The sequence below is a fragment of the Balaenoptera acutorostrata genome, chromosome 2, assembly GCF_949987535.1.
Source record: "Balaenoptera acutorostrata chromosome 2, mBalAcu1.1, whole genome shotgun sequence".
In the NCBI taxonomy this organism is placed as follows: domain Eukaryota; kingdom Metazoa; phylum Chordata; class Mammalia; order Artiodactyla; family Balaenopteridae; genus Balaenoptera; species Balaenoptera acutorostrata.
In genome coordinates, this window is record NC_080065.1 from 181109936 (window position 1) to 181180611 (window position 70676).

General features: G+C 47.9%; 2 protein-coding genes and 1 pseudogene across 2 annotated transcripts; 2 read left to right on the top strand and 1 right to left on the bottom strand.

Annotated features, from left to right (window-relative positions):
- Positions 1 to 1884: 1884 nt before the first annotated feature.
- Positions 1885 to 39351, top strand: C3 (complement C3). The gene is made up of 41 exons (XM_057541165.1): positions 1885 to 2026; positions 2531 to 2723; positions 3545 to 3707; positions 3805 to 3875; positions 5695 to 5789; positions 5893 to 5975; positions 6087 to 6177; positions 6308 to 6410; positions 6544 to 6670; positions 6972 to 7087; positions 7188 to 7334; positions 8020 to 8229; positions 8357 to 8563; positions 9882 to 10040; positions 10402 to 10531; positions 10809 to 10880; positions 11068 to 11265; positions 16073 to 16184; positions 16454 to 16539; positions 21927 to 22069; positions 22162 to 22374; positions 23561 to 23627; positions 23724 to 23810; positions 24534 to 24737; positions 25291 to 25366; positions 25638 to 25797; positions 26818 to 26916; positions 29504 to 29660; positions 31115 to 31278; positions 32367 to 32525; positions 32667 to 32726; positions 32850 to 32940; positions 33062 to 33113; positions 35281 to 35368; positions 35487 to 35573; positions 37457 to 37562; positions 37937 to 38026; positions 38193 to 38273; positions 38767 to 38850; positions 38939 to 39074; positions 39163 to 39351. The coding sequence occupies exons 1-41, from the start codon at positions 1956 to 1958 to the stop codon at positions 39302 to 39304; spliced, it is 4980 nt and encodes a 1659-aa protein (XP_057397148.1). The 5' UTR covers positions 1885 to 1955; the 3' UTR covers positions 39305 to 39351.
- A 3925-nt stretch (positions 39352 to 43276) lies between these two features.
- LOC103012075 (C-terminal-binding protein 2-like) lies at positions 43277 to 44612 on the bottom strand (annotated as a pseudogene).
- A 5105-nt stretch (positions 44613 to 49717) lies between these two features.
- TNFSF14 (TNF superfamily member 14) lies at positions 49718 to 53413 on the top strand. Its single transcript, XM_007169087.2, has 4 exons — positions 49718 to 49936; positions 51754 to 51790; positions 52036 to 52077; positions 52693 to 53413. Exons 1-4 carry the CDS (start codon positions 49718 to 49720, stop codon positions 53118 to 53120), a joined length of 726 nt encoding a protein of 241 aa, XP_007169149.2. The 3' UTR covers positions 53121 to 53413.
- Positions 53414 to 70676: the final 17263 nt, after the last annotated feature.

Genomic DNA, 70676 nt, shown 5'->3' on the forward strand with positions numbered 1-70676 from the left:
GTCGCAATCAAAGCAGACAGAAGCCAGGTTTGTTCTATTGCTCCACGCCTCCCCCTGCTTGGGGCATGGGGGCATGACCAGGAAAATAGCATGGTTTACAGGAAATCAGAGTGAGGTCCCTGTTAACCCCTTCAAGGAAGCTTTGGAAAACAGCCCTCCAGGGGTCTGGATCCCCCATCAACACACCATCCCCCTCCTACACCTGGCTTCACTCTCCCCCCTTCCGCCAGATGCTCAACTTCAAATCAAATTAAAATGACACTGAGGCAAAAATACAAAGTTTTGCCAATATGCCCTCAAGGGGAGGCCATGAGGAAATTGGCGATTTTGTGCAGGGCCGGCAAGTATGCAAATCAATATAATTATGGAGGGGAATTTAGCGATATCTAGCAAGATTACTGTTGCACGCAGGCTTTGATCCAGAATAATCTCTTCTCATTGCGGTAAGAACACTTTGAAGTTGCTGCTGTTATAACCCTACTTTACAGGAGGAAACTGAGGCTCAGGTGGTTATCAGTAAGTTGCCCAAAGTTTACCACTTAATAATCGTGAGAGCTGGGAAATAATGCAAGCTCAAGATTACTCCCTGGAGAGAGCATGGTTTTGTAACAATGGGAAGTCTGTCTGTCCATCAGTCTGGTTACTTCCACACAATGTAATACTAGGCAGTTGCCTGTAAGAACAAGGAAGCTCTCTGAGCACTGATATTAAACAATCTCTAAGGTATATTGTTTATGAAAAAGCAAGGTGTAACCCAGGGAGACCAGAAGGAAAGAGTGTGTAGAGCTTGCTGATATTTGTTTTTAAAACGTGTGAACATTTGTAAACACATAAGATACCTCTGGAAAGAAACACAAGATTTGGTTACATGGTCATGTCTGAGACCCTGATGGCTAGCAATAGGAGCAGGAGGAAGGTTATTTTTAGATGCTGAACCATATGAGTATGCAAAAAGTTAAATACATTTTAAAATAATAATAATAATATCCTAAGAGGTTGCTGATGTAACACAAAAGCTAGCCATGGGACTTCCCTCAATTATGACTTTTATAAACCATCATAGCCACTCAGGCCTCTTTTTTTTTTTTTTTTTTTTTTTGGCCACACCTTGAGGCATGGGGGAATCTCAGTTCCCCGACCAGGGCTTGAACCCGTGACCCCTGCAGTGGAAGTGCGGGGTCTTATCCACTGGACCGCCAGGGAAGTCCCACTACTCAGGCTTCTTGATGAGAGGAGGTGAAGGGAGCTCCAGGCTCTCCTTGCCCTAGAAAACATTCTCACCTGGATGGTGAACTCCTACACATACTTCAAAGCCCAGCTGAAATGTCCCCTCCTCCAAGAAGCCTTCCCTGACCCCCCAAGAAGCTGAGTTCTTCTCTACTGGGGAAGGCACTCCATGGGGCTAGGAGCTTTGGTGCTGGACTCTGTCCCCCACCCCAGCATGGAAGATTCTAGAAGTGGGACTCCAGCTGCCAGCATAGAGATGAACTCACAGGGAGGGTTTGGTGAATAAATGCACAGCCAAAAGTGGACTGAGTGAGGATCAGGCCCACATATCTGGGGTGGGGGTGCCCCTCTGTCCTCAATTTTCCTCTACTACCAAGTGGGTGTGACAGGGAAAGATCCCTGTTCACCAGCTGGCCTTGACCCTGAGGAACCCCAGGGCAGGAGGCTGTTGTGTTCCTGTTGCAGGAGGACATGCCCTCGGGTTACTTACCCCAAGCTCATGCCGCCCCACAGACTGAAAAACTTAGGAAATAGTATTGAGAAATCTGGGGCAGTACCAGGGAGGGGGGAGCCCATGGGGAGTGGAGGGCTGGGCTGAGGAGGGAGAAAGGCGGGAACTAGATAAAAGGCAGCCTCCAGCAAGCTCTGCTCACTCCTCCCCGCCTTCTCCCTCCGTCCCTCCGTCCCTCCGTCCCTCCATCCCTCCGTCCCTTCACTGTCCTGGCACCATGCATCCCACCTCGGGTCCCGGTCTGCTGCTGCTGCTGGCCAGTCTCCCCCTGGCCCTGGGGGACCCCATGTGAGTAGTCACAGCCCGACACCGAACAAGGCTGCTTCTGAGATGGGAGTGGGCATTTGCGGGTACAGGTCCCTGCAGGTTTAGGGCGCATGCGCGGTGTTGGGTGTTTCTGTGGACGGGAAGTTTGGACTTCATAGGATCTGGGAGTTTGTAGTTTCAGGATTTAAGGGTTTAGAGATTTCGTATGGGTGTATGTGAATGAGGAGGTGGAGTTGGTTGTATTTATAGGTCTGGGGTGCTAGAGGTTTAGGGAGAAGTTTAGGGTGTTCCAGGGTTGAGTGTTTAGAGACTTGGGGTGTTTAAAGATTTAGGGGTTAGGGCTCCCAGAGTTGGTGGTTTGGATTTGGAGGTTCAGGAGTTGATGGGATTTGAAGCCCCTGAGCTGTCTGCCGGTCACCAGATTCCCTGTGGGACCAGGGGTTGGGGCAGAGCGCTGACCCGGATAGGGCTGGCATCTCGGGCTCCAGGCATGACAGCTCCATGGCCTGTGCTCCCCTCCGGCAGGTATTCCATGATCACCCCCAACATCCTGCGTCTGGAGAGCGAGGAGATGGTGGTGCTGGAGGCCCACGAAGGGCAAGGGAATATACCAGTCGCCGTCACCGTTCACGACTTCCCGGCCAAGAGACAAGTGCTGTCCAGCGAAAACACCGAGCTGAACAGTGCCAATGGCTACCTGGGCACCGTCACCATAAAGGTGGGCACGCACGGGAGCCCAGCCCCGCTGACACCCCACCCCCTCTTTGAGTGCTCCCCCTGCTGAGCCCCTCCTCCCTCTCTGAGCCCCACCCACTCTGAGCCCGGCCCCTTCTGTCTGAGTCTCCTCCCCATTCTGAACCCCTCCCCTCTCTGAATCTCCGCCCCTTTTGAGTCCCTCCCTTTTCTGAGCCCCTCCCGCTGCTTCTTCCATTGCTTTCTCTGAAGTGCCTCCACCTTTTTTTTTTAACTTTTTGTTTTATATTGGAGTCTAGTTGATTAACAATGTTGTGATAATTTCAGGTGTACAGCAAAGTGATTCAGTGATACATATACATGTATATATTCTTTTTCAGATTCTTTTCCCATTTAGGTTGTTATATAATATTGAGCAGGGTTCCCTGTGCTATACATAGCCCCCTTATCTCTCTCAACTCCACCCCCTTCCAAGCCGGACCATCTCTGAGCCCCTCCCCATTTCTGAGCCCATCCCCTCCAAGCCCCTCCCCCTCTAAGCCCTCTCTCCTTTCAGAGCCCCTCCCCTCTCTGAGTCTCCTCCTCTTTCGGAGTCCCCTTCCCGTTCTGAGCTCTCCCTCCTCTGAGCCCCCTGTCTGATTCCCACTGCCCATCCTTCCCTCTGACTCCCACCCCCTCTCTTGCCCTTGCCTTCTCTCCAAGTACCCTTTTTTTCCCCAAACCTGGGCAAACAAGGGAGACCAGAAGTGATGGGCAGGCTCTGTTGTGAAGAGGGGTAGGTGTGGATCCAGCCAAAGGCAAGGGGCCCTAGAGCACATGCCTAATAATCCCCTGGTTCATGCCCAGATCCCGGCCAGCAAGGAGTTAAAATCAGACACGGGGCACAAATTCGTGACTGTCCAGGCGGACTTTGGGAACGTCCTGGTGGAGAAGGTGGTGCTGATCAGCCTTCAGAGCGGGTACCTCTTCATCCAGACGGACAAGACCATCTACACCCCAGGCTCCACGGGTAAGGGTCTGGGGGTGGCTGGAGAGGGCCGGGGGCAGGGCTGGGGGGAGGGGCAGGGCCTCACCCAGCTCTCCCTTTCTCTCCCGCCTCGTCTCAGTCCTCTATCGGATCTTCACCGTTGACCACAAGCTGCTGCCCGTGGGCCAGACAGTTATCGTCAGCATTGAGGTACCAGCCAACCGGGGCCCCAGACCTACCCGGGGCAGAGACTCGGGGAGAGACAAAGAGATAGAAACAGAGAAAGAAGACACCGGCAAAGGCCCCGCAGCAGAGACCTAAAGGCAAAGAAATATGTAGAGGCACACAGATGGGGAGACGGGGCGGGGACCCAGGGAGACTACGTGGAGAGATGCTTGCGCCCGGGGATTCTGGGTCCCGATAAACCCCTGGTCACTGTTTGACTCTGGGCAGGTCACTTCACCTTTCCAAGTCTCCGTTTCCTCATCTGAAGATTGGGATAATGACAGACGCTAATTCTATGTAGTCTGTTCCGGCTAGTGCAGCCAGAGGGCGCTTGTGAGCACCCCTCCTCTGCCCGCAGCGCTCCAGGGCTCCCACCTCCCTCAGGGTAAAAGCCCAAGTCCTCCCCGCTGCCCACTAGGCCCGGCCTACCTACCACGTCTCCTCCCTGCCCTCACCTCCTCCCTGTCTCCCCCTCGCTCACTCTGCTCCAGCCACACGGGCCTCCTCACTGTTCCTCCAACAACCCAGGCACAGTCTGCCCCAGGACCTTTGCACAGGCTATTCCCCCTACCCAAAAAACCCTCTTCCTCCAAATTTCCACACAGCTTGCTCCATCACCTCCTTCAAGTCTTTGCTCAAATATCACCAGTGTCCCAGTTCTACAGTGAGACCTCTCTGAGCGCCCCATAAAATCGCAACACCCCCTCTCTCCCCCACCCCCCAATGCCCCCCACACACACACACATGCACACACACACTCCACTCTCATTTTCCCTTCCTCCACTCTTATTTTCCCTTCCCGGCCATCTCCCTTTAGCATCTTCTAAATTGGATTTATTCATTTGTTAATTGCACCTTCCCCCAACATCCATTGAACCTAAATTCCAAACGGAAAGGGATTATCTGTTGACACCACGCTTGGCAGGTAGTAGGGTAAATAAAAACTTACTGGAAGAAGGGAGAGAGGGAAGGAGAGGCGAGAAAGAAGCAGGGAGTGATGGGCAGGGAAAAACAAGTGTAGGAGGAAGGGAGAGAGAAGGAAGGGAAGGAATGGAGCATGTGCGCCTCATGGGATCTTGGTGAGTATGTACTGAGATCACACAAACCTAACAGGGACCAGGTTCTGAAGGCTGTGAGCTGGCCTTAGGGATTGTGGGATCTGCGGGGAACAGAGAACACAGCACACACCTCCTCTAAAGGCACAGAGCTGCCCGGCTCCCATGAAATGTCACCTTGTGCCAACAGGAGCACGTTATCCACAATTACCCCAATTTCCAAGAGAAGCCAGAACACCAGATTTCTATGTGATGTCTCCTGTTGTTGGCAACAAATAAAATCATATGTGTATTAGGTCAAGCCACGCGACATTGCTATGCTTTAGGTCAAAAAAGGAGAATGTGGGCAATTATGTGTGATTTATACAAATCAAATGCTTAGTGCAGGGTCCTGCACCTACTAAAAGTAGGTGATAAATGCTAGTTTTTATTAGTCTTCAGAGAGACACTGATCACCATGAGCTCTTGCCTATATTAACATATCCCAAACCAGTGACATAGGAGCTATAATTATCTCCATTTTCTAGATGTGCACACTGAGCACAGAGAGGTTAGGTAACTTGCTCACGTCACACAGCTTGTAAGTGGCACAGTGGGGATTTGAACCCAGGCTGACTGGTTCAGGTGCATGTTCTTAACCATTGCCCTTGTAGACATGACACAGAGTGTCCAGACACAGAGAGGGAGGGGAGAGCCAAAGGGCTAAGCCTGGTCTCTGAAGAGCCATTTCTCTCCCTGTCTCCCCACAGACCCCCGATGGCATTCTCATCAAGCGGGACTCCCTGTCTTCTCACAACCAGTTTGGCATCTTGGCCTTGTCTTGGAACATCCCAGAGCTGGTCAAGTATGTCAGGCCCTCCAGGAGGGGGTTCAGGGCTCCCCTACCCCAGGAGAGGGAGTGGGGGGCTGCTAGGTCTGGTCAGATCTCTAGCCTGCTTTCGCCACAGCATGGGGCAGTGGAAGATCAAAGCCCACTACGAAGATTCTCCGCAGCAGGTCTTCTCTGCTGAGTTTGAGGTGAAGGAGTACGGTAAGAGGAGCAGGGAGCCAGGAGCCGTGGGTGGGGCGTGGGGAAGGAGCGGGGAGCACATAATTCTGGGCCCAATGCTGGCTCACTCCCCACCACGATCTGTTCCCCCAGTGCTGCCCAGTTTTGAGGTCCAAGTGGAGCCTGAAGAGAAATTCTACTACATCGATGACCCAGATGGCCTGAAGGTCAACATCATTGCCAGGTGAGGGACAGGGGAGGTGGCCAGGGGAGGGACCAGCTAGGGGGAGGGGTTCAGCCACAGCCAACCGAAGTTTGGAGGAAGACTCATCTTTTTAAGGAGGGGAGAATCTGAGACTCTCCCCGCCTCACAGATTCTTGTATGGGGAGAATGTGGACGGGACAGCTTTCGTCATCTTTGGAGTCCAGGATGGTGACCGGAGGATTTCATTGGCCCACTCCCTCACCCGTGTTCCGGTACCTAACAGAGGCCCCCTCGAAGTCTCCTCCACTCTGAACACATCTCTCCTGTCCCCATCAGCGCCCCTCCCTCACCTGAGCCCCCCTCCCCAGCCCCCCACCTCCGCTGAGCCTTCACTGTCTCCCCCAGATCACTGACGGTAACGGGGAGGCCAAACTGCAACGACGGGTCTTGCTGAATGGGGTACAGCCCTCCCAAGCCGCTGCCCTAGTGGGCAAGTCCTTATATGTGTCCGTCACCGTCATCCTGCACTCAGGTGAGGCCAGGCTGAGGGCAGAGGCCCAGCACCACCGTACGGTCCAGTCTGAGACGGGAGGCCCAGAAGGAAGGCAGGGTCCAGTCTGACAGGGATGACCCAGTCTGCGGCACAAGACCCAGTCTGAGAGGGGAGGCCTGGTCTGAGGGTGGATGTTCAGAATGAAGGTGGGATCCAGTTTATGGGGGAGATGCAGTCCAAGGAAAGAGGCCCAGTATGAAGGCAGAGTCCAATCTGAGCGGGGGAGGCCTGGTCCTGAGGGGTGGCCCAGGAGCCCAGCCTCACGATTGGCCCCCCTCAGGCAGCGACATGGTGGAGGCAGAGCATACCGGGATCCCCATCGTGACCTCCCCCTACCAGATCCACTTCACCAAGACCCCCAAGTTCTTCAAACCCGCCATGCCCTTCGACCTCATGGTGAGACCCAGGGCGGGGCTGCAACCCCCCTCCACTGCTCCTGAGCACGGCCATGCCTCTGGGTCTGCCTGAACCCCCTCCACCTGGCCTGCACCCACAGGTGTTCGTGACGAACCCCGACGGCTCCCCTGCCCGCCACATCCCGGTAGTGACCCAGGGCAGCAACGTGCAGTCCCTGACCCAGGAGGACGGTGTGGCCAAGCTAAGCATCAACACACTCAACAACCGGCAGCCCATGACCATCACCGTGAGTCCAGGCCAGCCTTGCGACCCCGCACCCGGAGACAGGGGGCTTGATTTTGTAGAGCAGGGTCCTGACATTTGCACAAAGGGATCCTGTCCTGGGCATACAGGGGGGTCCTTTCATTTGCATAAAGGGATGTACCATCCACAGAGAGATGTTTTCATTTACATAGAAGGGCTCTTTTTTTTACTTTATTTTATTGAAGTACAGTTGATTTACAACGTTGTGTTAATTTCTGCTGTACAGCAAAGTGATTCAGTTATATATATATATGACTGAATATATATATATAACTGTATATATATATATATATATATATGTATATACCTTCTTTTTCATATTCTTTCCCATTATGGTTTATCACAGGATATTGTATATAGTTCCCTGAGCTATACAGGACGACCTTGGTGTTTATCCATCCTATATATATATAGTAGTTTGCATGCATAGAAGGGTTCTCATCTGCACAGCAGGGTCCTACCTTCTGCCTAGATGTCTTATAAGGACCCTTGCAATGGCATTGGGCTCACCTGGATGATCCCATCTCCTCCCCATTTCCTCAAGGTCCTTAACCTAATCTCATCTGCAAAGTCTCTCTTGCCACCTAAAATACCATATTCCCTGGTCCCAGGGATATGGGTGTGGACACCTCTGGGGGGCCAGCATGCATCCGTCTTTCCTTACCCAGGTACGCACACAGAAGGAGAATATCCCAGCGGCACGACAGGCGAGCAGGACCATGCAGGCCCTACCCTACAACACCCAGGACAACTCCAACAACTACCTACACCTCTCTGTGCCCCGAGTGGAGCTCAAGCCTGGGGAGACTCTCAATGTCAACTTCCACCTGCGCACGGACCCCAGCCACCAAGCCAAGATCCGCTACTACACTTACTTGGTCTGTGGCTTCCTAGAACCCCCAGCACCCCCGGGAGCCCTCCTCCGCCATCCTGGCTCCCCCCCCCCCCCCCCACCGCATCCTCCCTCTTACCTTTCCGATACTTATACCAACCTGTTCTCCCCAGGTCATGAACAAGGGGAAGCTGTTGAAGGTGGGGCGGCAGGTGCGAGAGCCCGGCCAGGACCTGGTGGTGTTGCCCATGACCATCACAACGGACTTCATCCCTTCCTTCCGCCTGGTAGCCTATTACACGCTGATCAACAGCAACGGCCAGAGGGAGGTGGTGGCCGACTCCGTATGGGTGGACGTCAGGGACTCATGTGTGGGCACGGTAAGCTTTGTGGCATCTCTCTGTGCCCATCTGGGGACTCTCCACCTGGCTGTCGCTTTTCCCATCTTGGGCCCTCTGGCTCTGTCTCTCTCCAACTCTTTTTTAAAATTTTTAAATTTATTTTATCTTATTATTTATTTATTTATTCTGGCCATGTTGGGGCTTCGTTGCTGCGCTCAGGCTTTTCTCTAGTTGCGGCGAGCGGGGGCTACTCTTCGTTGCGGTGCACGGGCTTCTCATTGCGGTGGCTTCTCTTGTTGCGGAGCATGGGCTTTAGGCGCGTGGGCTTCAGTAGTTGTGGCCCACGGGCTTAGTTGCTCCGTGGCATGTGGGATCTTCCCGGACCAGGGCTCGAACCTGTGTCCCCTGCATTGGCAGGTGGATTCTTAACCACTGCGCCACCAGGGAAACCCTCTCTCCAACCTTCTGAATCTGTTCCTCTCCCCCATTTGCAGGGTTCCTGCCTCACTCTTCTTCTTTTCTTCCCTTTCTGTTTCAGTCTCAGTATCTTTTTTTCTTCCAGTTTTATTGAGATGTCATTGACATACAGCGCTAAGTTTAAGATGTAGAACATAATGATTTGACTTACGTACATCATGAAATGATCACCACAATAAGTTGAGTGATCGTCCATCATCTCACAGAGGTACAGAATTAAAGAAATAGAAAAAATAATCTTTTCCCTTGTGGTGAAAACTCAGGGTTTCCTCTAATGACTTTCATATATAACGTACAGCAGCGTTAATTATATATATTTGCATCTTGTACATTACACCCCTGGTACTTATTCATCTTACAACTGGAAGTTTGTACCTTTTAACCACCTTCGTTCAATTCCCCCTCCCCTTACCTCTGGTAACCACAAATCTGATCTCTTTTTCTGAGTCTGTTTGATGGTCGTGAAGTATAATTGACCTACATCACTATGTTAGTTCCTGGTATACAACATAGTGATTCGATATTTCTCTACGTTTCAAAGTGTTCACCACGATGAGTCTAGTGAGTGACCGTGTGTCACCATACAGAGATACTACGTGGTTATCGACTATATTCCCCACACTGTACATTTCATCCCCAAGACTCATTTATTTTGTAACTGGAAGCTTGTACTCAGTATCTCTCTTGCTCCTGGTTTTCTCTCTTTTCTTGACTTTCTGCCTGATGCCGGTTCTGCCTGCCTCCCTTCCTCTCTCTCTCCTTTCAGTCCAGCCCAGGACCTCCTTTGTCTTTGGCTTCCAGAGACCAGGGCCTTGCAGGGCTGACTTCTCCCTCCCTCCCCTCCAAACCTCCCCCTACCCCACCCTGCCCCTGACCATAGCTGGTGGTGAAAAATGGCGGGAAGGAAGAGAGGCACCATCGGCCTGGGCAACAGATAACCCTGAAGATCGAGGCTGACCAGGGGTCCCGAGTGGGGCTGGTGGCTGTGGACAAGGGTGTGTTTGTGCTGAATAAGAAGAACAAATTGACCCAGAGTAAGGTATGCCCCCGCGTCACAGAGGTTGGTTTGGAGATGGCGTTGGGTTAAGGTGGGAATGGCGCTGGGGGGAACAAATGGGTTTGAGTGTGGGTTGAGTGTAGAGGTCTGAATGGACGCAGATACGGGGATGGGTTGAAGTCAAGTTGACGATGAGAATGTGGATGGACAAGGGTCCAAGCTGGGGATGGTCCCGGGGATGGACACAGCTCCAGGTCTAACTCCAGATGGTCCACCATGGCCGGCCACCCTGGGGACCAGGATGAGGATGGATGAGGTGGGGTTGGATGGACGTGTTGGCCGGTCGGTGGAGGCACGGCTGACACGATCTCGCCACACTCTCGGCCTCCACTCCCCCCTGCAGATCTGGGACATAGTGGAGAAGGCAGACATTGGCTGCACCCCAGGCAGTGGAAGTGACTATGCCGGCGTCTTCACGGATGCAGGGCTGGCCCTCAAGACCAGCAAAGGCCTACAGACCGCCCAGAGGACAGGTGAGGATGCAGCCAGCAGCAGGGCTAGGGAGGGACAGGGCCTCCACCTCCCAGATACTGAGAACAGGTTAAGGGCAGCGCTCTGGGATGGGGGTGGGGGTATCAAAGTCCCGCCTCCACCACCATCTAGCAAATTACTTCTTTCGGAGCCTCAGTTTCTGCATCTGTCAAATGGGAGCAATAACACCCCGACCTCACGGGGGACTACTGTGGGGAGGAAACCAAGGACACACAGTAGGTGCCTAACCCATCTGATTCCTGGTCCACCCGCCTTTAGATCCTCAGTGCCCGAAACCAGCCGCCCGCCGACGCCGCTCGGTGCAGCTCATGGAAAAGAGGATGGATAAAGGTGGGAGCCCTCCTTCGGCGCTCGCCCACCACTTCCCACCCGAGATCCAGCCCCTACGGGATCCCAGACGGAGAGGGAGGGGGAGGACCTGGCCATGGGGAAGTTCTCCCTGGGGTCTGTCCTGAGGGCCTCCTGCTTCGAGGCCCGGGCTGAGGGCGCGCGGGGCGGGGGATCTGTGCTCCCACAGTGGGTCAGTACAACAAGGAGCTGCGCAAGTGCTGTGAGGACGGTATGCGGGACAACCTCATGAAGTTCCCGTGCCAGCGCCGGGCCCAGTTCATCCTACAAGGCGACGCATGCGTGAAGGCCTTCCTGGACTGCTGCGAATACATCGCCCAGCTGCGGCTGCAGCACAGCCGCGACGGGACCCTGGAGCTGGCCAGGAGTGAGTCCGGCAGCAGGGGGGAGGCCGCTGTCCAAGGGGGGGGAGGTGCCTGTCCAAGGGGGGAGGAGGTGCCTGTCCAAGGGGGGAGGTGCCTGTCCAAGGGGGAGGAGGTGCCTGTCCAAGGGGGAGGAGGTGCCTGTCCAAGGGGGGAGGAGGTGCCTGTCCAAGGGGGAAGGAGGTGCCTGTCCAAGGGGGGAGGTGCCTGTCCAAGGGGGGAGGAGGTGCCTGTCCAAGGGGGGAGGAGGTGCCTGTCCAAGGGGGAGGAGGTGCCTGTCCAAGGGGGAGGAGGTGCCTGTCCAAGGGGGGAGGAGGTGCCTGTCCAAGGGGGGAGGAGGTGCCTGTCCAAGGGGGGAGGTGCCTGTCCAAGGGGGGAGGAGGTGCCTGTCCAAGGGGGGAGGAGGTGCCTGTCCAAGGGGGGAGGTGCCTGTCCAAGGGGGGAGGAGGTGCCTGTCCAAGGGGGGAGGAGGTGCCTGTCCAAGGGGGGAGGAGGTGCCTGTCCAAGGGAGGAGGAGGTGCCTGTCCAAGGGGGGAAGAGGTGCCTGTCCAAGGGGGGAGGAGGTGCCTGTCCAAGGGGGGAGGAGGTGCCTGTCCAAGGGGGGAGGAGGTGCCTGTCCAAGGGGGGAGGAGGTGCCTGTCCAAGGGGGGAGGTGCCTGTCCAAGGGAGGAGGTGCCTGTCCAAGGGGGGAAGAGGTGCCTGTCCAAGGGGGGAGGAGGTGCCTGTCCAAGGGGGGAGGAGGTGCCTGTCCAAGGGGGGAGGAGGTGCCTGTCCAAGGGGGGTGGAGGTGCCTGTCCAAGGGGGGAGGAGGTGCCTGTCCAAGGGGGGAGGTGCCTGTCCAAGGGGGGTGGAGGTGCCTGTCCAAGGGGGAGGAGGTGCCTGTCCAAGGGGGGAGGAGGTGCCTGTCCAAGGGGGGAGGAGGTGCCTGTCCAAGGGGGGAGGAGGTGCCTGTCCAAGGGGGGAGGAGGTGCCTGTCCAAGGGGGAGGAGGTGCCTGTCCAAGGGGGAAGGAGGTGCCTGTCCAAGGGGGTTGGAGGTGCCTGTCCAAGGGGGGAGGAGGTGCCTGTCCAAGGGGGAGGAGGTGCCTGTCCAAGGGGGTTGGAGGTGCCTGTCCAAGGGGGGAGGAGGTGCCTGTCCAAGGGGGGAGGAGGTGCCTGTCCAAGGGGGGAGGAGGTGCCTGTCCAAGGGGGTTGGAGGTGCCTGTCCAAGGGGGGAGGAGGTGCCTGTCCAAGGGGGAGGAGGTGCCTGTCCAAGGGGGTTGGAGGTGCCTGTCCAAGGGGGGAGGAGGTGCCTGTCCAAGGGGGAGGAGGTGCCTGTCCAAGGGGGAAGGAGGTGCCTGTCCAAGGGGGGAGGAGGTGCCTGTCCAAGGGGGGAGGAGGTGCCTGTCCAAGGGGGGAGGAGGTGCCTGTCCAAGGGGGGAGGAGGTGCCTGTCCAAGGGGGGTGGAGGTGCCTGTCCAAGGGGGGAAGAGGTGCCTGTCCAAGGGGGGAGGAGGTGCCTGTCCAAGGGGGAAGGAGGTGCCTGTCCAAGGGGGGAGGAGGTGCCTGTCCAAGGGGGGAGGAGGTGCCTGTCCAAGGGGGGAGGAGGTGCCTGTCCAAGGGGGGAGGTGCCTGTCCAAGGGGGGAGGAGGTGCCTGTCCAAGGGGGGAGGAGGTGCCTGTCCAAGGGGGGAGGAGGTGCCTGTCCAAGGGGGGAGGAGGTGCCTGTCCAAGGGGGGAGGAGGTGCCTGTCCAAGGGGGAAGGAGGTGCCTGTCCAAGGGGGGAGGAGGTGCCTGTCCAAGGGGGGAGGAGGTGCCTGTCCAAGGGGGGAGGAGGTGCCTGTCCAAGGGGGGAGGAGGTGCCTGTCCAAGGGGGGAGGTGCCTGTCCAAGGGGGGAGGAGGTGCCTGTCCAAGGGGGGAGGAGGTGCCTGTCCAAGGGGGGAGGAGGTGCCTGTCCAAGGGGGGAGGAGGTGCCTGTCCAAGGGGGGAGGAGGTGCCTGTCCAAGGGGGGAGGAGGTGCCTGTCCAAGGGGGGAGGAGGTGCCTGTCCAAGGGGGGAGGAGGTGCCTGTCCAAGGGGGGAGGAGGTGCCTGTCCAAGGGGGGAGGAGGTGCCTGTCCAAGGGGGGAGGAGGTGCCTGTCCAAGGGGGAAGGAGGTGCCTGTCCAAGGGGGGAGGAGGTGCCTGTCCAAGGGGGGAGGAGGTGCCTGTCCAAGGGGGGAGGAGGTGCCTTTCCAAGGGGGGAGGAGGTGCCTGTCCAAGGGGGGAGGAGGTGCCTGTCCAAGGGGGGAGGAGGTGCCTGTCCAAGGGGGGAGGAGGTGCCTGTCGAAGGGGGGAGGAGGTGCCTGTCCAAGGGGGAAGGAGGTGCCTGTCCAAGGGGGGAGGAGGTGCCTGTCCAAGGGGGGAGGAGGTGCCTGTCCAAGGGGGGAGGAGGTGCCTGTCCAAGGGGGGAGGAGGTGCCTGTCCAAGTGGGGAGGAGGTGCCTGTCCAAGGGGGGAGGAGGTGCCTGTCCAAGGGGGGAGGAGGTGCCTGTCCAAGGGGGGAGGAGGTGCCTGTCCAAGGGGGGAGGAGGTGCCTGTCCAAGTGGGGAGGAGGTGCCTGTCCAAGGGGGGAGGAGGCCCCTGTCCAAGGGGGAGGAGGTGCCTGTCCAAGGGGGGAGGAGGTGCCTGTCCAAGGGGGAAGGAGGTGCCTGTCCAAGGGGGAAGGAGGTGCCTGTCCAAGGGGGGAGGAGGTGCCTGTCCAAGGGGGAAGGAGGTGCCTGTCCAAGGGGGGAGGTGCCTTCCAAGGGGGGAGGTGCTTGTCCGAGGAGAGAGGAGGCGCCTGTCTGAGGAGGAAAGAAGCCTTCAGATGAGGAGCTAGGTGATTCAGGTCTGAGGGAAGAAGGACCCAGTCCAGTGGGGGACTAGGTCCTTCTTCCCTTGCCTGGGAGGCTCATCCTGAGGCAAAGGAATTTCCTGCCTGGGAGGATCATCCTGGCCCTGGCCCTGTCACTCTGAAGTTTGACCTTAGCAGTGCCCAGGACATCCATGGTCTGAGGGAACGTTCTAGATGATAGGGCTGGTCACACTAGTTGCCAATGGGAAGACTAAGATGGGTTCTAGCCTTGCCTTTACCAAAGAAAACTAATTAATGTTGCCTTCCAAAGAGAGGTGCCTAATTTATGTCTAATCAATGTTTATTCATTCATTCATTCATTCAGTTCTGGATGTACACACTTGAAACTTTATATCTCCGGCCAAGTCAGTCTTAAGCAAAGCCAAGAGAAAATTCTCTTAGAAGCCCATTTCAAGCAAAACCAGAATGGTCTCCACCACAAAGTGGCATTTACTGAATTAACAAGAGTCCCCACTGCCATCGGCTGAGAGGCAGAGGACCCCGGTGTGAACTGATCCCCCCTTTTTTTAAACATCTTTTAATATGTCTTAATTAAGAGAAGGACTTTTCTGCCAGGATGGGCTTTGTCAAAACTGAATGTTTGCAGGCACCTCTCAAAGGCAGCCATTGCCAAAGTGGTCAAATAGGTCTAAATTCCTTTATCTGGAAAGCTAGCAACTCCTCCAACCCTCCCCCCCTCCAAAGACACAAAGATTCCCAACACACATGAACAAAGACTTCTACCTTCAGTCTCTTTGCAAATTGCAATAACTAGACATGGTGCTCCCTGCTCCAGTGACCCAAGACTTTTCTTTCGCAAAGAGGAAATTTGGACAAAACTTCTGATTTACTGGGGTGTAATTTACACACATGGGTGTTTTGTTTTGTTTTGTTTTTAATTTTTATTTATTTATTTATTTATTTATTTATTCGTTTATGGCTGTGTTGGGTCTTCGTTTCTGTGCGAGGGCTTTCTCTAGTTGCGGCAAGTGGGGGCCACTCTTCATCGCGGTGTGCGGGCCTCTCACTATTGCAGGCCCTCCTGTTGCTGAGCACAGGCTCCAGATGCGCAGGCTCAGTAGTTGTGGCTTATGGGCCCGGCCGCTCCGCGGCATGTGGGATCTTCCCAGACCAGGGCTCGAACCCGTGTCCCCTGCATTGGCAGGCGGACTCTCAACCACTGCGCCACCAGGGAAGCCCCATAGGTGGTTTTTTGTTTGTTTTTTCCCAGCATTGTGTCATTTCTTTAGCCAATTGGGATGAGACAGAGGGTTGGTTAAAAGTTAGTACCCCAAGGGCACTTTGATGGATTATTCCAGAGTATGGGTGGATTTGGGCATCTATGGAATTCCACGTACTTTGTCGTTAGGCAGACCCAGAGCCAAATTAAAATCTGTTCATCATTTTTTGAGGAAAGCCCAGCCAGGGTTGAACTCTATTCCAGCCCGGCTTCGTGCTGACGGGGTCAAGCTGGCTTTTAAAGGCCACCATCTCTTCAGCAATCTCCATCAAGTCTGGGGAACCTCTCAACTCACCCCGTTGCTTTCAGGATGGACTTAACCATCAGACACAGCAGGCATGGTGCTTGAGGGCCAATGATGCTTTTAGAGGCTCATTCATGCAAATGTTTTCGTTCCCTTGAAAATCAAAGATGGGAAAAAAAAAATCCATCCAGTTCAGTCTGGCTTATTTTCACCTTTCTACCCACAGAATTGTCAAATATGATATTTAATTTTTTTTTATGGAGAAAGGAGCCCCCAGAGGCAAATGTGCCTAGGGTCCCCGGAAGTGATCACGTGACCCTGGGTGTGTCGCTGCTAGGAATCCCTCCAGGGTATTATAGAGATAAATATCTAAAAGGGGAAGGCGGGGAAAGTGGGTCTGTTTTAACTCCCACCCACCCCCACCCCCACCCCCCACCCCCCACCCCCCCACCCCCACCCCCCCCCCCCCCCCCCCCGGCAGGTGACCTGGATGATGAAATAATCCCGGAGGAGGACATCATTTCCCGAAGCCAGTTCCCAGAGAGCTGGCTGTGGACCATTGTTGAGGACCTTAAAGTCGCAGACAAAAATGGGTAAGGCTGGGATGCTCCTACTTCAGCCCACCCCCAGGCCAGCCCCGATCATCACCCCAGACTGGACATTGAGTTTGCATGCACCTCAATGCCCCCTCTTTTCTGGAATCATTGTGGAATCACACAACCTAGCCTAGAAGAGTTGGGGCTACCTACACGTGCCCACCCACCAGCCCCCCCCTCCAACCCTGTCCCTTGGGGCCCCTCCCTACCAGCTCTCCCCCTCCACCCTGCTAGGTATCTTCTAATGCCTCCCCTCCCCAATCCAGAATCTCCACGAAGCTCATGAACGTGTTTTTGAAAGACTCCATCACCACTTGGGAGATTCTGGCTGTGAGCTTGTCAGACAAGAAAGGTGAGAGAGGATAGTGGCCTGGTCCTCAGGAGGCCAGGACCCCAGAACCACCCGGGCATTTTCTCATTCAATCCTGACAGATCCTTTGTTTCCTGGTGGCTGGCACTTTCCCCTGGTTCCTGGAGAGGCATTAGAGTGTAGAATGTGAGTGACATTGTGCTTTTTGTAAATAGATTTTAGTTTTAGAGCAGTTTTAGTTCAGAGCAAAATTGAGAGGACGGTGCAGAGATTTCCCATATACCCCTTTCCCCACCACAGACACAGTCTCCCTCACCATCAACATCCCCCACCAGCATGGTGCATGTGTAACAATCGAAGGCTGCATGGATACATCATGATCACTGCCAGTTCTTAGCTGAGGTCAGGGTTCACTCTTGGTGCTGTACGTTCTATGGGTTTGGACAAATGTATAATGACGTGTATCCACCATCATAGTATCATACAGAATGATTTACAGCAACAAAAACTTTGCAGGGGTGATGTTGCCATGATATTGGGTAAAGCAATTAAGAAAAAATACAAGAGGAAGCGGGATGAAATGAGTGATTGAAACATTGGTGGTTAGATTGTGAAACACGACAAGAGAAGGTGTATGTGTACCCCCCCCCCGCCCTCCCTCCCCACCGCCACCAAGGGCTGGGTGTGAGACCCTGCCACACCCTAGCCAAATATGGATGACTTATAGCAGGTCTGAGAATGGGGCAAGGAGAGTGAGGCACTGACTTTGAATGCAAAATTAAGTGGGTGCCAAAAAACTCAGTCATCAAGATAAATCATATTTTCATGCAATAGTGTTTTGGGGAAAACATCCAAATGAATGCAAAAAAAACCATGTTGTACAAAATATCCAGATTTTAAATATAAACCAGCACCGTACCGAGCCATAATGGAGTTTGAGGCAAAAGGAAAGGTGTGCCCCATATGCGTGTTTTATGTATATTTTAAAGGTTAATTTTTTTCCAGAGCATTAAAGTAGTTGAAAAACTATTGAAAACACTAAAACATTTTAAAAATAGGTGTATTAAAACTCACAACATTAAGTGTATTTTATTTATACCAAACTCAGAATTTAATATACTCTAGTATAAGTGTGTTTAGTTGTAATTTATCATAAATTATACTTTATTATCATTTTACTTTCCTGGCTTCAAGATTTTCAAAATCTGCTTCTTTGCCTATCTTGCTTCTAACGGAAGGAATTGCAATTTTCTGCTAATTTCTCTTGAACAACTGATGATGGCAGATGAAATCATATACACAGAGCACATAGTTTTCCTTCTGCCTGAGACTCCAAAGCCACTCAGCACAGTTCTAGTTTGGGGCCCCCATCCCTGTTTCAAATCAGAGCATCTTCGTATTCGCCTGTTGTACATTTCCATATATCGAGATTCTGTGTGAGGTTTCCTTTACCTAAAAAAAAAGTTCCTGCAGCCTGAAAAAAAAAAAAAAAATGGTTGAAAACCACGGTTAGATCCTTGCCCCTCAAAGCCTATTCCCTGGACCAGCTGCAATCTGGTAAAGTAGCTTTACCAGGGAGTTTGTTAGACATTCAGAATCTTAGTCACTCCTGACCGGCTCAGCCAGAATGTGCATTTTATTACATGATCCCCGGGAGATTTGTATGGACATGAATGTTGGAAGAGTTCTTCCCTGCACCAGCATTTCTCAGTCTCATCCCTGATGTCATTCTGGGCTGGGTCATTCTTTGTGGCAGGGGACTGTCCTGTGCAATATAAGATGTTGGGTATCTTCATGGCTTCTACCTGCTAGATTCCAGTAGCAACACATCTCCCTAGTTGTGACATCCAAAATGTCCCCAGATATTACCACATGTCCCCGGGGGTGGGGTGGGGCAGAATCCCTGTGGTTTTTAGATCTTGCCTGTGATATCTTTTCAACATTATTAACTCTCTACATAGTATCTCATTTAATGCTCACAACTACCCTATAAGGTTGGTACTATGATTCTCCTACAAATGAGAACACTGAAGCCAGGGAAAGAAGGTGACTTGCCCAGGATCACAAGTGAATGAAACTTTCAGGAATCCAAACTTCAGAATAAAGACTGTAGCATCATAACCAATAGAACTTGAAATTTTTAGACTTGTGAGCTATTAGGAATTAAAGAGTCAGTAAGGTTAAAAGCAGGGAGCTTCCCAAGCCCAAGTGCCTGTGTCCAAATCCCAGGTCCTCCTCTGGTCAGCTGTGTGGCCTTAGTCAAGTTACCCAGCCTCTCTGTGCTCATCCATAAAATGGGCACAATAGAAATAGTACCTACTCAAAGTGTTGGGATTTTATAATAGTGATAATAGTACCTGACACATTGTAAATGTTCAATGAGTGTGAGCTATTATTTTTATTATTGGAGTCGAACATACTTTAGGGATCAAAGGGTAAATGCCTTCCGGAGATGCATAGGTGCTTCCTTAAATGACACAAAGCAGGCATCAGAAGTCATTTCTTTCTTTCTTTTTTTTTTTTAATTGAAGTATAGTTGATTTACAGTGTTGTGTTAGTTTCTGGCGTTGTCATTTCTTTTTTAAAAAATATTTATTTATTTATTTACTTTTTGGCTGTGTGGGGTCTTAGTTGCAGCGCGGGCTCTTCGTTGTGGCGTAAGGGCTTCTTTCTAGTTGTGGCGTACTGGCTCCAGAGCACGTGGGCTCTCTAGTTGTGGCTTGCATGCTCAGTAGTTGCGGCTCACGGGCTTAGTTGCCCCGTGGCACGTGGGATCTTAGTTCCCAGACCAGGGATTGAACTCACGTCCCCTGCATTGGAAGGCGGATTCTTAACCGCTGGCCCACCAGCGAAGTCCCTCATTTCTTTTTAACTAAGAGATTTTTTAAAAAATGTATTAGGTTTTCAGAAACAATTGAGCAAAAAGTATAGAGAGGTGCCACGTACCCCTCTCTCCCCCAGATTCCCCTATTGTTAACATCCTGCATTAGTGTGGTACGTTTGTTATAATGGATGGGCCAATACTGATACATTACTATGAACTGAAGTCCATAGTTGGCATTAGGATTCACTCTTGGTGTTGTACATTCTATGGGTTTGGATAAATACATCATGACTTGTAGCCACTGTCACAGTATCACGCAGAATAATTGTTTCACTGCCTTGAAGTGACAGGAATTGTGTATCAGAAGTCATTCCTTTTTTGGTTCTCTTTCCATTCTTCCTTCCATCTCATTCAAGGAGAAAAGCTAAGTCTAGTGCAAGGATGTCTTCACCTTGTCTCTAATTCTTGTTTAACTCCTTTTTTTAAACAAAGAGAGAGTGGTCTAGCTTTCTGCGGACAACACAAGCTAACCAGTATTTAACAAAATCATTTTGTTTTCCTTGAGGTAACCTTCTGTTTATAGCACAAGAACCTGGGTTCTCATGCACCGTAGTAAATTAAATTTGAGTTTAAAAATGTAAATAGTAGGTAAGAAATGGTAAATTAAACCAGTGACTATAGCAGACCCCCCGAGGGTGATGAGTAAATGACTGTAGATTGGGAAATAAGGATTTTGTTCAAGCCTCTGATTATTATTTTTTCTGCCATTGAAGAATACGAAAAATTATCAGATCTTCTTAGTTTTTCTTTTTTGGCGGTGCTGCGTGGCTTGTGGAATCTTAGTTCCCCAAGCAGGGATTGAACCCTGGTCCAATCAGGGATTGGCCCTCAGCAGTGAGAGCAGGGAGTCCTAACCACTGGACCGCCAGGGAACTCCCTCCAATCTTAACAGATTTCTTGGTGTAACATTATTATTAATGTGATAATGTTTTCACAAATTTCACTTGCATCGACACTTTGCTTACATTTAATCTGGTAACTGCTGTATCACAAGTAACCACTGTTTTTAAGCATCGTTTTGCTCGATGTTGTCAACAAAATTCAACTGAGTAAATCTGAAGATCTAATTGGGTTTGTTAAACAATTCATGAGCTGGGCAGCATCTTATCTGGCAAGCAGAGAGCTACTCAGAGGAGTTGTACAAAATGAAAGGTTTTTATAGAGTGAAGGGTAGGGCAAACAAGTCATCAGCAAGAGAAAAATTTCCTCATTGGAGGAAAGTAACAGTTCAGGTAAGACAGCTTCTCATTGGCTGAGCTGCAGTGTTTTCATTGGCTGGGCTTGTTCCTGGGCAGGAAGAAAATCTTCCTTCCTCCTGCTGTAGTAAGTTAATTGCACTTTCTGCTTGGGAGTGCAAACATCTCTTCCAGTTGGGGTCTGTAATTGAAGCTTCTTCCTGTTGGGATCTGTTGACATCTTCCTGTTTGGGATAACATCTTCCTGTTTGGGATAACTGAAGTGAGTGGTAGGACATCAGAGCTCCTTCTACAGGCCTTCCCTTCTCCAATTTTAGTTGAGGTGTCCTATTACTTTTTACAATGTAGATCAGCACTGTCCATTAGAAATATAATGCAAGCTGTGTATGTCATTTAAAATTTTCTGGTAGCCCCACAAAAATGGAGTAGATTAAATCAATTTTAATAATACATTTTATTTAATCCAAATATATCCAAAATATTATTATTTCAACATTTTGTAAAAATTTGCAAAACCACTACCACACTAATCATGTTACAATAGCAAATCTATTAATGTTTAAGAATAACCTATTAATATCTCAAATTTTTTAATCATGTATTTTATTTTTGTTTGTACTAAGCCTTCGAAATCTGCCATGTATGTTATACTGACAGTGCATCTAAATTAGGATGCTAGCTTTTCATTGAAAATACTCTGATCTGTATTTTGGGATCCATAAAATTTACAGCTGAAAAGGTAGATTGGCCCATCCAAGTTGTTCTAAACATACTTAAACTACAAACTTTAAAAGTTTTCCAATCACTGAATCAAGCATCGTTTTTAAAATTGAGATATAATTCACATAACATGAAAGTCACCGTTTGAAAGTGAACAAGTCAGTGGTTTTTATTACATTCACAATGAGCATTGGTTTTTAAGTTTAAATCTAAGTTAATTAAAAGGAAATAAAAGTAGGAATCCAGTTCTCACTGGAGCTAGCCACATTTCAAGTGCCCAGTGACCACTTGGGGCTACCATTTTGGAGATTGTACATATAGACCCTTCATTTATGCTTGCCTTCTTCCCTCCTACACAACTATCTATGAGTAAAATTACAAAGAAAATGGGAACCACTAAATCATGGCAACTCCCAGCCACCACCACCATCTGTAAGTTATCACCATTAATGATGGTTCGTCTGTGGGCTTCTGCAAAGACAGGCTGACCTTGGGACAGCTCCAGTGGTCAGAGGTAAGCACTGAGACATTGGTAGGGGCAAGAACTTGGACCTGAACTTGGATCCAGTCCACCTTGCCCACCCCCCACCCCACCCCTGACACTTCGTGTTCTGTTTCCACCCGGGCAGGGATCTGTGTGGCTGACCCCTATGAGGTCACGGTGATGCAGGATTTCTTCATTGACCTGCGTCTACCCTACTCTGTTGTGCGCAATGAGCAGGTGGAGATCCGAGCTGTCCTCTACAACTACCGGGAGGCGGAAGAGCTCAAGGTGGGCCCCTGGTGCAATGGAAGCATGATGGGGGCTTGGAGAAGAGGGTCTGTGGCACATTCCCCTGACTTGATACTCTCTCTCCCCGGCAGGTGAGGGTGGAATTGCTCTACAATCCAGCCTTCTGTAGCCTGGCAACTGCCAAGAAGCGCCACCAGCAGACTCTAATCATCCCACCCAAGTCCTCGGTGCCCGTGCCTTATGTCATTGTGCCCCTGAAGGTCGGCCTCCATGAGGTGGAGGTCAAGGCTGCTGTCTACAACCGCTTCATCAGTGATGGTGTCAAGAAGACCCTGAAGGTCGTGGTGAGTCCTTGGGGTACCTGCTGCCCCTTGTCCCTCAGGAAAGGCTCCTGTTCTCCCTGTGCTGTCAACCCAGGTTAGAGACCCAGGCCAACCTTAGGAAATTCAGGAGTCCTGGAGGTTTGGAAGCAGGGCCGGGATTAGGGTGAGGCAAGTGAGGTATTCTCCTTGGGCACACAATTTTAGGGGGCACCCGAAAGCTCAAACAAAGATCAATAATATTTTTTTCATTAAAATATATTTTAATATCAAATATAACATTTTGTAACACATTTCAGCATAGGAGTTTTCTTTTGACTTTAATAATCTTGATGGGAATTCCCTGGCAGTCCAGTGATTGGGACTCGGCGCTTTCACTGCTGGGGCCCCGGGTTCGATCCCTGGTTAGGGAACTAAGATCTCATAAGCCGCAGGGTGCAGCCACATAAATAAATAAATAAAATAAAAAGGTTTGTCTGTAGACACATGACAGCTCACATTGGGCCTTTGATTCTAATTAAGATAGCCCCTATTTTAATTGAGCACTTATGTGTCAGGCACTGTGTTAGTACTTATGTACATTCTTTCATTTATTTCTTCTTTTTCTCTTTTCTTTATTATTTATTCTTATTTATTTATTTAAAATTTTTGTTTTACTTTTATATTATTTGTTTTATTTTTAGATTTTTATTTTTATTTTATTTAGCCCATTGAGAGGCATTTGGGTTAAAAACAGACTCTGGAGCCAGACTACCAGGTTCAAGCCCAAATTCTGTTCTACTCACTGTGTGACCTTGGGCAAGTTACTTTACCTGTCTGTACCCCAGTTCCCCCATCTTTAAAATGGCACTGATAATAGCAGTACCCACTCCAGTGGGTTGTTGTGAAGATTACATGAATTAACCCCAGGAAAGCAATCTTCTAGGTGCATAGGAAGATTTCTAAAGGTCTTGTTATTTCTTCATTAATTTATAATTTTATTATTAATTTGCACAACAGTGGGTATGAGGTAGATGTTTACATTACCTCCTTATAAGGAAGGAAGCTGAGGCACAGACAGGTTAAGTAACTGACTTCCAGTCACACAGCTAAGGTCAGGTGGAGGCCATCATGCCTTGTGCTATAGTAATCCCAAGAACAGTGCCCTGCTGACTGTCTGTCCGTCTGCCCTTTTATGCACACGACTCCCCCTACCCCCAACACTGTCCAGCCAGAAGGAATGAGAGTCAACAAAACTGTGGCCGTTCGCACACTGGATCCAGAACATCTGGGCCAAAGTGAGTCAGCGAGGCAGAGGGGGTGAGGCCGGGGTGGTGATGCAGGGCGGGGTGGGAGGGGGCTGGTGCCTCTGGTGTCTCCCATTCACCCGGCAGAGGGAGTGCAGCGAGAGGAAATCAAAGCTGCCAATCTCAGTGACCAAGTCCCAGACACGGAGTCAGAGACCAAGATCCTCCTGCAAGGTGAGATGCCCTTGGCCCCAATCCCAGGGGACCCAGAATGGTGTTGCGGGGCCATGACTCCTGAGAAGGGAGCCCAGTTCCATCTAATCCCAGGAGTATTTAACCACTGTGTCTCCCACCTCCTCTTCAGCTAGAACCCCTCCTTAATCTGCTTCATAGAAGGCTCCAGGCAGTACTTAGTTCAGCAAATAGCTTTTGCTGATAAAGAGCGGTATAGTTCAAGAGCAGAAATTCTGGATTTAATTGCCTCGGATGGAGAACTGGGGCGAGAAGGGACAAGACGGAGCTGGAAAGGCACCTTGCAACTTGAGAGCTGTAAGGTTTTGGGAGGAGACCCTTGGTTTCCTCATCTGTGATAGGGGCGGAATAATAGTATTGATATCTAAGGGTTGTTGGGAGGATTAAATGAGATACTGTATGGTATTAGAACAGAGCCTAGCAAATAGCATTAAGCATGATAAAAGTATTCATGGTGGTTGTTCCTGGAATTATTTTACCACTGGTGTAACCAGAGGACCCAGGGACCGGAGTTGCCCTGTGAAGCGGAAGCCCACTCCCACCGCCCACAAATGCAGAGCCCCCTCTCGCCACTCCGCCGTGCATCATTTCCATCATTCACATGCTCCCAGCTGTGTCCCTGACCCCTTGGGCCCTGGCTGGTCAGAGCCTGGAAACGCTGGGGGCAGCCCCAGACTTGAGTGCCATCCTCACGCCCGGCTGCAGGGACCCCAGTGGCCCAGATGACAGAGGACGCCATCAACGGGGACCGACTGAAGCACCTCATCCAAACCCCCTCGGGCTGCGGAGAGCAGAACATGATCAGCATGACGCCCACGGTCATCGCGGTTCACTACCTAGACAACACCGAGCAGTGGGAGAAGTTCGGCCTGGAGAAGCGGCAGGAGGCCTTGGAGCTCATCAAGAAGGGTGTGCGCCCCACCCGCCCCTCGGAGCCGCCTCCACCCCTGAGACTCCACCTCTCTGAGACCCGCTCCTGTGAAAGCCCTCCACCCCTGGACCCTGCCCCTCTGAGCCCCTTCCACTCCTGAGACCCCGCCCACCTCGAGGCCCCGCCCCTCCACTCCTGAGGCCCCGCCCATTCGAGGCCCCCGCCCCTCCTCTGAGCCCACCCCCTCACCCCTCTCTGAGCCCCTCTCTGAGCTCCCTCCCCCGCTGAGGCCCCCTTGCCCCTGAGAACCCATTTTGAGAACCCTCCTCTCTCTGAATCCCCTCTCCTCCGAGAACTCCTTCCCCTTCTTCTCTCTGATCCTCCCACCTTCTCCGAGTCCCTCTCCGCTTTAAGCTCCCCTCCCTCCCATACACCCGTCCCCTGCCCAGAGCCCCCACTTTTCCTCTCTGGACCCCTGTCCCGCCCCTCACAGAATCTTTATCCTCTTTCTAAGCCCCTCCCCTTCCTGGCCTACCCACCCCAGCCGCCCCCTCCACGCAGCCTCTGGTGACACTTCTCTCTTCCCTGCAGGGTACACCCAGCAGCTGGCCTACAGACAACCCAACTCGGCTTACGCCGCCTTCCTGAAACGGCCACCCAGCACCTGGTGAGTCTCCACGATCAGCTTGCCCATCCTCAGCCTTGCACCTCCCTGAGCAGGGCCTGGATCCCGGCCTGGGGTGGTCTAGGCGGGTCGCCACCCAGAATCAAGGTACCAGCCCGCTGTGTAACCTGCATGCAACGCTGGGTCCTGAGCTTTGGGAAGGGAACCTGGGCCAACCAGGCTAGGCCCTGCCTCTCTCTGCTCATTGGTTGGCTGGGATGCCAGTCTACGGATCCCAGAGACAATTGGCTCATGCTCTGTACCCACCCACCAGGCTGACAGCCTTCGTGGTCAAGGTCTTTGCACTGGCCTCCAACCTCATCGCCATCGACTCCCAGGTCCTCTGTGGGGCCGTCAAATGGCTGATCCTAGAGAAGCAGAAGCCTGATGGAGTCTTCCAGGAGGATGGGCCCGTGATACACCAAGAAATGATTGTAAGAGGCAGAGATTCGGGGCAGGCTGGGGGGAGAGGGGCACCTGAGCATCCCAGGACAGACTGGAGGAAGATCCCGCCATCCACCCACTGCCCAATTCACTGTGTGTGGCAACAGGGAAATGAGGGAACTGAAAGTGTCATTCCTCCCTTGCAAAAACCAGAGACCTGCAGGATCTGGTGCAAAATGAAATTCCCCTGGCTCCCCATTGCTCTTAAACACAGAACTCAGAGCTGTGGCCCTAAAAGTGTGGTCCCCAGGCCAGCAGCGTCAGCACTACCTGCAAACTTGTTAGAAATGCAAAATGTCAGAAATTCTCAGGCTGCACTCCAGATGCACTGAATCAGAAACTTTAGGGGCGACGCCTAGGAATCTGAGTTTTAACACCCTCCCCCCACCACCCCCACCAGGTGTGCTTAAGTTGGAGAATTGATGCCTTAGCCTGACCTTTCAGGCTTCCAGCCTCATAGCCTTACCTCCTTCTTTCCACACTCCGTCTGTACTGCTGGGAGCCTTGCTCTATACAGACACAGGGCCTTTGCACATGCTGTTCCTGCTGCCTGGCATGCTAACCCCTGCCCTCTTTGAGACTTTACTCTTACTCACTGTTCAGATTGTGGTTCCAGCTACCATTGCTCAGGGACACTTATCCATGACTGAGTCACCCTCCCACTATCCATTCTCAATGCCACATCCACTTCTCCCGTGCAGCACTCATCAGTTTGTAATTATATATTTGTTGATGAGCTGGTTGGTTCCTATCTGTCTCCCCTACCAGATGGGGAGTTCCATGAGGGCTGGGGCCGGAGTCTGGTTTTCATCCAACATCTCGACCACAGCATCAGCGACATTTGCAGAATGAATAAATGAATGAATGAATACCAAAGAGCTTGACCCTCCTGGGGAGGAACCTGGGAAGAGACCCAGCCCTGCCTTGACCGGCTGATCCTACAGGGGGGGGTTGGTTGGCGTGTGGGAACACACTGGTGACCCTATCCTTGTTTCCTGCTTCTCCTCTAGGGTGGCTTCAAGAATCCCGAGGAGAAAGACGTGTCCCTCACGGCGTTTGTTCTCATCGCGCTGCAGGAGGCTAAAGACATTTGCGACGCACAGGTCAACGTAAGTGTCCCCCGCTCTCTCCCTTCTTCCTCTCCCCTACCCAGGACACATCCACCTGGGAAGGTGAGGTGTTGCTTTCCAGCCATTTCCAGTCCTCCCAGTGTGGTAACAACCCCCACAGCGGCCATAAGAGTATCTAACTAAGATAAATCATCTAAGAGTGTGACAAGTTTAAGTCCTGTAATCCTTGTAACAGCCCAAGAGGTAGGCTACTCTTATTATCCCCAGTTTACAGAAGAGAAAACTGAGGCACAGAGAAATCAAAGATCGGGTCCTTTCTGCCTGCTTTACCATTGTCAGAGAGTTGTAGCCAATTTCAACAAAAGCCCCTTCAGCTTGCTTTCCACAACACTCCTACATCTGTATCCTTGCTGCTTCCCTAAAGAAAACTCAGGACACAGAGCTAAAAGGGGAGTGAGGGCGGAATCCTCAAGATTATTACCTTAGTCTGAGGGATCTTTCAGGAGATTTTTAAAGGGGTCCATGACCCCAAAAGGAAAAGCATTAAAAATGTTGGCTCATTGCTATCCCCTTTTCCTCTAGTTTTGGTTCTGAAGCAGAGAAGCTTAGAAAGACAGGCTCCTGAGAATCTGTAATCACTCCATCTGCTTTGCCCTGGGGTTTTGAGAGTGGGTTGTTTGACTTTTAGTTACCCTAGTGGGGAACCTCAGGATCTCCCTTTCAGCCAGCTGCTTCTCCCTCCTCAGAACCCCAGAAAAGAGGTGGAGGGGAGGGGGCTGTTACCTTTTATGCCCAAGAGGGACCCAGGCCTTCCTGGTTCCAACCTTGAAGATTTGAGAGAAATTATAGCAGAAAAGAGCACTAGAACTGTGGGGTCAGACAAAACTGACCTTAAATCCTGATTCTCAGGCACTTCCCCTTGCTGGGCCTCAGTGTGTGCATCTGTAAGATGGGTATAATAATCTTTGTGGGTTTTTTTTAGGACTCTCTGAGTTGTCCTAGATGTCACACATGTGTCCTAGTTATCATACGTGTGACCTAGATTGTACAAAAATAGATGGGAAATTTATTTTAGGGATCTAAGAATTTATCGAATTCAAAGATGAAAGTAGGGACTTCCTTGGTAGTCCAGTGGTTAAGGTCCGATCCCTGGTTGGGGAACTAAGATCCCACATGCCTGTGCAGCCAAAAAAAAAGAAAAATGAAAATAGCCTCAGGGACTCTGCCAGGATGCTTTGTTCTTCATGTTCTCACATGTCTTTCATTCCCTTCTTGCCCAATAATTCAACTTTTCCCTGCCATCCAGCCTGCCTGGCAGAACATGGCTGTCTTCCTTGGGGAAATAGTCAGACCAAGGCTACAGCTCAGGTTCCCAGTGAAGGATTCTGATTGGCTCAGCTTGGGTCAGGGATTCACCCCTGGACCAATCAGGTGAGGCCAGGAAGTAGGTCTTAGTGGGCAAATATGGCTGCTTCCACTGTGGCCACGTGAATGAAAGGGAGGAGGTATTCTTAACAACAATCAAGGACAGATGTAGGAGGGGTAGCTGGGCAGGCAAAAGGATTGTTTCTTCTACAACACAGCATGAAGTATGGCATAGGCTATGGAACCAGACTGCTGGCATTTAAATCAACAGGGTGCTGCCCAGCTTGTGGAAGCCAGTTGTTAAATTTCCAGGACTTTGCAAGCTGGTTGTTGAACACAATCATTGTTAAAAATTAAATTGTATAAACTTACAGTTAAACTGCAAACATTACACACTAAAAACACAGGTAATAAACACTTAAAATGTATCACTTCCTAAATATTTTGCTACCTTTTATCATTATCCTCTTGAGGTTATTTATGTCTATTGTATCTGTATGGTGGAAATATTATATGATGTTGTGTTACTGCCCATCTCTTCCCAAATCTACATTCAGTGATGCCACATTGCTAGGTTGAAATCAGCCATGGTAGTATTGACACCATGGAAATCAGCAAACACTTCAAATCATGTCTTCCCCCGATCCCCATCTTTCTGAGTCACAGTATTTTTATCTGCGCAGTAGGATAATGATGAAAATAGTACCTGTCTCATAGGATTTTGTGAGATTAAATGAGCGGATGTATGACTGGGACATAGTAAGGGCTAGCTGTGATGATTATAATGATTGGATAAGAGGTGTTCCCTTGGTGTGCTGAATCTGCCTCATACTAGCTCACGAGTGCCTTTTGGGGGCATCTCTTCCCCACTCCATGTTCAGGGACATCACATTAGTAGCTTGAAATTGACCATTGTGGAAGGTTTTACACCACAGTAATTGGCAGTCTATAAACTAGCAACCCCTCCACCCCCCCCCACCCCCCCCAATCCCGTGCCTCCACTGGAGAGCTGGTTGTTAAACATTTACTAGCACACCACGGGGTATATAGACTCCCCCGCCCCCCACCCCAGCACAGAGTAGGTACTCAGCAACAAAGCAGCTCACAATGGGAAACCCTCAAAAATAGACAGATCCAAGACAGATAGGTCCCAAGGACAGAAACCACCTGGTGCCCAGGAAGTGATGCTTATGTGATCCTTACCAGTTCTCTGTGGCAGCAACGCCCACCTGACCAGAGTACCCAATCCTCTTTCTCGTAGAGCCTGGGACGCAGCATCACTAAGGCAGGAGACTTCCTTGAAGACCACTACCTAGAGTTGCGAAGACCATATACTGTGGCCATTGCTGGCTACGCCCTGGCTCTGTTGGGCAAGCTGGAGAATGACCTCCTCAACAAATTTCTGAACACAGCCACAGGTGAGGGGCAGCCTGGAGGGGTAAAGAGGGATGCATGGCTGGGGTTTGAGGGTGGCCTCTCAAGCTGGGATGCATGGCTCTAAGCTGCACTGGGATGGATGACTCTATGGTGTGAAAATTTCTCAATGTAAGCCACACAAGAAGGTTCCTTGCACAATTCATTCAACAATGTTGAATGTTGTGTGTTGAGCACTTGCTATGACACAGCAGTGAGGTGTCATTAAGAACACGGGCTCTGACATCAGACAGATCTAAATTGAAATCCCACCCTGCCACTTTCTCACTGTCTGACCTTGTACAAGTTGCTTAACCTCTCTGGACCTTAGTTTCCTCATCTTAAAATGATACCTATGTCATAGGGTGGTTGTAAAGATTAAATGAATAAGGCAAGTAGAAAAGGGTCTAGCATATGGTAAGAGCTCTATCACTGATAACATCGTTGCCTTTAATATTGTTAATAATATTATCATTATCTCAAGGGTAGTTAGGATTCGATAAGATAATGCCATAGGGAATTCAGCACAGTGATGACACTGTATCAAGTTTGCACTCACTGATAATAACGTATCGCAAGTAACATAGTGTAACATATACTAAAGTGGCTTAACACAACAAAAGTTTGTTGTTGGTGAACAGCTCTCCTCCATACAATGAAGCAGGGATCCAGGCCTCTATCTTTTCCAGGCTCTGCCACTCTGGGGCCTCAGAACACATCCCATCCAAGCTGAAGGGGAAGTAGGAAGACTGTGCAAGGGAGGTGGACCAGACATGGAAGGGGCCCCATCATTGCCGTGCACATTCCATTGGCCAGAGCTCAGTCATGTGGCCATACCTACCTGCAAAGGCATCTGGGAGATGTAGTCCAACTGTGTACCCAGGAAGAGGAGGGTATGGTTCTTAGTGACAGTCTCTGCCATTGTTAATTTCTTAGGCACTTGGGACACCACAGTGAACACAGCACAGCCCCTGCCATTATGGCCTCGCACTCCAATTGAAGAAAGAAATGAGTTAATAGATTACTGTAGAGCGTCATAGTGCTGGGACAGGAGAAGCACAGGATGCTTTGAGAGACAGGAGGAAGAAGAGCCTCACCCAGTCTTGGGGTGCCATTGAAGCTGAATTGTACAGGGTGGGTAGGAACTAACCAGGAGTAGATAGAGAAAAGGTGCTCCAAGTAAAGGGAACAGAATACGCAAAGGCTCAGAGGTAAGAATGAGCATGGCAAGTTTAGGGAATCTCCTGCAGTGGGGCTGCAGTTCAGAATTCAGATGGAGAAGTGAAGGTTAATGAGGGAAGAGGATGAGGCAGGAGCCAGCAGACTGAAGACCTTGAATGTGGGCCAGGACACCTGAACACCAAGAGGCCTAGTATGAGTCTTTTTTCTGAACTTTCTCTGAGCTATTTACAGGCTGGACAGAGCAGTGAGCATTGGGGGCTGGGGGTTCTCCCTGCAGAAAGGAACCGCTGGGAGGAGCGTGGCCAGAAGCTCTACAACGTGGAAGCCACATCCTACGCCCTCTTGGCTCTGCTGGTGCTCAAAGACTTTGACACTGTGCCTCCTGTTGTGCGCTGGCTCAATGAGCAGAGATACTACGGAGGTGGTTACGGCTCCACGCAGGCAAGTAGCCTCACACCCCCCAGGCACCTGCATCCCAACCTCCTATGGCCTCCCATTAGCTTTCTGGAGAGGACACTGAGACCAAGAGAGGCAGTGCTTCTGTCCCATGAGCCAGGATGATTGGGATGAAGTTGAGAAATGTTTTGTTTTTTTTAATTGAAAACCCATCTATGGATTCTAGATTACATTCTGGATGCCCCAACCTGTGTTCTGAGCCTCCTTTTCCATCCTGGTGTCTAGATCATGTTCTCAGGGCCCAGGTTCAGGTGTGAGCCTCTCTCTCCCCTAGTGGGTTCTACATCATGTTCCCAATTCCACCAGGTTCCCATCTTATCCTGTCTCACTGGTGGGTTCTAGATTATGTTTGTTTCACCAGGCCCCCAATGTTACCCTGTCTCACTGGTGGGTTCTAGACCAGGTTCTTAATGATTCTAGGCCATTATCCAAGCCTTTCTCTCCCACTGGTGGGCTCTAGGCCATGTTCTCAGTTCCATCAAGCTCTCAGTGTTACCACATCTTACTGTGAGTTTTAGACCAGGTTCTCAGTTATTCTAGTCCCTAATGGGTTCTAGACCATGGGTTCAGTAACCTCAAACTCCAGCAACCTCAGATTCCAGTTTAACCCTTTTTCTTTCTGATGGGCTCTCAATCACATTCTCAGTGTCAATTTTGGGTTCTAGATCAGATGCTTAGTGTTCCCAGATTCCAATTTTATTCTTTTTTTCATGAGTGGGTTCTAGACACATTCTCAGCGCCTCTAAACTTTTGTCTTAGACTCTCTCCTCTGGATGGGTCTAGACCACCTTCTCAGTGTGGCTAGACTTTCAGTCTTATGTCTATACTTTCTGGTGGATTCTAGACATGTTCCCAGTGTCTCCAAGTTCTGGTCTGAACCTCTCTCACTCAGAGAGTTCTAGGACATGTCCTCGGTATCCAGCAACCCCCAGTCGTATTCTCACCCTCTCTGGTGGGTTCTAGGTCACAGCCTCAGTGCCCCAAGTCTGATCTGAGTCTCTTCGTCCTTCAGTGGATTCTAATCGCTTTCTCAGTCGCCCAGATTCACCCTCTTTCTCTGTCATGGGCAACAGGCCACTTTCATGGTGTTCCAAGCCTTGGCCCAGTACCAGAAAGATGTCCCTGATCACAAGGAGCTGAACCTGGATGTGTCCATCCAACTACCCAGCCGCAACTCTCTGATCAGGCATCGTATCGTCTGGGAATCTGCTAGCCTCCTGCGCTCAGAAGAGGTATAGCCACCTGGCCAAACCCTCCTCACTTCCATCCTCCATGCCAGTCAGAGTTTGCCAGGAGGCAGGAGGGAGGGCAGATGACCATCACAGCCAGGGGAAGGCTTGGTTCCCAATGCTCTCTCTTCTCTCTCCCCACAGACCAAGGAAAATGAGGATTTCACATTAACAGCTCAAGGGAAAGGACAGGGCACCTTGTCGGTAAGGAACAGGAACCCACACCTTCTTGGCCCACCACTTTCTCTAGGCTCCTCTGCCCCAGAGGCACCCTCTCCTTCCCAAGTCAAGTGGGCTGACACCTTGTCTCCCCTCCCATCTCGCCAGGTGGTGACCGTGTACCACGCCAAACTCAAAGGCAAAGTCACCTGCAAAAAGTTTGACCTCCGGGTTTCCATACGTCCAGCCCCCGAACCAGGTAAAAGGAGTACAGACCCTATCTGTCACCCTTCCACCACCCCCATTCTAATGTCTCCCTCCCTCTTGGATCAGAACCCAGGAACCCCCCTCCCCCATCCTTCTGTCTTCTGTGTTTCTAGTCAAGAAGCCTCAGGACGCCAAAGGCTCCATGATCCTTGACATCTGTACGAGGTAAGAGACGGGTCACTGGGGTTCATCTTGGCCATCCCTCTGTCTCTAGCAAGACTTCTTACAAATAATAACTGTGATGCTTAATGCTTTCTGAGAGTGTATTGTGCATCTAGTCCTGTGCTAAATACCCACAAGGAGACAGCAAGCAGTCTTCACTTTGCATGACAGTGCGAGACTAGCAATGACAATGTAAGCTGAGTCTGTACAAAGTCATCTTAATCAGCCATGAAATTACAATTGTTCCATGACCTTTATTTTATTTTTTTTTAAACTTCTTTATTGGAGTATAATTGCTTTACAGTGGTGTGTTAGTTTCTGCTTTATAACAAAGTGAATCAGTTATACATATACATATGTCCCCATATCTCTTCCCTCTTACATCTCCCTCCCTCCCACCCTCCCTATCCCACCCCTCTAGGTGGTCACAAAGTACCCAGCTGATCTCCCTGTGCTATGCGGCTGCTTCCCACTAGCTATCTATTTTACATTTGGTAGTGTATATATGTCTATGCCACTCTCTCACTTTGTCCCAACTTACCCTTCCCCCTCCCTGTATCCTCAAGTCCATTCTCTAGTAGGTCTGTGTCTTTATTCCCGTCTTGCCCCTAGGTTCTTCATGACCTTTTTTTTTTTTTTTTAGGTTCCATATATATGTGTTAGCATACGGTATTTGTTTTTCTCTTTCTGACTTACTTCACTCTGTATGACAGCCTCTAGGTCCATCCACCTCACTACAAATAACTCAATTTCGTTTCTTTTTATGGCTGAGTAATATTCCATTGTATATATGTGCCACATCTTCTTTATCCAGTCATCTGTTGATGGACACTTAGGTTGCTTCCGTGTCCTGGCTATTGTAAATAGAGCTGCAATGAACATTGTGGTACATGACTCTTTTTGAATTATGGTGTTCCATGACCTTTAAAAATTTTAGTCACAACATCAAAAACTCTCACACTCCCCGTTTTAAAGGTCTGGAGAAACGAAAGTATAGTAAGATGAGTATTTGTTGAGTACACTGTAATTTAAAACATTAGAACACTGAGACAACAATTGGTTGGGTTTCTTTCTCCCTCCTTTGTAAAACACTTATCCAAAGCACTGTGGTTGGGACAGTGTCTCCTCTTTTCTCTTTGTATAACTTATGAGATAAAGCAAGCATCTTTTCATGCCATAGTGAATTGTCACGTTCCCTTGTAAGTTTGGGTCAACTTCCAACATTTCATTCTTGGAGCTTTCAATGTCATCAGATATCCAAGAGACCCTTTCATGTGATGGTTTTTGCTGGTGTCCCTTCCTCTGGGACATCCACATCCTTTTTGTCACAACCACTTTCCTCATTTATGTTGATCAGTTCGCCTCACTAAGTTCCCCTGGCCACATAGCTAGTCTTGCAAATGGCAGTAGGGTCAACCTCCCCATGGTCTGCTATTTTTTCTCTAACTCCATTTATGTTCTACTCAAATTTTACTTCCAGTGTTATCACTCTTCATTTCATGGCTGTGCTTCCATCTTTGTTGGCCAATTCCCTCTTTCAGTGATCCATTTTTGTAAAATGTCACACAGGTCTTTTCCACTGTGAGAGAAAGGAGTAACACGACTCACACCTTGCTGTCTGTGTGTGAACTGAATAACGGATGCTCAGTGATCCAACAGACTTTGAAAGAAGGGATGTGATTGGTCATTGGTTGTGAGGTGCATCTGTTATTTATGAAGTGATTGGTGGAGTGAAGAGCTAGCAACAAGATTTGTACTTTATGCCATTACTCACGATTAATATACCGTGGTACTGAGATCTGAACCATGGTGCTGAGGGACTGGTGCCAATGAACTAGACCATGGTAACGGAATCATGCAAAGTGAGACACGCCCATATTCTTATATCTTCATTCTCTAGAACTAAGGCAGGGAGAGGTTAAGTAACTCATCAAATGTTACAAAGAGCTGGGATTTAAACCCAGGCAGTTGGGCTCCAGAACCTGAGCAATTAATCACCTTGATCATTATGCTACATTTCCTGTATTCCCCTTGGGGGAATGTTTCCTAAAATCGAACCTCACTCTATGCTGCTATGTGGGAACTAGAGGCCTCAGTCCCTGATATGACCCCCTTGTTCAAGCAGTGACCCCACCTTAGGGCCCAACCCCTCTCCCCCTGCCCCATCCAGGTACCTGGGAGACCAGGATGTCACTATGTCAATCCTGGATATATCCATGATGACTGGCTTCTCTCCTGATATTGATGACCTCAAACTGGTATGAAGGTCTTGGGCTCGGGGGCTGGGATCCATGGGAAGGAGCCCAGGGTCTGGAAGAAGCTGGAGGGAGGGAAGGGGATGCAGGAGGGATTTTCACAAGCCCCACCCTTCCCCAGCTGAGCACTGGTGTCGACAGATACATCTCTAAGTATGAGCTGAACAAAGACTCCACAAAGAATACCCTCATCATCTACCTGGACAAGGTAAGGCTTCCACTGGGATCTTGACCCCTACCTGGCTGGCCTTTCCTTCTCCGTTGGCCTTGTCTCCAGGTCAGGCCAGCCCCAGCCTAGGGGAGACAGGGTCTGGGCTGCTGGTGTGGGAGGAAAGGGCATGTAAAAAAGGTCAGCCCACCTTCTAGAAGCATCTCACCTTTTTTTTTTTTAATTTATTTATCTTATTTATTTCTGACTGCATTGGGTCTTCATTGCTGCATGCGGGCTTTCTCTCATCGCGGTGAGCAGGGGCTACTCTTCGTTGTGGTGCGCAGGCTTCTCATGGCGGTGGCTTCTCTCGTTGCGGAGCACGGGCTCTAGGCACACGGGCTTCAGTAGTTGTGGTGCACGGGCTCAGTAGTTGTGGCTCGTGGGCTCTAGAGCGCAGGCTCAGTAGTTGTGGCACACGGGCTTAGTTGCTCCACGGCATGTGGGATCTTCCCGGACCAGGGATCAAACCCGTGTCCTCTGCATTGGCAGGTGGACTCTTAACCACTGCGCCACCAGGGAAGTCTGGATCTCACCTTCTGACCACTCATGTTCCAACCTCATTTTTCACTTGCTCCCTCCAGCCTCTTCTCATCAGAGTCTTAAACAACCATTGAAAAAAACCACCTTGGTTAAAAAAAAAAAGTGCTCAGTGGAGAAAAAGGACTTCCCTTGCTCCCAACCCCCTAGCATTTCTCTCTTATTTTCTCTCCATCTAGCCTTCTCTTGCTGTCTTTATCTTGAACATGATTCCTTCTCTTTCCTGCTTATTTCTTCCCCTTCTCCTATCCTCATATCTTTCCTGCTAACTCCCTGTACCCTCACCCCACATTAGTCAGCAGAAGCAACACTAGCTACTAAAATAAAACCCCTAAGAATATGGGGGTCTCAACACAAGAGACTTGTATGTCTCACTCGTGTAAAGTCCAGCTGGTATGGGAGGTAAGGAAGGGGACTTCTACTCCATGTGGTCACTCAGGGATCCACGTACCGTCCATCTCATGGTTCTGTAATCCCTAGGATTTAGGACTCCTCTGCTGGATCCATCCTTTCTAGAAGAAAATGGGGTTGTGCATGAGATGGATTTTTTAATGGGTTTTGTTTTGTTTGTTTGTATTTTAATTTTTGTACCTTAAAATTTTTATATAATTTCAACCTTACAAATTTCAGAGCACAATAGAGAAGTTCCATATAACCTTTACCCAAATTCACTAATTGTTAGCATTTTCCTCCAAATATACATGATGCCTATGTATATGTACATATATATGTATATCTGTTTCCTTCCTTCATCTCTCCCTTCTTCCCTTTCTTTTTTCTTTCTTCCTTTCTCTTTATTTTTTGCAGCTTTATTGAGATTTAACTGACATGTAACATTGTGTAGGTTTAAGATATACAGTGTACTGATTTGATATGTGTATATATTGGGAAATAATTACCAAAATAAGGTTAGTTACATCCATGCCCTCACATAGTTATAAAGTGTGTGTGTGTGTGTGTGTGTGTGTGTGTGTGTGTGTGTGTGTGTTAAGAACTTTTAAGATCTAATCTTTTAGCAACTTTCAAATGTCTATTGCAGTCTTGTTAACCATGGAATGTTTTTAAGGATATAGATAGCAATCCTTGGCCAGAACTCAATCACATGGCCGCATGGAACTGAAAACACGCTGAGAAGTGTAATCTAGCCATGAGCCGTGGAGAAAAAAAAATGGATTTGATGAACTGCTCATTAATCTTTTGGCAAAGATTCCTGCTCCCCCCCATCTTCCCCACCCATATCCCTCCTTGATCCCTCAGTTTCTCCACCACTGCTCCAACCCCCAGACCCCATGCTGGACTTCCTCCCATGTCACCCCCTTGACCAACCTCCTCCTTCTTTCCAGGTCTCACACACCCTGGAGGACTGTCTAGCCTTCAAAGTTCACCAGTACTTTAATGTGGGGCTTATACAGCCTGGGGCAGTCAAGGTGTACTCTTATTACAACCTGGGTGAGCAGCTGTCCTAGGGCCTGGGGTCCCAGGGATCTGGGAGTTAGGAGTCTAGGGGTCCCAGGAATCCAGGAGTTAGGAGTCTGGGGGTCCCAGGGATCTAGGAGTGAGGAGTCTGGGGGGGGGTCCTGGGAATCCAGGAGCTAAGAGCCTGGGGGTCCCAAGGATCTAGGAGCTAGGAGTCTGGGGGTTCCAGGAATCCAGGAGTTAGGAGTCTGGTGGTCCTGGGGATATGGGAGTTAGGGGTCTGAGGGTCCCAGGGTTGGGGACCTGGCCTCAGCAGGTCTGATGGACTGAAGTTGGGAAACTGAGCCCCCGCCAGGTGTGGTCTCTGGGGTGGAGGCCCTAGCCCTCCCCATCTCCTCTGCCCACAGATGAAGCTTGCACCCGGTTCTACCACCCGGAGAAGGAGGACGGGATGCTGGACAAACTCTGCCACAAAGATACATGCCGCTGTGCTGAGGGTGGGTGCGCAGGCGCCAGGAGGGGTGGCCACGCCCACTGGACCCCTGATTCCATGGGGTGGGGGCGGTGACTCAAGAGGGCTGGGCGCACCCGTGGGTGATAGGCTCTGAACGAGAAGCGGGACTTAGACCGTGTCCCCTGCCCACGCACCCACCCACCCCACAGAGAACTGCTTCATGCACACGGAGGAGGAGGTCACCCTGGAGGACCGGCTGGACAGGGCCTGCGAGCCGGGCGTGGACTATGGTGAGTCTGGCGGGGGGGACGGGGTGGGCCGGCGCGCGCATGCGTGGTTGTGTGTGAGCGGAGGCGTGCCGGCGTGTGTGGTCATGGCCACGTGCGGCTGTGGTTGTGTGTGTGATGTGTTGTGAGGGGCTCTGATTGCACGGGGAACCGTGGTCATGAGTGGGATGGAACGTGGGCGTGTGTGGGAGGGGTGGTTGTGAGTGATGTGGGTGTGTGCATGGCTGCGGGGAGCCGCAGTTGTCTGGGAAGGTGCTTGTGGGTCCCAGTGGATAGGAGCAGCTGTCGTTGTGCCTGTGACTGTCGTTGTGGACGGCTGTGATTGTGTGCATGGCTGTGAGTGTGGCTGGCTGTGTTACTGCGGTGGGGGGCGCGCAGGGGGCTTGAGCCTCCCTGGCTGTGGTCCTGCCCGTATCGGCTTGGGAGGAGCCGGGTGACGGCGCCCCACAGACAACCCTGCCCAGAACCCACGCTGCCTTCTTTCCCCCGCCCACAGTGTACAAGATCAAACTTCTCAAGAAGGAGCTGTCGGATGACTTTGACGATTACATCATGGTCATCGAGCAGATCATCAAATCAGGTCAGCCCTGTGTCTGCTGTCTTTCTGCCTCCCCCTCCCCCGTGTCCGCCCCTCCCCCCAGCTCAGCTTCCCTCTCCCTCCCCTTCAGGCTCCGATGAGGTGCAAGTTCAACAGGAGCGTAGGTTCATCAGCCACATCAAGTGCAGAGAAGCCCTCAAACTGAAGGAGGGGGCCCGCTACCTCGTGTGGGGCATCTCCTCGGACCTGTGGGGAGAGAAACCCAAGTGAGTGCCCGCCCCGCGCCTGCGTGTGGCCACCTCCTCCCGCCCTTCCCCTCCCCCTCCCGCTCCTGACCTGTCTCTCTTCCCCCAGCATCAGCTACATCATCGGGAAGGACACCTGGGTGGAGCTGTGGCCTGATGCGGATGAATGCCAAGACGAGGAGAACCAGAAACACTGCCAGGACCTGGCCAACTTCACCGAAAACATGGTTGTCTTTGGCTGCCCCAACTAATCCCGCTCCCGTTGTCCAGTCAATAAAGGTCCAGTTCTATTTCACAAGTCTCCCAAAGTCTGGAGCTCTTTGAGAGGGGGAGAGAGGCAGCTGTGATCCCCCGCTGCCTCACCTGCAGCTCAGCTCCATCCTACAGGAACTTCCTGTAGTTCACCTGCAAGTTCGCAGGCTTCCTCACCTACAGCGCGTGTGCCTGCCTCGCCTGCACCTAGCCGGAAGTGCACCTACATCTCCCCCTGAATCTCAGCTGCACCTCAGCTCCATCCGTACCTGAATTTTCATTTGCATCCTCACCAGCAGCTCACTGCCCCTTCACCTGAGTTCTCACCACCTTCCTTACCTGCCTCTTTATTGCATCCTCACCTGAACTCTTACCAGGATCTCATCTGGATCTTTACCTGCACACTCAACCTGCACACTCGCCTGTATTTTCTGCATCTTCACCTGCTTCCCCCACCTACACCTTTATCTGTAAACTTACCTGTATCTTTACAAACATTCTTACCTATACCCTCACCTGTCTTTCCACTTGCATCCTCACCTGTGTTTTCTCTGCATCTTCATGAGGGTGAGGACCTGCATCTTTACCTACATTCTTCTCTGGATCTCTTCGTGTGTTCTTACCAGCATCCTCATCTACATCCTCACCTGCGTATTTACCTGCCTTCTCACTTGCACCTTCCCCTGCGTCTTCACCTGTGTCTTCACCAGCATCAGAACTCTCCAGTCCTCCTCTGCCTTCTCACCTTCACGCTCACCTGCATCCTTACCTGCCATCCTCACCCGTTCTCATCTTCATCCCATTTGCTCTCATCCGCAGCTCACTTTCACTCCATTTCCCATCTCACGCATCCCATTTGCATCCTCTAGACTCACCTCACCCTCCAGGTCACCACTTTGTAGATGGGCCTGAACAGATTGGTAGGATTGTGTGAGGCAGCTGGGCTGGGAGGGGGTGGTAAAGGTCAGGCAGGATGATGTTTCCAGCTGGAGCCCTGAGGGACCAAGCCAGAGATGTGACTCATATCTCCGCGGTTGAAGAAGGAGTGCAGGGGCTGTTGTGGTCACAGCCTCACCAGAAACACATGGTGGGGAGCAGCCATAGTTGAGTGAGGCCACTGGCTGCCAAGGGGCCCCAAGTGCCTCTTCTAACTCCACCTGTGGTCCCTTGAGGACCATTGAGGGTGGAATCCAGGCTCCGACTCTGGGTAAGGTCATCACAGGAAAACCCCCCTGAACCTGGAAGTCACGCCTGCATAGCCCCCTTCCCCTAAGACCCTGGGTCCTGGAAACCCCACCTCCCAACTTCAGGAATGTTGGGGAAATTGACTCACAGCCTACCCCCACTCCCTCCAGCCTCCAGTTGCCGGACACCCCCGTCAAGGGAAGACACAGATCCTCATTACTCACTAGGTGTCACAGCTGACATCTGCCAGGCCCCCCTGCCCTCCTTTATGTGCAATTTTTCGTTTCTTTTCTTGCTCTGTTTCTTTAATGTGTGGGATGTTTTTGTTTTGTTTTTTACTTTTTTTTTTAGCATCTATGTTTCTAGGCTGTGAACAGCACAGACTGAACCTTACATTCTAAAGATAGCATGGAGTTGATTTCAGACAGTGAGGGTATCCAAAAAGGAAAGGAGATCAGGGTGACCTGGGAAGCCTGCCTGCAATGGGGCCAACCAGCAAAGTCATTTAGATTGAAGGATGGTTCAGTTTATGTGTCAGTTTTGTTAGGCTATGGTGACCAGTTGTTTGGTCAAATACCAGACTAAATGTTTCTCAGAAGGTTTGTTTTTTTTTTTTGAAATTTTTTTACTTTTTATTGAAAACTGCACTGAACACTAAATGTCCACCTTTACAATAAACAAATACAGTAACAGTAACACACTAAAACAAAACATACTTCTGATAGCCATTATTTTTCTGTTTGGGACAGTTTTGAAGGTTCTTTGGTCACAAAACAGGAATGTCAGGACTTTCCTGGTGGCACAGTGGTTAAGAATCCACCTGCCAAAGCAGGGGACACGGGTTCGAGCCCCAGTCCAGGAAGATCCCACATGCCGCGGAGCAAGTAAGCCCATGCACCACAACTACAGAGACTGCACTCTAGAGCCCGCGAGCCACAACTACTGAGCCTGCAAGCCACAACTACTGAGCCTGCGTTTCACAACTACTGAAACCCACGTGCCTAGAGCCCGTGCTCCGCAACAAAAGAAGCCACCGCAATGAGAAGCCCGCGCACTGCAACAGAGTAGACCCCACTCACCGCAACTTAGAGAAAGCCCACACGCAGCAATGAAGACCCAGCGCAGCCAAAAATAAATAAATAAATTTATTTCTTAAAAAACTTGAAAAAAATAAAAAAACAGTAATGTCCCTATCCAAAGGCTCAAAATAGGCCATCTTTTAACCAAAAAGGTGGTGATTCACAAAAGGCTATGAATACAACATGTAACCAGTTGATATAAATCTAATAGGATTTGTTAAAATCAGTCACATCTAATAACACACCTGAAGTATTCTTATATAAAATATCTCACGAAGAAAAGAAGACTTTATCAATGTCTAAAAAAGTGCATTTGTTCATAGACAATCTGACAAGTTACCATAAAATGTTTCCTGAGACATAAGATAACGCAACATTATTCTTCTTGAACACTTTCAGTTCAAGACTTTCCACTCAGTAAAATAGCTGAGGATATGAAACTGAGAAAATATATTTGAGTACAAACAGCTTGTGAAACTTAATACTTTTTTTTTTTTTTTGCATCATCAGAAGGTATTACTGAACTCACAACCAATTTGCCCGCTCTGTATGCAGCTCAGATGGGTGAGGCTTCTCTGTACAGAAGCCTGTACTGTCTTCGATCCTATGCTCGTGGTTGTCTAACACAAACAGTTTTCTCCCCGTTTTGTAGTAATTTAACCTTCCTATTAGCAAAAAAGGTAGCCAGCCCCCGTGGACTGAAGGAGCTAGTGTCAGAATGGTGATTTCCTCTTACTATTTTTTATTTTGATGTTTGGAACTCTTTTTTGTTGCTGGGTTTTGGTTTTTGGTTTTGTTTTTATTTTTAAACTTTTTTTTTTTTTTTTTTTTTGGCTACGTTGGGTCTTTGTTGCAGAGCGTAGACTTTCTCTAGTTGCCGCGAGAGGGGGCTACTCTTTGTTGCGGTGCGTGGGCTGCTCAATGCAACAGCTTTTCTTTGTTGAGGAGCACAGGCTCTAGGCGAAGGGACCTCAGTAGTTTTGGCGCACAGGCTTAGTTGCTCCGCGGCATGTGGGATCTTCCCGGGGGGGGGGGGGGGGGAACAGGGGAACCCAAGTCCCCTGCATTGGCAGCAAGATTCTTAACCACTGAGCCACCAGGGAAGCCCAGTTTTTGGTTTCTTAATATTTTTTTAGTTTTGTGTTTGTTTGCTTGTCTGTTTTTAATTGAAGTATAGTTGATTTACAATATTAAGATATTTGGGACTCTTGATGCAACATTCTAGAGCAAGGGGTCCAGGACCTGCTTTGCCCAAGGGACGGATAAAGGAAAAAGATCTATTTGTTCTTTTTTTTTTTTTTTAAGAAATTGGCAATGTAATTTTTTCAAGTATTTCTTTATTTATTTGGCTGTGCCAGGTCTTAGTTTCGGCATGTGGGATCTAGTTCCCTGACCAGGGATCGAACCTGGGCCCCCTGCGTTGGGAGTGCGGAATCTTAACCACTGGACCGCCAGGGAAGTCCCAAGATCTATTTACTCTTTGTGATTGGATGCACGGATGAAAAACTTAACACACAATAACAGAAGTTGGTCCTTACTAAATCACGTCCAGTCTTTTTCCGTGCTTCTGTAAGCAGATGACATCTCCTTCAGTTTGCCCCTGTCGCTAGCTCTTTTGTGGTTTTAACACTGCACCGTCCATGATGCAAATGTCCAGAATCAGTTAAAAAGACTGGCAAATTCCTTTTCTCTTAGTTCATCTATTTTTCACCGTCTCTTGGTGCCAGGTGTATCCAAATGATTGCCTTTCCTCACTCTCTGCTCTTGCTTGTTGGGGTGTTCTGGTTTGTCCCCACGTTTTTGTGGGCTGGTTGGGACAGGGAGTTTGGGAGGCGTGTGCCACCAAGGGGAGGTTGTGGGTCACCAGGATGCCCCGGGGGATGATCCCTTCCATGGCTGCAGGAAGTCCTCCCGGAGCCATGCCCATGATGCCTGCTGGGCATCTGTAGGTGGCACCGCTGAACTCTGGATGAATTGCTCGCTGATCTATTCTGGACCAGGGTGCTGTTGTGACCAAGAATTCCTTGTTCACAGTTTCTTAAGCTCTCTGGCATGCCACATGTGATTGCCTGGCTGGTCTCTGCTCACTATGCCAGGCCGTGTGAGGTGGACAAATGAGATGTGGTGCATCTTTCAAGGGACCCTGAGCAAGGCTGAAAGGCTCCGATTGGTGCACCTGGAGGGCCGCCCGTCGTATCCTGCCTTCCTTGAGGGCTTAGGCTAAGACTTTCTCATCCAGCAGTTCCCCGCAGGTGGCATTCACTGGGAATGCCCCTTGTCTCATCTGCTTTATAGTAAAATCAGTGATGAGCTGGTGGTTATATCCGTTGAGACTACGGTGCAAGGAGACGCAGTCTCTCTGATACAGCAAGTCCTGTAGGGTGTAGATCCTCTGCACACCCAGGGACAGCCCGATCCCATCCTGCAAGTAGGGGTCATAAAATATGATGCTGAATCCAAACCATCTGCCCCGTGCGACAGAAGCGCATGAGGCCCAGCATCTCCCCACGGATGCAGGCTGCCCCTGAGGCAACCTCCTGGATCAGCTCGACGCTCTGTACCCACGGGCTTTCCGCAGTGCCTGGTACAGCCATGGGTTCCCCCGGGACAGATGGAGGATGTGGCAGATGGTGGAGTCGTCTGTCTCTTCCACTGCCGCCATGGGATGTTAGCACAAGGCGATCCCGAGCTCGCCCGCAGCCTTGCCGTCCACGTGGTCGAAGCTGCTGCCTATCTGCACCATCACCCTCGGGGCCTTGAACTTCTCCAGGTCCTCCCCGGTGAGGGTGATGGTGTGGTACATCATGGCACAGACAGCCTCCTTTAAAACCTTCTCGTGGATCTCCTGAGTAGACTGTGTGTCACAGAAGGCCACGGTGGCCAGGTCCTTCAAGGTAGGCATCTCCACTGTGCAGTCTCGGCCATGGAGCAGAGCCACGGGGGTGGAGGTTGCCAGGGGCCCATTCATGATCTAGGGGAGGATACCTTCACAGATTCTGTCCAATCGCTGTCGCTTGACTTTGTGCTTATCCACAAGGGCCATTCTTTTTTTTTGGTCGCGGGGCGCACGCCATTCCAGATCTTAGTTCCCGACCAGGGAGCGAACCTGTGCCCCCTGCAGTGGAAGTGTGGAGTCCTAACCACTGGACCGTACAAGGGCCGTTATTTATCGAACTTTGCACCTCTCTCATTCAAAAGCCCAAGTGGTCCTCTAAGAACTTCGGGACCCTCTCAGGAGTCCGTGGGCATTATGTCACTAAGCACCCAATATAAATTTGTCCACAAACTCTATAGTTCACATCATGGGCTGTCCGTCTTTTCTTTTTTTTTTTTAATTAATTAATTTTATTTATTTATTTTTGGCTGTGTTGGGTCTTCGTTGCTTCGCGCAGGCTTTCTCTAGTTGCAGCGAGTGGGGGCTACTCTTCGTTGTGGTGCGCGGGCTTCTCATTGCGGTGGCTTCTCTTGTTCTGGAGCACCGGCTCTAGGCACGCAGGCTCAGTAGTTGTGGCGCGCAGGCTCAATAGTTGTGGTGCACAGGCTTAGTTGCTCTGTGACATGTGGGATCTTCCCAGACCAGGGCTCAAACCCGTGTCCCCTGCATTGGCAGGCGGATTCTTAACCACTGCGCCACCAGGGAAGCCCCCGTCCTTTTAAGAGATTCCAACTTCATGGATTGAAAAGCATTTCAGGTGATGAAACCCAAAGCAGGAAGATTCTGCTTCTCCTGGAGTTTCTTCTCAGGGGGCAGGAGACGCCAGCTTTCCTTATTTATGGGCAGGAGGGGCTCTGGGGTGGACGGGACTTCCAGGAGCTAACTCTCCCCTGTAGGTATTTTTAAAGATGTGATTCACGGGCTTCCCTGGTGGCGCAGTGGTTGGGAGTCTGCCTGCCAATGCAGGGGACACGGGTTCGAGCCCTGGTCTGGGAGGATCCCACATGCCGCGGAGCGGCTGGGCCCGTGAGCCACGGCTGCTGAGCCTGCGCGTCTGGAGCCTGTGCTCCCAACAGGAGAGGCCGCGATGGTGAGAGGCCCGAGCACCGCGATGAAGAGTGGCCCCCGCTCGCCGCAACTGGAGAAAGCCCTCGCACAGAAACGAAGACCCAACACAGCCAAAAATAAAAATAAATAAATAAAAATTTTAAAAAAATTAAAAAAAAAAAAAAAAGATGTGATTCACACCTATGGTCAGTTGACTTTAAAAGCAGATTACCCATGAGACTTCCCCGGCAGTCCAGCAGTGGAGACCCTGTGCTTCCACTGCAGGGGCATGGGTTCGATGCCTGGCTGGGGAACTAAGATCCCACATACAGTGCGGTGTGGCCAAATAAATTAATTAATTAAATTAACAAAGCAGATTACCCTTGATAATGTGGGTGGGCCTCTTCCAATCAGTTGAAGGGCTGAGGAGAAAAAGTGGGTTTCCTGAGGAGGAAAGAATTCCGGCTGGCAGTGTGCAGATTCTGCCTGAGATTCTTGCCTTCAGACTCAAGACCACAACATCAACTCTTAACTGAATCTCCAGTCTGCTGGCTTGTCCTACGGATTTCGGATTTACCAAGCTACAAAATCACATGAACCAACTCCTTACAATCAATCAATCAATCTCTCTCTTGATTGATAGATAGATGATAGATATTAGATATAGAGATACATTATTGGTTCTATTTATCTGACTAACCCTGCCTAATATGGGTGGTCAGGGAAGGCTTCTGTGAGGAGGGGGTTCTTTTTTTTTTTTTTTTAAAGATGATGTTGGAACAACGCATTTATTTTATTTTATTTATTTATTTATTTACTTATTTATGGCTGTGTTGGATCTTCATTTCTGTGCGAGGGCTTTCTCTAGTTGCGGCAAGCGGGGGCCACTCTTCATCACGGTGTGCGGGCCTCTCACTATCGCGGCCTCTCTTGTTGCGGAGCACAGGCTCCAGACGTGCAGGCTCAGTAGTTGTGGCTCACGGGCCTAGTTGCTCCGCGGCATGTGGGATCCTCCCAGACCAGGGCTCGAACCCGTGTCCCCTGCATTGGCAGGCAGGTTCTCAACCACTGCGCCACCAGGGAAGCCCCCAAGGAGGGGGTTCTTGAGTCAGGACATAGATGACAAGGAGGAGCCAGTCACGGGGGATCTGGAAAAGACTGTTCCATGCAGAGGGAACAGCAAGTGCAAAAGGCCCCAGATGCCCGGGTGCAAGGGCTTCAAGATAATGAAGACCACTCAGTGTCTATTCTCTTTTTTAAAATTATTTTATTGAAGTATAGTTGGCTTACAATTTTTCTTTTGCCCCACCACTTGGCTTGCAGAATCTTAGTTCCCTGACCAGGAATTGAACCCGTGCCCTCGGCAGTGAAAGCACAGAGTCCTAACCACTGGGCTGCCAGGGAATTCCTCTTAATGTCTATTCTTACCTCAGGGAACAGCCCTTCTTCTATAAAGGGCCGTATAGTAAATATTTTAGCCTTTCGGGACCGAGAGATAAAATCGAGGATATTATAAAGGTACTTATAAAATGAGAGGAAGCTTCCAGCCTGCCATATGCCCCGTTTGCTTGGGATGGGCCACCCAGGGTGGAGGACGTGATTTGTGCTCTGCTACTGGCAACATTCTCTGGATGAAGAATGATGGGCCCAAGGCTTGGAGATCCAGGTGGGTAGAGAGGGTGTGGGATGACCGCTGAGGCCAGTTTCTCTCTGCTCCAGTGACAACCAGATCCCAGCCAACCTCTCTCTCCCAAATCCCAGCTGTCTCATCTGGATCAGCTGGCCAGAGTTGAGACAACATGCTGAGTCACCAACCCCCAGAATGAGACTCATCCACTCAACACCCAGCGGTTGATGACAGAGGACATGCCAACATGTAGGTGGCAGCCAGCGTGACCAGCTACAAAGTGTGGACAGGGGTGGGCGTTGGCTGCTGGCCCAGGAGGCTGGCACTGAAAAGCAAAAGGGGGAAGAGGGGCCAGAGGAGGATGCCCCATCTGAGACCCTACCGCTCACTAAAGTGTCAGCCCCCAAGAGCAGCTCCTGTAGCTGTACAGAAACATGAGCCTAGCCTGATTCAGCTCATGAGCCATAATTTGCTAACCCCCATAAGCTCAATGGAAGCTCATTGGAAGATTTTAAACATGGAAGAGGTGAGACCTGACTTATGTGTTTAAAAGCTGATGCCAGCAGTTCCAATCCTAGGTATACACCCAAAAGAATAGAGAGCTGGAACCCAGACAAATACATGCACACACATGCTTGTAGCAGCACTTTTCAAAATAACCAAAAGGTGGAAATAACTTAAATGTCCATTAACTGGGGAATGGATAAGCAAAGTGTGGTTCATCATACGCTGGAATATTACTCAGCCTTAAAAAGGAGTGAAGCACTGACACTCGCTACAATGTGGATGAACCTTGAAAACATTATCTTCAGTGAAAGAAGCCAGACACAAGAGACCACGTAGTGTATATTTCCATTTTTTTGAAATGTCCAACACAGCTAAATCCATAGAGCAGGAAAGCAGACTAGTGGTTGCCAGGGTCTGTGGGTGGGAGAGTTGGGGAGTGACTGCTTAATGGTTATAAGGTTTACTTTTGAAATGCTTTGGAAGTAGGTAGTGTTGCACAACATTGTAAATGTACTAAATGACACTGAGTTGCTCGCTTTAAAATGGTTTGTTTTACGTGGTGTGAATTTACCTCAATTAAATAAATAAATAAATAAGCGAGGCCACACCAGCTCCAGGGTAGAGAATGAATTATAAGGTGGCAAGAGGTAAAGTAGTACATCCATTTGGGAAGCTACTGCAAGAGTCCAAGCAAGAAATGATGACAGCAGTTCCAATCCTAGGTATACACCCAAAAGAATTGAGTGTCTTAGTCCATCTGGGCTGCTATAACGAGATACCCTAGACTGAGTGGCTTAAACAACAGATATTTACTTCTCACAGTTCTAGAGGATGGAAGTCTGAGATCAGGGTGCCTAAGTGGTTGAGTTCCAGTGAGAACCCTCCTCCTGGCCCTCTTCCTGGCCTCCTTCTCTCTGTATCATCACATGGCAGAGAGGGAAAGAGAGCATATATCTTATATTTCATCTTATAAGGACACTAATCCCATTCAGGAGGGCTCCACCCTCATGCCCTAGCACCTCCCAAAGGCTCCACCACCAAATACCATCACATTGGGGGTTAGGGTATGGACATCAATTTGGAGGGCACATAAACATCCCGTTCATAGCACTTAGGGTGGTAGCAGTGGAAATGGAAACAGGTGGCCGCATTTGCGATCTGGTTTAGAGGTTGAATCAACAGGGCCTACTGAGGGTAGGATGTCATGACAGGACGGAAGGAGGGGTCCAGGACGACTCCCAGGCCTTGAGTTTAGTTAGTTGAGTAGACAGTGGTTCTACCCTCTGACTGTGAATTTCAATTAAAACTTGCATGCATGCACACACGTGTGCATGCAGACATGCAGGCACACTCAAGCACGCAGCTGCACCTGCACATACATGTATGCACACACATGCATGCATGCATACACAGCACACGCATGCATACACACAGACACGCATGCACACACTCACACACACGCATATACACACCCACACACGTGCACACACACAAACCACTCGTATTTTCCACTGCTCTTATCACCATCTCGAACACTAAATAGTATTTTCTTATTGGGCTTTCTTATTAGTTTTTCTCAGCCTGCTAGAATAGGAGCTCCATAAGACCAAGGACTTCTGTCTCTCTTGTTCATGGCTGTGCCCCCAAACCTAGAACAGTGCCTGGCACACAGGAGGTGCTCAGTAAGTATTTGGCAACCATGTGAATGACACGGCCAGAAGGGAAAGCTGGGGCCTTCCCTCTCCCATCCCCACCTGAGTCACATCTTCAGATGCTTCTGGAAAGTGTGAGAGACTCTGAGTGAGAGTGAGATGGGGCCGGGCCAGGGGTGGGGGGACAGGAAGAAGAGGAGGATATGGGGGGAAGGGGGAGGGGCCGAGCCCCAGCTCTAAAGGCAGCCCCGGGACCCACGGGCGCCTGTCGGCAGCGTGAAAAGCCCAGGAGTGTTGGGCAATCGTGGTTTCCTCCCAGCCCGCAGGACCCAGCCGTGCCAGCCCAGCCCCGGGCGTCCTGGGGCCTCATCCGCTCAGGCATGGAGGAGACAGTGGTGAGGCCCTCGGTGTTCGTGGTGGATGGACAGACGGACATCCCTTTCACGAGGCTGGGACGCAGCCGCAGGAGACAGCCCTGCAGTGCTGCCCGGCTGGGCCTGGGCCTCCTGCTGCTGCTGTTGGCGACCGGAGTGGCTGTCCAGGGCTGGTTCCTGCTGCAGCTGCACTGGCGCCTGGAGGTGATGGCCACCTCCCTGCAGGTAAGTGGTGCTGGGGTGGGGGTGGGGGGGCTCGAAGCCAGTGTCACTGAGCATCTGTGTGTGTGCGTATGTGCAGAATGGAGGACAGACTAAGAGCAGCCCAAGGCAAGTTAATTCACCTCTCGGAACCTCAGTTTCCTCATCTGTAAAATGGGCATGATAATAAGCATCTTCCTAGGGAATAGAATATGATATTGTGTGTGTGGTGCCCAGCTGGCCCACAGCAAGCATTCAACCAATGAGAACTGACATTTTTTTTTAATTGAGATATAATTGACATAGAACATTGTGTAAGTTTAAGTGTACAACATATTAATTTGTTACATACATATAGCAATAGGGTTGCCATTGTAGCGTTAGCTAATGCCTCTCTGGTATCACATAATTATCATTTCTTCTAGTGGTGGGAACTAACAAAACCTAAGCCTTTAGGAAGTTTAACGTTTATAACACAGCTGTGTTGTCTGTAACCCCTGGAACCGACATTCTGACATGGCTAGTTATTATTATTTTTAAAAATATTTATCTGGGGCTTCCCTGGTGGCGCAGTGGTTGAGAGTCTGCCTGCCAATGCAGGGGACACGGGTTCGAGCCCTGGTCTGGGAAGATCCCACATGCCGCGGAGCAAATGGGCCCGTGGGCCACAATTACTGAGCCTGTGCGTCTGGAGCCTGTGCTCCGCAACGAGAGAGGCCACGGTGGTGAGAGGCCCGTGCATCGCAATGAAGAGTGGCCCCCGCTTGCCGCAGCTAGAGAAAGCCCTCGCACAGAAACGAAGACACAACACAGCCATAAATAAATAAATTAATAAATTAAAAAAAAAAAAAAACTTGGGCCAAATTAGACTGACTTTTAAAAAAAAAAATATTTATCTGACTCTTCCATTTAGCCACTTTTATTTTTATTTTTAATTTTTTGGCCGTGCCGCGTGGCATGCGGGATCTTAGTTCCAAGACCAGGGATCGAACCCGCACACCCTGCATTGGAAGCGCAGAGCCTTAACCACTGGACCGCCGGGGAAGTCCCTGACATGGCTAGCTATCATCAGCCGTAACCTGATCACCATTTTTGGGACTGTCACTAATCCACTTTGTCCGAGTCTGTGAGAATCTCTCTCTGCGTCCATTTCCCATTGGCCTTAGATGTCTCTGTCTGTCTGTCTGCCACACCTGTGGGTCTGTGTGTCCCAAGCCATGCATGTGGTCTCAGCCTTTTTGTGTTTCCAGGTCCTTTCTGCTCATGGCTGGACCTGTGCTGCTGTCCTGCACCCATGTACCCACACGGCCATGTACTCACCTGTCTACAGCCCATGTGTGGACGTCATGTGTCTGTTTCTGCGTCTCCGTGTGCGCAGACCCACGTGGCTCCAGAAGCCACGCAATCCACGTACCTGCGTCCACGTGTGCCTTGTCAGTGTGTCACACAAGTGTCCAGGTCTGTGCCCATGTGTCCATATCCACGTGTTAGCATTTATGTCCAAGTGTCCAGCCATCCAGGTGACCATGTGTCTTCGACAGCACTCATTTAATAAACCCTTATATAGTACCTGGCACTGTAATATGCTTTTCACGTGAGAATTCGCTGAATCCGAAGCAGGCACTTTTCATGTGTCCATTTACAGAGGGGAAAACTGAGAAACTGGATGGTTAAGAGCCTGCTGGGCGGCGGGGTGTGATGTGGGGTGTGCATGTGGCCTTGGACATGTCTGAGGGTGATGTCTGTGCCCGTGGTCTGCATGTGTCTCTCAGCCACGAGTCTGAGTGACGCCAGGGCATGGGCCCCACAGATCCTCACTACGGGCTGCTCTGCACTTTTAGGACAGAGGTGCAGGACCCCGGGATCTCCTGGTGCAAGGTGAGTCAGGGTCCTGGTCCCAGGGGAGGGGATGGAATGGTTCCCACGCTGCCCTCACCCCTTCAGCCCATTGCCCAATGTGATTTGCACAACTGGCTTAAGCCCCACAGACGCCCGTCCCCCAAGCCGGAGAAGCAGAAGTTTGGGTCATTCCGGAAAGGGTGGGGTTGACACCAGGAGGTGGGCTGGATGACCGCTCTGGAGGCTGGCCCTTACCCCTCTGACTTCTGACCCTCTCTCCCCAGATCGGAGGCCCCAGCAGGCCAACCCGGCAGCACACCTCACAGGTGAGGGGGCCCCCAAGTCCTGGCAGGGGGTAGGGGTTCAGCGTGTCCTGGGGAGACCAGACAGACACCCCAACATGGCAGCGCACTCCTTCACTCATTAATTATTCACAGACTTGCCCAGAGCACAGGCACTGCCTAGGTCTGTGAATTTCTAATTTTATTTATTGAATAAACCCTTGTAATCTGTGGCACGAATCGTGACGTTCTTTCCACCTATTAATTCATTAAATCCTTAGCTGGTACTATTCAGAGCTCCATTTTACAGAGAGGGAGACTGAAGCACTCAGAGGTTATAAGCCTGCTGGGCCAGGATGTGTTCTGCCACTTACAACTTTTGACGGTTTGGGCAAATCAATTGCTCTGTGCCTCAGTTTCCCCGCCTGCAAGAAGGGGATGAAACGAGTTAAGATGTATGATAAGCACGTTATTTTGCCACCTCCTGGGCCTCCGTTTCCCCACCTGTAAAGTGAGGATAAAGTGAGTTCATATATCTAAAGCTCTGGAACAGCCTAGCACAGAGGGGGTGGTGCTCAGAGAGGGGTGGCGACTGGCCTGGGGTCACACAGCAAGCGTGGGACCTATGCCTACCAACTCCCCCTCTGTCTCCCTCCGCAGGGGCCAACTCCAGCCTGACAGGCAGTGGGGGCCCGCTGCTGTGGGAGACGAAACTGGGCCTGGCCTTCTTGAGGGGCCTCACCTACCGGGACGGTGCCCTGGTCATCGCCCAGGCCGGCTACTATTACATCTACTCCAAGGTGCAGCTGGGCGGTGTGGGCTGCCCCCAGGGGCTGACCGGCAGCCTGCCCATCACCCACGGCCTCTACAAGCGCACGGCCCGCTACCCCGAGGAGCTGGAGCTGCTGGTCAGCCGGCGGTCACCCTGCGGGCGAGCAAGCAGCCCCCAGGTCTGGTGGGACAGCAGTTTCCTGGGCGGAGTGGTCCACCTGGACGCCGGGGAGGAGGTGGTGGTGCGCGTGCCTGATGAGAGCCTGGTCCGAGTCCGCGACGGTACGCGGTCCTACTTCGGGGCGTTCATGGTGTGAAGGAAGGAGCTAGGGTAGATGGAACGGAGTCCGACAGACAGAGAGGTGCCTCGGGAGACAGGAAAACCAACAAGCAGAGATTTTGGAGTGTGCCCGGGAGAACCCCAAACTCAACAGGTGGAGAGCTAAGTGGGGACCACCGGGACCAAGAACCCAGTTATTCCACAAGAAGAAAGACCCAGCAGGCACCTCTGAAGAACCAAAGGAGACTGCAGACCCTGCCATGGACAACTCTGAAGACACAGACCTGGAGACTTGGGGGTCTGTTAGCCCCCAGGCAGGGGTAAAGCTGATCTGCCTGATATTCAGGAAAAAGGGGTGAGGGGTGGGTATTTATACTTTTGATTCAGAACTAAGTGGGACTTGGGGGTCCAGGGAGTTGGCTGAGAACAGGAAACGTCTTATCACCCTCTCCGCTCTCACAAGTGTGGGCGGAGTGGGGGGGGCAGATTTATCACCAGGACTCACCCACCAGTGGAGAGCCCAGCCCGGCCCTGCCCATGGTCATAGTCACCCACCCAAGTCCCACCTACGGGCTTGTGGCCACACCACAGCCTGGCCGTGAAGTTACACTCAGAGATGCAGGCATAGGCATGTGATAGTAGATGTTTGACAACCAGGTTTTCTGGGAGGGGAGAGGCTTTGTAGTGTGTGTCGATTTCCATGGTGTAAATATTCCCACTGTGGCTGGTCTCTGTCTCCCATATATATCATCAGCCAGTTGGCTGTATCCCAGCACTGCTAAGAGCTCACGTTCCATCAGGACAGCAAAACTGTTTCAGCACCCAAGCCAGAGCCTGGCACAGAGGCACTTGGAAAATGTTTGCAGAAAGAAACACAAAGAAAGAGAGAGTGAGAGAAGCAAGGGACGGAGGGAGGGAGGAAGAGAGGTAGGGAGGGAGGGAGGAAGGAAGGAAGGAAAGAAAAGAAAGAAAGAAAGAAAGAAAGAAAGAAAGAAAGAAAGAAAGAAAGAAAGAGAGAGAGAGAAAGGAAGGAAGGAAGAAAGGAAGGAAGGAAGGAAGGAAGGAAAGAAGGAAGAAAGAAAGAAAGAAAAAAGGAAAGAAAGAAAGGAAGAAAGAAAGAAAGGGAGAAAGAAAGAAGCTACCATCACAGCTACAGCATCACAGAGAATCACAGCTCCACAAGTTCAGTCACTCCTTCACAACCACAGACACATACACACAAAGCATCAGATTCTCATACAACCTCACACAAGTCATAGCATCACAAGCCCTCAATCACAAACACTGCATTACAACCACATAGGACACAGTCACACACAAGTCATCATCAGAGCCTCAGTCACCCACACAGGCCGTACAGTCACACCACGTGTGACACACAGGGTACAACGCTTCTCACATCAGACTTCCACGTGCTGTCTCACAGTCACACCCATCACACACACAGCATCACAATGGCAAACACACAAATACACACGCAGCCTCAAGTTCCTCCTAGCCAAGACATACACATCCTGAGGTGAGGACCAGACTTAGTCTGTAGCCCTGGTCCCCTTGACCACTGGTCTTGGAAATAAATGGTGAACTTTGCACCTGGATCTGTCTAGTTCTTAGGGGAAGGATGGCTCATGAAGGCACAGGGATAGATGGAATGACCCACAAAGGTCACTTTTACAGCTGAGAAATATGAACCCAGCTGGCTCAACTCCATGCAGGAAGCTTAGCAGGGAAACCAGAGACCTGATGCCCAGGTCTGCCTTAGCCTCAAATCCACAATTCCTGAGAAAGTAGAGGCTACACACTTCCAAGTACCCTTATTGCAGACATCCAGCACAGATTGGCAGTCTACCCAGCCAGTCGGAAGCTTGGAGTAACTGGGGGCATGAAAGAGTGTGGGGTGGTGCAGATAATGATATGCATACAAATCAAATGGTTTATGCAAATGAGCATGGACCCAGGAAGTAAGACTTCCCTGGATCCTAGGATGAAGACTCAGACCCCAGAGGTGAATGAATCATTCTTGTTATTGGTGACATTGTTGTTGACATTGTTGCCTGGTACAGGGGTAAAGGCGGCTTTGTGATCAGATGGTCCTGGGTTCCAAGTCTACTCTACCACTTCCTGGCAGTGTGACCTGGAGCAAATCCCATCACTTCTCAGTACCTCTTAGGTAACAAGAGTCCTTACCTCCTAGGTTTATTGTAAAGGTTAAATCTGATGAGAAAAAAGCCATTTGGTATGGTGCCTGGTACACAGTAAGAGATCCATAAGTGTGTGAATGCCGTAAGTGATTTACAAATATTAAGGAGAGCATTTGTCAGGCATGTCCGCTACGCCAGGCATCTCGTGCAAGTCACACCTTTATCTAGATCCCTGGGCAGGAGGTATCGTTGCCCCCATGTTCCAGATGTAGAGACTGAGGCAGGGATGCGTCCCCCACTCTGCCTGCGCCAAAGGCACACAGCTTCGTGCCTCTCTGCCTGTGTTGGGCTGGTGGGAGATGAGACAGCCCCAGATGCCCAGACCCCACCCATGCTGGAGTTTCCTTTACTGTCATCATGGTCTTTCTGTTTCTGTGGCTTTAATGAGGAGACCAAGGTGTGGGGAACTTATCAAAGCCACCAGCAGCCACCAGCGTCTGCCTGGGGATGGAACCTCTAAGTTTAGCCTCCGAAGATCATTCCTGGGAGGGGCCTTGATTTCAGATAAAGTGCAGGAGCAGGAAGGCCCTAGCCCAAGCCAGTGACCTACTTTACAACTTCTTAGAAGTCTATCTACTTGATTTCCGCTTTCACCTCTGGTGTCTTTTCAGATTTCACCCTCCCGCCCCACCAACTCTCTCAAGACCCAAAGTCTGCTATCCTCAGCCTCCTCCCCAGCCCAGGGGCAGGAAACTCTCCTGCTTCTGTCCATCTCTTGCCAGGATCCAGAGGTAATAGAAAGCAAAATAATGGCGATTAAATTGTTTCTTAATTTCCTATGATGACACGATACCCTTCCCTGCTACATATCACTGCATACAAACACTGAGATGCATCATCTCAGAGAAACAGAATGGGTCTTACACCAGAGCCAGACCACCTGGGTTTAAATCTCTGCTCTGCCATTTCCCAGCTGGGTGATCTCGGGATCCATCCTTGGCCTCTTTAGTCCTTAGTAGGTATTTTTTTGTGACCATAGTTGTGATCACGTGCACATTTAAATTTCGGGTTCTTTTCAGTTATTACATAAGGTGACCTTACATCCATAGACCACGTCTAGTCACTTGAGTGTGTTTTTCAAATGGGCATTCATAGCCAATGTTTAAACATTACAAAACTTTACACGTGGACAAATCCAGATTTCATGGCAAGTCGGAGGTTACGACAACTCAGGCTGGGTAGCAATTGTCCCCTTTGGACGGGGCATGAGCTCACCAGCTCACAACAGTCTCCACCCCTCCCTGTGGTTTCCCACTTGAAGGCTGAATGTCAGTTGCCTTTCTTCATCATGTTTGCATGATTGTTTTTCTTAAAATAATAATGATCTTTAATTATAGGTCATACTTCTAATGTACCCACTGCACTGTGTTAAGTGCATTAACTCACAGTAACTCATTGAATTCTCAATGGTGTGGGGTGGGGGGGTACTGTTATAATACCCATTTTATGGATGGGGAAATCTAAGCACAGAGAAGTTAAGTCATTTCTCCATCAAAGGTGGGAAAATATATGACAGCCTAGATGACCATGAGTTTCAAGAAAAATGAGAGTTCCTAGTTGTATTAGTTTCCTATTGCTGCCTAATACAATACTAATTTGTTATCTTACCGTTCTGGAAGTCAGAAGTCAGAAATGAGTCTTATGGGGCTCAAATCAAGGTATCAGAGGGCCGCATTCCTTCTGGAGGAAAGATTTGTCCCCCAAGCCCTTTTCTCAGGCTCTGCCTCTGTGGGAGCCCAAACTAAGACATGTGTGTAGAAAACATGAATCTCAGCTCACAAGGAGTGAAAAATAATTCAACTTCCTTTTATTCGTAACGCACCTTAATTTATGCAAAGATCCTTTTGCACTGGCATGCCGAGACCTTGATATTAGTCGGTTGGGAACCATACCTCCCCACACGCTCCTGTTCCAAGACTGTCAAAATTCCAGGGAGCTTAGGAAATGCCAAGGCATTAAGGATGAGGGAGGGAGCGGTCTAATTCTCTAGCTACACATGCACACTGGTGCCCCGTCTCCTTCGGATCCACCTTCCCTCTATTTTTCTCCTTGTGACCTATCAAAAGTGGTACCTTCTCTGCTACTCCTGAACCTTGTTCGTGAAGCTGATTTTTAAGCCAGGTTTGGGTACAGGAAACTCTTTGAGGCTCTCTGTGGCTTCAGCTGCCCAGAGACACCATTGAGTCATTTCCTTTTTGGGGACCTGCAGCCTCTCTGCAACGAGGAGCAGGACTCAGCCTCCTCTAGTTTTCAGTCCCCCTAGAACTTCTCTGGGGGAACTTTCCATGTTTCCAAGGTTGTTTTTTTCCAAAAAGCAGAGCACAGGAACTTCCTGCCCTGTCATGGCTGTTGAACTGTGTCTTCCCCAGAATTCATATGTTGAAGCTCTAACACCCAATCTCAGAAGGTGACTATATTTGGAGATAGCACCTTAAGAGAGAAAATTAAGGTGATTCAAGTGGACCCTAATCCAGTATGACTGGCGTCCTTATAAGAAGAGATTAGGACACAGATGCACACAGAGGGAAGACCATGTGAGGACACAAGGAGAAGGTGGCCATCTATACAAACCAAGGAGAGAGGCTTCCGAAGGAACCAACCCTGCAACCCTTTGATCTTGGATTTCCAGCCTCCAGAATTGTGAGAAAACAAATTTCTGTTGTTTAAGTCACTCAGTCTGTGGTCCTTTGTTATGGCAGCTCCAGTGAACTAATATATCACCCTAACCACCCTCCTGCCCCACCCCACTACCTAGGCATAGTTAAGATATGCCAAGTGCTTAATTGAGCAGTTCCTGGCACATACTAGGTGCTCAGTAAACATTGGCCATCGTTGTTGATATTATTATTATTTATTTCTCCCATCCCTTTCCCCATCTGGGCAGAAGTTGGCTTTGCATGTTCATTTCTTCACAAAAGAGATGGTGGAAAGCAGGAATAACCTATGAATCTCCACCTGGCATTGATCTCCAAAAGCATAAAGTAATGGAGAGGTTTAGGGTTTGGCCAGAATTGGGGGGGATACGTAGGGATAATTCTGAAGAGCCACCCTGGCTTCAGAGCTCCCCGTGAGACCCACTGAAGCCCCTGCTGTCAGAGCCCAGCTCTTCCCTCTGCCGGGTCCTGCTGCCCTCACACCCTCACACGTGCTGAACCTGACAGCATTTTGCAATTAACCTCCACCATGCAAATCTCCCTTGCAGAGCCTGTTTTGCGGAAACCCAGTCTTTTGAGAGCGGCCCCAGCTGACACAGACAGACCCTGCTCCTACTACAAACTCATAGACATGCTGAATAAAGTATAATAAAATATTACAACATATAGATGAACTTGAAGAAAGAAACATCCCTAGATGCTTTTGGAAGACAGAAATTAAAGCCAGAGTGACAGTGGGGGGTGGGGGAGAGGACGTTGGTCAATGGATCAGGGTGGGGGTGGGGATTGGTCTCAAAAGTAGACTCTAGGGGACAAAGAAACGGGGATGTGGTAACCCTTAGGGTCAGCGCTGTGGCTTAGATCTGTAGGACGCCAAGGAAAGGGAACTGGGGCCCCTGCCCAGAACCTGAAGCTTGGAAAAGTAGTCCATTCTGATTAAGGGGATCTAGAAAAAGTCTACCTATTATGGGCAGGGAGAAAAGTCACCCACAAAGGATGGAGACCTCAGACCTGCTTCACACGTGAGTGCATTTGGAGTCTCTACAGAAAGTGCAGGAACCAGAAGGCAAGCTCCTTGCGGTCAGGGAATGTGTCTTGTCTTTTCCATCTCATAACCAGAACACAATAGGTTCTCAAATGATCATGGTTGGATAAACTGACTGTGACTTACCTTGACCGACAGAATGTTATGAAAATGACATTCCAGGAATTCTAGAATCTAGTCCTCAGGAAGCCAAGTAGCTTCCAACGTTTGTCTTCTCGGAGCCCCGAGTGGCCATGTGAAGAAGTACAGCTGTCCGGTGAGAGAGGATGGGTGGACGGAGAGCCCTGGAGGATGAAATGATGTGAGAGGCAATCCGTATAGTTCCACCAGCCCCAGATAAGCTGCCCCAATCCGTTGAGCTGAAACTAACCATCCCCGCCAAGCCCTGCCGGGCCAACTCACAGAATTATGAGTGAATTAAACACTTGTTGTTTTACACAAGTGTAAGTTTGGGGTGACTTGTTATGCATCAGTAGGTAACTAATAGACTGTGCAAGCCCTTTTCTATAACCATACAGATAGATAGGCAGGCAGACAGACAGGGAGACAAATAGATGGATAAATAGATGGGTGTTTCGATGGGTGGATAGATGGGTAGGTGGGTGGGTGGATAGATAAGTAAGGGGATGGATGAGTGAATGGGTAAATGAGTGAAAGTATGGGTGGGTGGGTGGATGGATGAATGGATGAATGGGCAGATATGTGGATGGTTGAGTGGTTGGCTGGATGGATGGATGGATGGGTGGATAGATGTGTGGATGGGTGGTGGATAGATGAGTGGGTGGATTGGATGGATGGATGGATGGATGGATGTACAAACAAAGAATGAATAAATGGATGTTGAATGAATGTATACACACATATATTCTAAATCAAACTCTAACCTTAGTAACAGCCTATTTTGGCAAAAAATAAACACTAATTCATATCATGTAGGCATCCATTGTAGGATGTACCCCAATCTTAGAGTAAAATCTGTGTAACTAAGAGGCAAAAACAAAAACAAAAACAAAAAAACAGGGCTAATACATACGCCAGATTTGTATCTAGCTTAGAGGAAGCAATAGGTTGTCACGGGCACATCATCCTGATGGCAAGAAAGTCCTCTGAGAGCATCTTTTATGTCCCAAGAGGAAGCCAGGCAGATGATAAACTCTATTCCATTGGCCGATGTGTCTGTACCAAGACTAGTACCAATACTGTACCAACACTGCTTTCACTGATATGATGAATACAATAAGTCCTGCTATCTGGGAGGACAAAGCCCTTCTTATTCTACATCTTCAGGATTATCTTGGTTATGTACGGTCCTTTACTCTGTCAAGTTCCATGAAAAACCCAGTTGAGATTTTTACTGCAACTGCATTGAATCTGTAGATCAAACTGGAGAGTACAGATACCTTTATAACACTGAATCATCCAGTCAATGAACACGGTATAACTCTCCTTTTATTTAGGTCTTCTTTAATGTTCCTGAATAATGATTCATAATATTCTCCATAAATATTTTGTACCATTTTTAGATTTATTTCTAGGTGCTTTACATTTTTTGGTGCTGTAATAAATGTCATCTCTTTTTTAAATGATATTTTCTAACATCTGTTGCCGGTATATACAATGTAATAGATGTTTGCAGTCATCACATTAACACTGGAAAAAAAGTCCCTAAAATGGACATCCTTGTCTTGATTCTGATGTTTAAGTGAATGCTTTTAATGGTTTATCCTTAATGATGAATCTGCTGTAGGGTTTTTTAGGTGGCCTTTATCAGATTAAGCAAGGTCCCCTTCTATTCCTAGTTTGCTAAGAGATTTTTTTCTTTTTAACCCCCCACCCGGCCACCCCCCGAGATTTTTAAAATCATGAATAGATGCTGAATTTTATTAAATGTTTTCTCTGCCTCTCTTAAAGTATCACATGATTTTTCCCCTTTAGACTGACAATGTGGTGAATTATGTTCATCAGTGTTTTAACATTAATCCAAACTTTTATTCCTGGAATAAATCCAGTTTGGTCATGATATATTTTTAATACATTACTGGAGTCAATTGACTGATATTTTATAGAGGATTTTTGCATCTGTGTTTAGAAGGGAGATAGTCTGTGGTTTTTCTGACTCATATTATCCTTGTCAGGGTTTGGTATTAAGGCAATGCTGGCCTCATAAGAGAAACTGTGTGTGTGTGTGTCTGTATTCTGAACTAGTTTGTATGCTGTTAGCATTATTAGCTACACAGATATTTAGTCGAACTCTCTTGTAAAAACATCTGCATCTGGTGCCTTATTTGTGGGAAAGGTTTGTGTGTGAGTGTGTGTATGGGAAGGTTTTAAAGTCATTATTCAATTTCTTTAATGAGTTTTAAATTCTTTAGACTTTGTGTTTTTTCTTTTTTTCTTTTTTTAATTTTTTTATTTATTTTTTAAGTATTTATTTATTTATTTATGGCTGTGTTGGGTGGGTCTTCGTTTCACTCTTCATCGCGGTGCGCGTGCCTCTCACTATCGTGGCCTCTCTTGTTGCGGAGCACAGGCTCCAGACGCGCAGGCTCAGCAATTGTGGCTCACGGGCCTAGTTGCTCCGCGGCATGTGGGATCTTCCCAGACCAGGGCTCGAACCCGTGTCCCCTGCATTGGCAGGCAGATTCTCAACCACTGTGCCACCAGGGAAGCCCTTTGTGTTTTTTCTTGATTCCGGGTTCTTTAAGTTATATTTTTCTAGAAATGTGGATATTTATCTACATTTTCCCAATCATGGGTGAATAGGTGCCCTATTGGTGAATAAAATCATTCTCCATGTCTTTTTAATGCTTCTTCAACCTCTGCAGCCTCTGTAATTATGTCCCCTTTCTTATCAATTATACTTTTTTTTTAATATTATGTTTTTTACGTTCCCCAACTTTTCAAACAATTTATTTATTTATTTGTTTGTTTGTTTTGGCTGTGCCGGGTGTTAGTTGCAGCACGCAGGATTTTTAATTGAGGCATGCGGACATCTTAGTTGCGGCATGCATGCGGGATTTAGTTCCCCAACAAGGCATCGAACCCGGGCCCCCCCGCACTGGGAGCACGGAGTCTTACCCCCTGGACCACCAGAGAAGTCCCGATAATATTTCTAATTTTCACTTTTTCTTTGTTTTTCCTTGATCAATGTCACCAGAAGTTTATCGTTTTTCTTCTTTTCAAAAAAACTAAATCCTGGCCTTTTTAATTTTTTGAGGAATCACCATGCTGTTTTTCTATTGTGGCTGCACGATTTTACATTCCAACCAGCTCCCCAAATATATGTTGTGTATTTTTCGGGAGCTCTGTTCATGTTTCATACATGTGGCCACGAGATCAAGGTTGTTCGTGTATTGTTCAAATCTATATCCTTACTTTTTAAAAATTGAAGTACAGTTTATTTACAATGTTTCAGGTGTACAGCAGTGATTCAGTTATACATATATATATATATTCTTTTTCAGATTCTTTTCCATTATAAGTTATTGCAAGATATTGAATATAGTTCCCTGTGCTATACAGTAGGTCCTTGTTGTTTATCTATTATACATATAGTAGTGTGTATCTGTTAATCCCAAACTCCTAATTTATCCCTCCCTCCCCTTTCCCCTTTGGTAACTATGTTTTCTATGTCTGTGAGTCTATTTCTGTTCTGTAAATAAGTTCATTTGTATCATTTTTTTAGATTCCACATATAAGTGATATTTGTCTTTGTCTGACTTTTCACTTAGTATGATAATCTCTAGGTCCATCCATGTTGCTGCAAATGGGCTAATTTCATTCTTTTTTATGGTTGAGTAACTTTCCATTGTACATATGTACCACATCTTCTTTATACATTCCTCTGTTGATGGACATTTAGGGTGCTTCCATGTCTTGGCTATTGTAAATAGTGCTGCTGTGAACATTGGGGTGCATGTGTCTTTTCGAATTAGTTTTCGCCTTTTCTGGTATATCCTTACTTTTTGTCTGCTTGAGCTATGGATTGCTAAGAGAGATGCTTTAAAAATCTCCCACTTCAGTGGTGTAGTTACCTAATGTAATGTAATTTAGATCCTTCCCCCACCCCCATTTCAGGTCTTCAAATTCTGCAGAGCATTTTTACATCAATAGCACATCTCAATTTGTATCATCCACATGTTTGAGTAGTTCTGTCGATCCTTGCTTTATTTATTGTGAGACTATGTTATTAAGCACATACACATTTAGAATTGTTATATTCTCATGACAGAGAGCTAGTTATATCTAGTAAGGCTTCTTACATTAAAGTCAGTCTATGCTGTCCAATAATAACAGGGTTAAATCAACTTTCTTTCTAGCTGTTTACATCCTTTAACTGGCAACTTATTATACCTTTTAAGTTTAAATGCAAACAACATGTTACTGGATTTTAATTTTTCTTATCCAGTCCGACGATATTTGTCTTTTAATTCGAGTATTGTACTGATGCTGTCCAATAGCAATGTAATGTGAGCCATCTCTGTAATTTAAATTTTTCTAGCAGCCACAATCAAAAGGTGAACAAAATGGTGAAATTCACTTTAATAATATGTTTTATTTTAACAACATAACCGAAATGTTATTGCCTCAAAAAGGAATCAATATAAAGTTAGTGATATTTTACCTTTTTTTAATTCTAGGTCTCCAAATTCTGGGGTACATTTCACACTAACAGCACACCTCAATTCAGACCATTCACATTTCAAATGCTCAGTTGTGATATATGGCTTGTGGCCACTGCATGGACTAGTGCTGACTTAGATCATCTACATTAATTGCAATTACTAATGTGTCTGGATTTATTACGTGCTTTCAGATGGTCCCTCCACTTCTATAGTTTTTTTCTCTCCTTCCTTGCCTTGTTTGGGATTTTTCTCATTCCAATTTTTTCTTACACTCAGTTCAGAAATTACACATCCTATTCCTATTTTGGACACTTCCTTAGACGTTTTATTTTTTTTAATTTTTTATTTTCAATTAATTTTTTATTGGAGTACAGTTGATTTACACTGTTGTGTTAACTTCTGCAGACACTTTAATTTATAAATGTAATCTATCAAAATCTAGCGTTATTCAGTCTTTTTCATCTCCAAAAGCCTCCGAGATGGTCTGCCTGTATCCACTTTCACCCCCTACAGGCCATTCTCCACACAGCGGTTAAAGTGAGATTTTTGGTAAACTTTTTTTTTTTTTATGTGTAAAATGTGCAAAATCAGGCATCATCTCACGTAAAGACATCTGTTTGACCAAAAATATTTTAGGGTAAAAAAATCTTTTTATACTATTTAAAAAATGAAAATTACTAATCAAAAGGAACAAAAGCCAACTCAAGTACCACAGAGAAGCAAAGAGTAACAAAGGATTGTAAATTCACTTTTTTAAAAAGTTGTTTAAACTTTTTAAAAAGTTGTTAAAAATTTAAACAAATGTCCATCAACAGAAGAATGGATAAAGAAGACGTGGTACATATACAATGGAATATCACTCAGCCATTAAAAAGAATGAAATAATGCCAGCTGCAGCAACATGGATGGACCTAGAGATTGTCATACTGAGTAAAGTAAGTCAGACAGAGAAAGACAAATATCATATGATATCGCTTATATGCAGAATCTAAAAAAAACATGATACAAATGAATTTATTTACAAAACAGAAACAGACTCACAGACTTAGAGAACGAACTTATGGTTACAGGGTGGGGACGGCAGGGTTGGGGGGAGGGATAGTCAAGGTTTGGGATTGACATGTACACACTGCTATATTTAAAATGGATAACCAACAAGGACCTACTGTATAGCACAGGGAACTCTGCTCAATATTCTGTAACAACCTAATTCGGAAAAGAATTTGAAAAAGAATAGATGCACGTATATGTATAACTGAATCACTTTGCTGTACACCTGAAACTAACACGATATTGTTAGTCAACTATATCCCAATATAAAATAAAAAGTTTAAAAAAACATAAACAACTTACATTTACTTTTTAATTGAGATATGATTGACATACAAAAAAGCTGTACATATTAAATGTATATATCTCTATGAGTTTGAAGATAAACACCCTTAAAACCATCAGCTTCAACAATGCTATAAACTTAAACATCACTTCTAAAAGCTTCTTTTCTATTTTTTTGTGATAAGAACATTTAACATAAGATCTGCCCACTTCAAAATTTTTGAAGTGTACAATACAGTATTTTTAACTATGTGCATTGTGCTGTATAGTAGATCTTAGGACTTATTCATCTGCCATAACTGAAACTCTGTACCTGTTAAACAGTAACTCCCCATTCCCCCTCCTCGAGCCCCTGGCACCCACCATTCTATATTCTTTCTCTATAAGTTTGACTGCAAGTCCCTCATGTGAGTGGAATCATACAGTATCCTTTTCTGTCTGGCTTATTTCAAGTAGCGTGAGGACATCCAAGTTCATCCATGTTGTAGCAAATGGCAGAATTTCCTTCTTTCTTAAGGCTGAAAAATATTCTATTGTATGTATATCTCATATTTCCTTTGTCCATTTATTCATTGGTGATCACTTAGGTTGTTTCCACACCTTTGCTATTGTAAATAACACTTCAATGAACATAAAAGTTCAGGTATCTCTTTGAGATCCTGACTCCAGCTATTTTGAGTTTATATCCGGAAGTAGGATTGCTAGATGGTAAGGTAGTTCTATTTGAGGAGCTTCCATACTGTTTGCCATAGGGGCTGCACCATTCTGTATTCCCACCAACACACACACACACACACACACACACACACACACACACACCCTACTAAGATATTGATTGGGATTGCACTGAATCTATAGATCAGTAGATGTTGATGTAGAATTAATGTTTTCACAATATTGTCTTCCAATCTATGACCACAGTATATTCCTTTGCCCCGCGGCCACTTTCCCGCCAACGTTGATGGACGGTGAGGCCCTGTCCGCGGCCACCAATCAGGGGCAAGCTGGTGGAGCTGGCAGATGGTTGGCTTCCGGGGGTGGGGCCGCCGGACGAAGAGGGGAATCCCCCAGGAGTGCGCATGCGTATGTCAAGTAAATAAACGACCCCAAGCTAGGAATGGATGGATGAATTAGAAGAGAAAAAAATAAATGAAAGAGGGAGGTAAAGAACTCCCTGTTTCCACGCACCTCAAATTCTGGTGTGCAGGCAAACAAACTGGAGAATGTAAGTGTTAATCTTTACATCGCTTTACCTAGTATGGTTCTCTGAAGCTAGTAAATACTAGCTAATACTGAAATGAATAGTAGCAATGCTGAGCCCATGTTTATTGGGAGTGATCAAGAATTGAGACGAGAGATAAGGTTGGAAAGAGGGACGGGGCAGCCAGTAAAATGGCCCTTTCTTTTATTACAATTTTTATTTATTATACTTTAATAACATTATAAAATAATGTAAAACTTAATAAGATATATTACTATATTTTTCACAAAAGAAATGTAGGTTCATTGTAGAAAATTTAGAAAAGGAAATCTAGAATAAGAAAAAAATGGTAAAAATCACTCAGAGATATCTATCCACTGTTACCGTTTGGGTGTATTAGCATCCAATATGCTTTAAAATATATACAGGTGTATATATATATATTTTATACACAAATGTAATTTTGTATATTGCTTTCACTTAATAATAATATACATCTTTCCATATTGACAAAAAAAGGGGGAAGTGACAGGGATGTATAGGAGCGAAGTGTTTGTATACTATTGAAAATATGTTAGTATTATTAAAACTAAGCTGTTATAAGGTTGCTAAGGGGTTGGGTTGTAATCTCCAAGACCACCACTAAGAGAATAATTTTTGAAGAGAAATGAAAGAGGGCAACCAAAATGGTACACTACCAAAAGTCCATTAAATACCTAAAAAAGTCAGTAATGGAAGAAATGAGGAACAAAACATATACAGAAGACAAATAGCCAAACTGCAGAAGGAAATCCTTCCATATCAATACAGTAAGTCCTTTACACAAGAACCTTCAAGTTGTGAAATTTCAAAGATGTGAATGTGCGTTCCCTCAACGTCAGTCATGAGTGAAACTTCAGCTTGCCCTCCGTCTCCTATTGCTGACGATTCTTCAACTGTACCATCTCCCACCTCCTGTCCTTCCTCCAGCCAGTAACTCTTCTTCCCTGTTCACCTGATGGCAGTCCCTGTATGCCAGCTATTGTACTACTGTGCTACTCTACGTTTCAAGGTACTGTACTGTAAGATTAAAAACGTTTTCCTTATTTTTTGGGTTTGTTTGTTATGTATTATTTGTGTAAAAAGTATTATAAACCTATTACAGTACAGTACTATATAGCCAATTTTGTTAGTTGGGTACCTAGACTAACTTTGTTGGACTTATGAACAAATTGGACTTACGAACAGGCTCTCAGAACTCATTCAAATGTAGGGGACTTACTGTAATTGCTTTAGAAGTAAATGGATTAAACTTTCCGAAAAGGCAGAGGTTGGGATATTGGATACAAAAAACAAGGTTCATCTGTCCACAGAAGACTCACTTTAGCTACAAAGACACACAGAGGTTGAAATTAAAAGGATGGAAAAAGATATTTCATCTAAATAGTACCAAAGGAGAGCTAGGAGGCTATATTATTGTCAGACAAAAAAGACTTTAAATTTTAAAAAATTACAAGGCACAAAGAAGGATATTATATATTGGTAAAGTATCAATGCAGCAAGAAGATATAAAAATTATAAACATATACACACCTAACAAAGGAGCTCCAAAATATATGCAGCAAAAATGGAATTGAAGAAAGAATAAACAGTTCTACAATAATATTTGGAGATTTTTAACACACCACTTTCAATAATACAACAACCAGATAGAAGATCAATGAGAAAGTAGAAGACTTGAACAACAATATAAACTAATTAGACCTAACACATATACAGAACACTCCACCTATCACCAGCAGAATACACATTCTTCTCAAGTACACATGAAACATTATCCAGGATTCACCATATGTTAAGATAGAAACAAATCTTAATTATTTTTTTTTAAGTTTTATGCAATTTTAAAAGGTTAATTCCCATTTACAGTTAATACAAAATATTGGCTATATTCCCATGTTGCACAATACATCTTTAAGCCTATCTTACACGCAATAGTTTGTACCTACCACTCCCCCACACCTATATTGCCCCTCCCCCCCCACTGGTAAACACTAGTTTTTCTCTGTATCTGTGATCCTGCTTCTTTCTTGTTATATTCACTAGTTTGTTGTATTTTTAAGATTCCACATATAAGTGATGTCATACAGTATTTGTCTTTCTCTGTCTGACTTATTTCATTTAGCTTAATAAATTTCAAAAGATTGAAATTATAGAGTATTTTTTTCAATCACAGTGGAATGAAACTAGAAATCAGTAAGAGAAGAAAAATTGGAAATTTCACAAATATGTAGAAATTAAGCAACAAAATCTTAAACAACAAATGTGTCAAAGAAGAAATAGGGAAGTTAGAAAATTACTCGAAGTAATGAAAATGAAAACACAGCATACCAAAACTTATAGGATGCAGCAAAAGAAGTCCTAAGAGGGAAATTTATAGCTATATATGCATCCATTAAAAAAAAATCTCAAATCAATAACCTAAGTGCACACCTAAAGGAACTAGAAAAAGAACAGCAAATTAAAACCAGAACTATCAGAAGAAAGGAAATAATAAAGGTTAGAGTAGAGATAAATAAACTAGAGAATAGAAAAATAACAGAGAAAATTAATAAAACCAAAAGTGATTATTTTAAAATATCAGCAAAATTGACATTTAGCTAGATTCAGTGATAAAAGTGAGGGGAGAGGTGGGGTGGGGGGGACTCAAATTACCAAAATCAGAAATGATTTGGGGACATTACTATTGATTTTACAAAAATAAAAAGGATTATAAGAGAATACTATGAATAGTTCTATGCCCTCAAATTTGATAGCCTAGATGAAATGGACAGATGCTCAGAAATACATAATCTACCAAAATTGACTCAAGGTGAAATAGAAAATCCGAATAAACCTATAAGTAGTAAGGAGATCTGACCACTAATCAAAAACCTCCCAACAAAGAAAAGCCTAGGACTGGATGGCTTCAATGGTGAATTCTACCATTTTTTTTCAGATAGCCCTAAATTTTTTGTTTTTGTTTTTGTTTTAATTTTTATTGGAGTATAGTTGCTTTACAATGTTATATTAGTTTCTGCTATACAGTAAAGTGAACCAGCTGTAAGTATACATATATCCCCTCTTTTTTGGATTTCCATCCCATTTAGGTCACCACAGAGCACTGAGTAGAGTTCCCTGGGCTATACAGTAGGTTCTCATTAGTTATCTATTTTATACATAGTAGTGTATATACATCAGTCCCAATCTCCCAATTCATCCCATCCTGCCTTCCCCCCCCCACACCCACCCCGGTATCCATACATCCGTTCTCTATCTACCAAACATTTAATGAAGAATTAACACCAATCTCTCCCAAACTCTTCCACCAAAAAAAAAAAAAAAAATTGAGGAGGGAACACTTTCTAACTCATTCTGAGGACAGCATCACTTTGCTATCAAAAACAGACAATGGCATCACAAGAAAAGAAAACTACAGACCAATATCTATTATGGAATATAGATGCAAAAATCAGTCATAAAATACTAACAAACCATATAAGATACCAGCAGCATATTAAAAGGATTATACACCACGACCAAGAGGGATTTCCAGAATGGAAGAATGGTTCAACATATAAAAATCAATCAGTGCAATATACCACATTTTTAAAATGAAGGGAAAAGACACATTATCATCCCAATTGATGCAGAAAAAGCTTTTGACAAAATCCAACACCCTTTCATGACAAAAACACTCAATCAACAAAGAATACAAGAGAACTTCCTTAACATGACAAAGGCCATATATGAAAAACTCACAGCTAATATCATACTTAATGATGAATGACTGAAAGCTTTTCCTGTAAGATTAGGAATAAGACAAGGATGCCTACTTTTGCCAATTCTATTCAACATAGTACTGGAAGTTCTAGCCAGAGCAATTAGGCAAGAAAATGATATAAAAGTCATCCAAATTGAAAAAGAAGTAAAATTGTCTCCATTTACAGGGGACATGATTTTATGTTTAGAAAAACCTTTAAAGTCCACCAAAAAATGTTAGAGCTAATAAATGAATTCAGTAAAGTTGCAGGATACAAGATCAATGTGTAAAAATTAGTTGTATTTCTATATATTAGCAATGTACAATCCAAAAAGGAAATTTAAAAATCAATTCCACTTACAATAGTATCAAAAAGAATAAAATATTTAGGAATAAATCTAACCAAGGGGAAGAAAATTAATGTTAACAGGAAAAATCCTGTAAGGAAAGTCTAGATACTATTTCCAACAAGGTAAAAATTTTAAAAGGAATTATCTCAAATGAATAAAGAAATCTTTAGATGGTTATTTAAAATGGGATAAATAAAATGGACATTTATGTGATTAAAACACAAGGCTTTTATATTACTACACTACCTTAGGTTAAATGGGCCAAAAGGGACCCCTACTGGTCCCCAGCATTAAAAGCCAAACAAGTCTGCTCCATTTACCCCAGTTTTAAAAAATATATCTAAGGAGCTAGAAAAAAATTTACTCTGAGATACATGACCAGCAATTATTTGGAGCAAGAG

Excerpts from the sequence above, each read along its gene's own strand:
- C3 (XM_057541165.1), top strand. The coding sequence starts at position 1,956 with ATGCATCCCACCTCGGGTCCCGGTCTGCTGCTGCTGCTGGCCAGTCTC. Across the intron at positions 6,411-6,543 it reads ACTCCCTCACCCGTGTTCCG|ATCACTGACGGTAACGGGGA; the intron begins GTACCTAACAGA and ends TGTCTCCCCCAG. Across the intron at positions 32,941-33,061 it reads ACGTCCAGCCCCCGAACCAG|TCAAGAAGCCTCAGGACGCC; the intron begins GTAAAAGGAGTA and ends CTGTGTTTCTAG.
- TNFSF14 (XM_007169087.2), top strand. The coding sequence starts at position 49,718 with ATGGAGGAGACAGTGGTGAGGCCCTCGGTGTTCGTGGTGGATGGACAG. Across the intron at positions 51,791-52,035 it reads CCGGGATCTCCTGGTGCAAG|ATCGGAGGCCCCAGCAGGCC; the intron begins GTGAGTCAGGGT and ends CTCTCTCCCCAG. Across the intron at positions 52,078-52,692 it reads CCCGGCAGCACACCTCACAG|GGGCCAACTCCAGCCTGACA; the intron begins GTGAGGGGGCCC and ends CTCCCTCCGCAG.